We start from the raw sequence: 54,822 nt of genomic DNA, 5'->3' as shown, positions 1-54,822 counted from the left end.
CCGCGCCGCTGCCCGGACCCCAGCGTGCCTCTCCCTGGGTGCCCTGGGGGGATGGGGGACATCTATGAGAACATACCTGGGGGAGGAGGTGAGGGAGGGAAGGAACCCTGTGTGGTAGAGAACTTGGGGGCAGGACGTGCATAGGGGGTCCCACCTCCCCAGGCCAGGAAATCTCACCTGCTGGGTTACCTGGGCGGCATCCTGTGTGGGTGTGGCTGAGATGTGCTCCCAGGGGAGCCCTGGTCCAGCTGTTGGGACCAGGAGAGGGGCCCTGAGCCAGGGTGTCCCCCCTCCATGTCACATCTTGGAATAAAGTGGGGGCTCTGGGCCCCCAGGAGGACCTGCCAGGGAAGGGACGCCCCCAGGAGAGGGGCACCCAAGGGCCTCGGCCCGGCTGTGGGCGACACCCAGAGGACGAGGGAGGGCACCCTTCCTCCGAGCCCCCATCATCATCTCCCCTCTCATCTGAGCGAGCGCCCACAGCTCAGACCCATCGTGCACCTGGATTCTGAGCAGGGACTGCGGGGTAAAAGGGGGAGCACAAGGCCCCCCTCCCCTGGCAGTGGGGGCCCAGCTAAGGCTGCCAGGTCAGGGGTCCCCAAGATGGCTGGGGGTGAGAACAGCTGCAGGGCCACCCAGGGCCATGGCCCCTTTCTCCCCTAAACCCTTCCTGCCCCAGGCAGTGCCTCCTAGCCCAGGCGAGGCTGCGGGGTCACCCTTTCCCCGAGAACCCAGGTCCACTGTCTTCCAGATGAGGCAGAAGCGAAAGCCCGGGCTCCCCGAAACCTTCGTGGCCATGCAGGGCCGCCCACCCACGTGCCCCCGTGGACTCAGCCTCGGGCCCTGGGAGCTCGGGCGCCGGCTCAGCACCAGTGAGGCCTGTGCGCTTGTCTGAGCGCGTGCACACCCACACGCGCTACCCAGAAAAGTCCAGAGAGAGACGACAAAGCACCCTGAACAGCTGCACGACCGGTGGCAAGAATTTCTCCGATGAGGCAGGACCCGTATGGTCCACACCAGGCCCGCCCCTCCTGCTGGCAGGGCCCCCGCCCTGTTCCTCAGGCCCGAGGCTGGCGCAGGCTTGGGCAGCCCCTGCACAGAGGTGGGGGAGTCTCAGACACAGGCGGCCGCCTGCGACAACAGCACGACGTGTCCCAACCACAGCGCTGACACCACAGGGCGCCCCCAGCCCCACAGGCTGCTTGCAGAGCCTGTGAGGCCTCACCTGTCCACAGATTGGGCTTCCGCAGATGACTGAAATAAAACACTGTATATTTACGTCTAAAATCGCGACACTCTCAACAACACTGGCTACTTGCTGCCGCCCACCAAGGACACACTCCAGACAGAACTGGAAAACACCGGTCACGGTGCCCGTGCCCCGCACGGGGGGCTCCCTGGCCACTGCTCACAGCCCCAGCCCCGTGGCCCAGCCCACGACCAGCCCCAGGAGCTCACTCAGAAAGGACCAGTGCTGCCAAGCCCAGTACAAAGGATTTATTTAAACTCAACACGAACACCAACCTTCCTTTAAATTCCATTTTTACAGTAAATAAAATTGTGTATTCCGTTCCTTCCCATGCATGATCACTGGGTATTAATCTACGACTCTTATAATTAATTGTGAAAAAATAAAAGTGTTTCCCATTTTGTAACTATCCCGGGGCATCTGACACAATCAGTGAGAAGGGACAGATCTGCTCGCTCCTGGGCCGATCATTTGGTTAAAACCTAAACCATCAGGTCAAAGGAATCAATCACCTGGAGACAATAAATACTGCCCCACGACGGTGGACGGTCCTGCAGCCTCCCAGACGAGACGCCTTTCCGAACGGCTGGGCGCTCGGCTGCGGCTCCTGGGGTGTAACGTGGAGCAGCCGCCCAGGCGCTCCCCAGGACACGTGCCAGGCCACCCCCGCCCCACCTGAGGGCATGGCACCCCTGCTGCGTGCCACAGGGCCCTCCTGTGCAAGACCGAGCCCTCCCCAAGCAAACCAGACACAAGGGCCGGGAGAGGAGGCGCGGCAGGGCCTGTGCTTTATTGGGGTCATCTTAGGGTACACGGCGGCCTGGCCAGCACGGCCCCGGCAGCCCCAGAACACCCGACGTGCGGCCCCTCGGCCTCGGCCGGAGCCCGGGGGGCCCAGGTCTGGACCCGCATCGGGAGCCGCACCCGCCGCAGTCCAGGCCGAGTCCGTGCAGGTCCGCGGGCGTCAGTCGAGCTCAATGGGGCTGCTGTCGTCCTGACTGTCCTCGCCCTCCTGCTCCGAGGAGCCCATGAGGCTGCTCAGAAGGTTCCCTGGAAGGAGGTGCACGGCGCTGTCAGGGCCACGGCCGCACCTCGCCCGCTGCCCGACCCCCCGGACGCCGACTCCTCCCACGGCGCTGTGACCGGGGCCTGGCAAGACAACAGCAGCCCAACCCCGGAGCCCCCTCCGGGGGTCTCTCCACAGAAATGCGTCTGCCGTGCCCGGAGACGCAGGGATCCTGCTGGGGCCGCGAGGGGAGAAGACCCAGGTGCCTGTCGAGGGGACGCTGCACAGCTGCCAGGACGGGCCTGGGAGTATCACGGGTGGCCGATCGGCAGGTAACTCGCTCACACGTTAACTCCCAAGTGACACAGAAGTCAGTCAGATGTTACAGTTCCGAAGGCGACACATAACAACGTTAACTGCTGTGGGCCTTGTCAAGATGGACACTTTTCCTTTTTACCTAATTTTTATCCAAAGAACTATCATGTCAATAGAAAAGCAAAGTTTAAAAAGTGCGCTAAACCGACTCGCAAAGGGGAACGACAAACAAAGGGCAAGCAGTGCCCCCAGGGTAAAAGCCTCCTCGGGCTGCAGTGAACTCGGCCCAGTCACCGCACCTGGCGCCAACACGGTTGGAAGTTCTGTAGGAAAACGCAGGGAGTCAGACGGGAACGCAGTAGCTGACAGTCACAGCAGCCCGAGACTGAACGTGCTAAAATGTCACCACGACTGTGGACGGACAGACACTGCAGAAGCCCAAGGTGTGGGCAGGACAGGACACAGCCACCGAGACGAGTGGCTGTGACAATGAGAGCCTGGAGAAGGGAAGTGGCCCCCCACACCTTCCACTAAAACTCCAGACAGACCCAGTTTACAGGTAAAAAGTCCAACTTGTACTTAAGGGGAAACAGCTTTTCAAATAATCTGGGAGACAGGAAGACCTTTCCACGGAGCACAGTTTGACGATGGCCACGAAAACGACAAACGCTCATTCCACCCTCCCCCCAGGAGAGCCCCACGAGGCAGGGCCAGGAGCAGCAACTCGGGGCAGCGAGACCAGGCGCCGAGGGGCCAGCCTGGCGGTCCTGCCACTGCAGGCCGTCTGCGTGCCTGCCAAGTCCCCCCTGGAAGGAAGCTAAGGAAACCTAGCACTGCCTGGCCTGCAAGTCACCATGGGACAGTGGCAAGGCTGGGTACGAGCCTGCACATCTGGACTCTGTAAGACAAGCTTTACCTATTCAAAAGTAAAACATTAAGGATAGCAAAACCCACTTTTAAGTGCAGGACTACACTGGTCCCCACCCTGCTGGAGGGCAGGAGTCCGATCAGGAGCCCCAAGGCTGCATCAGAAGAACGGGCAGGACACGGGGAGGTGGCCTGGCCTTGAGAGGTAGGGTCAGCGATCTGGCCACCAGCACCTACCAAGACTGAAGCACAAAGAAATACATACTCTGAAGAGACTCTAATGAGTAAGGAGACTGTGTAACCTCTCCCAACAAGAAAAGCCCTGAACCTCGCGGCTTCACTGGGGAAGCTACTGAATTGGTGCCACCCATCCTTCCACTACCAAACCCAGAAAAGCCACTATGAGAAAAGAAAACTACAGACCGGTACCCCTTATGAACACTGATGCACAAGTCCTCAACACAATACTAGCAGACCCAATTCAGCAGCACAGTGAAAGAATCAGACGCCATGACCAAGTGGGATCTGCTCCTGGAACGCACAGACGGCTCCACATGTGAAAATCAGTCAACGTGACGCCCCACAACAGAGTGAAGGAAAAACCAGCGATCACCTCAAACGACGCACAAAAAGCACGTGACAGATTCCACACCCCTTCACGAAAACACTCACCCAGAAAGAACACAGGAAACCATCTCGCGTTACGATGTAATCAAAGGCTTACACGAACAACCCACAGCAGACATCTCGCTCGGCGGCGACGGACTCAAAGCTCTTCCTCTGAGATCAGGAACAAGGCGGGAGTGCCGCTCCCACCACTTGTGTTCAACGTGGTACAGGTGACCCCTGAACAACACGGGTTTGCACTGTGTGGGCCCACTTATTGTGCACTGTTTTCTACATACATACTGAAGTACTACCTGGTCCGCAGTTGGTTGACTCCACAGATACGATGGGCCAACTGAGTTAATATGCCGATTTTCAACCGTGCAGGGGGTCAGCACCCCTAACCTCCACGCTGTTCAAGGGTCAACTGAACCTGAAGTTCTAGCCAGAGCAATTAGGCAAGAAAAAGAAAAGAATTCCAAGTTGAAAAAGAGTAGTGAAATGATCTGCTTGCAAGTGATATGACTTTACTTGTTGTGAACACTTCTGAAGAGTCTACAAAATAACTTATTTACAGAAACAATTCCATTTACAATAGCATCAAAAAGAATAAAATACTTAGTAATTAGCTTAACCAAAGAGGTGAAAAATTGTACAATCAAAACTATAAAAAATTCCTGAAAGAAATTAAAGACGTAAATAAACGCGAACATCCCATGTTCCTAGACTGAATAAACGCGAACATCCCATGTTCCTAGACTGAATAAACGCGAACATCCCATGTTCCTAGACTGAATAAACGCGAACATCCCATGTTCCTAGACTAAAAGACTTCATATTGTTAAAATGTCATACTACCCAGAGCAATCTACAGATTCAATGAAATCTCAAATCCCCAAAACATTTTTTTGCAGAAATAGAAAAACCCATCCTAAAATTCATATGGAATCTCAGGGAACTCAAAAAGCCAAAACAATCTTGACAAAGAACAAAGCTGGAAGTCTCACACTTTCTCATTTCAAAATTTACTACAAAGCAGTAGTCATCAAAAGAGTGTGGTCCTGGCACAGAGACAGATATCGACCAATGGAATACAGAACCCAGAAATGAACCCTCGCATATATGGTCAAATGATTTTTGACAAGGGTTCTGTGCCCACTTGATGGGGAAAGGACAGTCTATTCAACAACTGGTGCTGGGAAAACTGGAAATCCACATGCCAAAGAATGAAGCTGGACCCTTATATAAGTAAAACACCACATAAAAAAACCACCTCAAATTGGATCAAGGACCTAAATGGAAAACCTAAAATAATAAAACTCTTAGAAGAAACCACAGAGCAAAAGCTTTGTGACACTGGATTTGGAAATGACACCAAAGGCAGAAGCAACAAAAGGAAAATAGACAAATTAGACTTCATGAAAAGTAAAATATTTTGTGCATCAAAAGACACTCCAGGGAGTAAAAAGGCAACAAGGGAGGGACGGATGAACAGGTGGAACACAGAGAATTTTTTAGGGCACGACGACTCTGCACAATACGGTAATGGCGGACACATGTCATCACACATTTGTCCAAACCCACAGAAGGTAAACACCAAAAATGAACCCTAATTTATGTATCAATATGTTGGACTTTGGGTGATAATGACACGTCAATGCAGGTTCACCCGTAATAAATGTACCATCTGCTGGGGGACGCTGATAATGGGGAGGCCGCGCCTGTGGCGGGGAAGGGGTATTTATGCGAAATCTCTGTACCGTCCTCTTAATTTTGCTGTCAATCTGTACTGCTTTAAAAAAATAAAGTCTTCTTTAAAAAAAAATAAAGAAGGCAACCCGCAGAATGGGAGAAAATATTTGCAAATCATATATCTGGAAGGGAATTAATACCCAGTGTAGAGAACCTGCAAAACCACCAACATGATTCAAAAATAAGCAAATGACACGAACAGGCACACACACAAACGGCCAATAAGCACGCGAAAGATACGCAACGTGCTTAGTCCCTAGGGAAGTGCAAATCAGGACAATCCAAACAGAGACACCACCTCAGACCCATTAATAAGATGCCAACTGCCAAAAAGGCCAGAGAACAGCAACTGCTGGCAAGAACGAGGAGGAACTGGGACCCCTGTGCCCTGCTGTGGGAGCAGCTGCTGCGGGATCAGTGTGGCGCTTCCTCAAAACATTAAACAGACCCAGCAACTCTGCTTCTGCGTGTCCCAGAAGCACCGAAAGCAAGACCTTAAGGAGGTAATTTGTACACCCACATTCACAGCAGCCAAAGGTGGAAGAACCCCGGTGTCCACTGAAGATGCAGTCTTATCCACACGATGGAACATGAATCAGCCTTAAAGAGGAAGGAAATCCTGGCACCTGCTACAACAGGGTTGAACCTGACAGTGACATAAGCCGGCAAAGGAGGACACTGTGTGATTCCACTTATGTGAGGTCCCTGGAGGTTCACAGAGACAGAAAGTAGGGGGTGGGCACTGGGAGCCAGTGTGTAATGGGGGCAGAGTCTCAGTTTGGGAAGACGGAAAGGTCCGGAGATCCACTGCACGGCAGCGCGCGTGTAGTTCACACAACTGTCCCGTGTACTTGAGCACCGTTAAGGTGGGGAATTGTATGTAATGTGTATTTTACCACAAAAAGAAATCTGGCTTCGATCCTGTGGCCAACGGAGAGGGACCCCAGGGGACAATTATTCATCGGGGGGCCGAACGAGCTCTGCTTGGGGAACACGCAGAGGGAAACAGCTAGGAGCCCGCAACCCTCCTGCTGGCACCAGGCCCCGCTCCAGGCCCCTGCCTGCCCTGCTCCCCCGGCCGGCACACCACGCTCTGGGCCTCACCCACAAGCCCCCACTATGAGCCCCCCGCCCCACGAGCCCCTCACCTAGCAAGCCTCCGTAGGAAGACGTCTGCTTGGGTGGCACGCCGAAGAAGAGCTGTCCTATCCTGTCGAGGTACTGGAAGAGGCACAGGCGTGGTTGCAGAGGGCGCTGAGCCCGAGGCTGCACGCGGACCCCGCGCACAGTGTCTCTCCCCCTCCCCCTCCAGCGGCTGACCCCCGCCCCTCACCTCGTTGTACATGGGGTCCCGCCGGAGGGATGGCTGGTACTGTTCACACAGCACCGTGAACACCGTCAGCTTCCCCCTGGAACAGGACAGAGCACAGCATAGCCGATGCCCACACGAGACCAAGGACGTGGACAGAAACCGCACGACTCCACCCCCCGACGCGCGCTCACCCACACATCCCTGCGTGCTTCCACGCACACGTGTGCGCCCCTCCACACAAGCACGTGCGCACGCCTCACCCACACGCCTCTACACGCACGCAGGCACGCTCACCCATCGACGGCCAGCAGCAGAAACCAGAGGAAGTTGAGCAGGGGCTGCACGAAGGGAGGGCCGCTCTCGATGGACGGGTGTTTCCGTGTGTACGTCGTGAACACCACTGACGCGCTGCTTTTGTTTTTTAAACAGAGAAACCTGGAAATAACATCCCAGTGAGTGGGCGCACCTGACCGCAGGAGGAGGAAACGGGTTTCTACAAGTGCCTGCCCAGAGGGCCCCATGTGGCCCGTGCCCCCGTGCAACACCCCGAGGGCACCAGCCAGGCCCCTCGTGTGGACCAGCCACCCTAGGGAGTCCCAAGGTTTACGGCCGGGGACAACTAACTTGGGAAGGCAACGTGTTCAAGGTCAACAGATCCAGGAGACGGCAGGGCTCCCTGAACCTGTCCCACACCTGTCTGCCCCTGCCCGCGAGAGCACGGTGGCCCAGAGGCTGCCCCGGCTCCTGTTTCCGCCCCGTGGAGGGCGTGTCCACGGCCAGACTTTACTGTGGTGCACGCCCTCGACGGAGGGATGGACGAGAAAGGGCTCACGCCAGAGGAAACACTGGCACCACATGCCAAAGCCAGGGCCAGTGAGTTCTGGATTTTAAACAGGCTTCGTTTTCAAAGTCACAGAGATTCAGCAACAAGTGGTGACATGTCAGAGCTCGGAAGCTCCCCGTCCACCCCAACTCGTGGGACACACCCCATCCCAAGGCCCGGCCACCAGATCCAAGTGCTTTTCTGGGAGGGAGTAATCTCATCAACAGGCACGTGGTGGGACAAACACGTGGTCCAGTGGGAAGGGAGGTCAGGCCCCAGGTCACCCAACGTGTGCTCTCGGTTGTGTGAGCCCAACGGGGTGGTCACGCCTCTAGCGACTCTGCTGTGTTTCAGTATTTTCAAAATAAATTGTCGAGAGAAAACTAAAGAGGAGGCGGCCCAATGGGGACAGAGGGGCAGACACAGAGCTGAGGTGCGGAGTGGGCGGGCAACTCCCCCATCACTGTGTCTGGACGCACAAAACACCTGGGAAGGCAAACGGCCTTTGAACAAAGGCTGTGATGCACGCGCACGTAACATCCCAGGAGGCTGAACATTTGCTAAGTGTACGTGTCCTAAACAAACAGGTGCACGACACTAACCACCGCCCCCAAACGCAATAGATGACGGGGAAAAGAGAAACTCAACGGCAACAAAACGCTGATTTAAAGCACAGAAAGTACTTCTACCGCCAATGGAAACGTTACCAGTAGGCCTAGGGGAGCTGAGGGGCACGTCTGGGGTGCCCGGAGGTCAGCAGCAGGAGTCACACTGGGGGACGTGAGCTGCGTGTGGGACACTGAGTGACTTCAGGCCTGTCCTCACGCGAGGCTCAACCAGAGGCCAGCCCTGGACCCCAGGAGGCCACGGACGCAAGGGCCGGACAGCAAGCGGGTACCTACTGGAGGACAGCCTGGGCCACGAACATGTCCACCTCGCTGCGGAAGCCCCGGGCCGTGGAGTACTCCACCAGCATGTTGGCACAGCCCTCCCCGTCGCTGGAGTGCAGGAAGTGGTACCGGGACTCACAGTAGTTCTGTTCTGCGGAGGCAGGCAAGGAGGCAGCTGTGAGTGTCCCCTCCTCCCCCCCCGCCCCGCAGGCAGGGAGGATGGCGGTCCTACGTCATCGCCGCGCTGACTTCCACCTGGGCTGTGTCCCCAGCAGAGGCCAGACTGTCCCCACTCGAATCGGGGTCAGCTGGGAGCTGGACAGGAAGGCGGCCTCAAGCCCTGGGGCAGAACCCGCATCCCGCCAGTGCGGTGTGTGCACGACGGAGCCCAGCGGCCCTCTTGGCCCCGAGTCTGCCGTTCTGACGAGGACCAGGACAGGGCTGGATGCTGGCCCTCCAGGGATGGTGCTTCCTCTGATGCTCCGCTGTTCTGAGCCTTTGACTCTAAACCGGTTACTGGGCCCTAAGTGGGTTCTAATGGTCTGTTTTCTTAAAAAGCGACCAAACTCCCAACCTCCCCAGTTTCACCTGGACACACACACCCCCTCCTCCCCCTTGGATCCACCCTCCACGCCGATGGCTCTCACCCAGAGCGACTCGACCCCTACTCCAGACGCAGGGAAAGGTCTGGAGCCGGCGTCAGCCGTCACAGCTGGGGGTGCTTCTGGCACCTAGCTGTGGAGCCCAGGGATGCCACTCGGCACCCTGCAGCGCAGGAAGGACGCCCGGGGTCAGCGGTGCTAAGGCAGAGACCCAGCTCCAGGGCAGCCCCCCAGTTCCCACTCACACGCTGCACTGGCTCCCTCTCCTTCCGGACAGAGGGCACACCTCCCAGGCTGGGCCTTCTGCCACCTTCCACCAGCACTGTCCTGCCACCTGGGCACCCCCAGATCACCACTGCCCCCCAGCATCAGCTCCCAGCACTGCAGGGTGACTTCAGAGAAGAGCATGCTCTGTGTGGTTGTGTTTTGTTGGTCTCCTCTCCCTCCAACCCCAAGAGCGACCTTTTGGTTTCAGAGCCTCCACGTGAGAAGAGAAATCCGGCAGGTCACTAGGCGCCCTCAAGCCCTGGAGAGGCGCCTGCGCGAGACCCCAGCGGAGCGGGGACACCGAGAGCAGGCAGGTCTCCCACGGCGCCCTGCACAGCGTGGCGGGCCCTGGGCCACAGCACACGCCTGCCTGGAGGCCGCCCACCGCCGGGGCCCTGCAGATGCCCCTCAGCACGGCCTCCCACAGGCGCGGGGGCCCACTGGCCTCACTCGCCATCTGTTCCTGATGTGACACCTTAAGATGCCTGGGTCTTGAGGTTCAAACGTTTAATGTTAAATATACGAGAGCTTAACAGCTCTCGACCCCAGCGAGGCCTCTGAGCAGCTCTTCAGCCACTGAGCAGGTGCCACCCTCCCTGCTTCATGCCAGGAGCCGGTCCCAGTAACACGGGTTCCACAGACACGGGCCCCTCCAGCTCTGCCTGGCTTGGCACGCAGGCTGAGTGAGGCGGGTGTGAATCGAGGCACTGATGCTGCAGGTGGCCCGCTCGGCCGACGAGGCAGTGCGGAGGGCGGCCGTTGGCTGAACGGAACCGTCCACAGAGCCCCAGCACGAGCGTCCAGAGGTCTAGACGACAGAGCATCTAGACCTTCCAAATTCCCACAGCCTCAGACAGACGAGGTCGGGCCTGCTCGCGCGATCCCAAGACACCTGCCCAAGGTCGCCGTCCCTCTGCCTGACCCCCCCGGGTGACGTGAAGGCCCGTGAGGACGAGGCACAGAGCCGCCCTGGCCGGTGGGGCCCAGACCCCCCGACCACCACGTGGATGAGCTGTACACACGGCCTCCACGCGAGGCCCCAGGTGGCACAGCCCCTCACGCCCGCCCAGAGCGACTCAGGCCGCTCCCCTTCCTCTGCCTGAGCCCGGGATGTGACCCCCTCTCGTGGACTGAACAGCCCCCGCAAACGCTCACTTAGAATACAAGAGGAGTGCTGGCAGAACGCCAGTGGGGGAAGGACGTCCTGGAAGGAGGCCCCAGCGCGGGGAGGGGGGGGGGCGGGGGGCCGGTGGGGGGCCGGAAGCTCCATAAAAGGGAATGCCCCGCCCACCCGAGCACAGCAGGTGTTCACACACAGAGCAGCGGTGGCTTGGGACTCTGAGGGCCACCCCCCCCAACCCCCCGTCAGCAGCGCAGATGGTTGTAATTGATCCGAACGGACCCCGCCAGCAGCGGCCCGGAGAGCATCAGAAGGGCCGCCTGTTCCCTGGCCCACCTGCCCGCAGGGGCCCCCGCCCACCCACGGCCTACCTTTCCACAGGGTGCGGGCCAGCAGCTGGTGGAGCCGGGGGTGGCCCAGCTTCCCGGACCCCCCACTGGACCACTTCAGGGCTCGAGACACAAATGCCACTCGCTCCGGGGAGTTGGGATCCATCAGGCTGAACAGCTTGGCCAGACTTTCTGCAAACGACACCCACACAAGCCTGACTCAGAGGAAGCCGCGGCTGCTGCTGCTGTGTTATGCATCTCACAGAAATTAATTAAAAACAACTGTTTCACGTTGAAAGAAAGCGGAGAAGCGGCAGGCACACCGGGAGGGTCGTGGGGCCACCCCAACCGTCCTCACTGTGACGCCTCCCCACAGCTGAGCCTGTGTCGGGGAGCAGAAGGGAGGGGGGCCGCCCCAGTGGGGATCCGCGCGCGCCTCTCCGGCCGGGCAGCTCGCAGAAGGGCTCGCCCAACGGGGCAGGGGCTCCAGACCACGTGGCACCCACCACGCGCCAGAGAGGCTGGGTGCGTCTGGGCGGGTGGGGGCAGGGGAATGGCGTGGTGATGTGGCAACGGCACGCGTGTCCACTCCATCTCACCCAGCAGCTCCTCGACCACCTCGACCTCCGCCTTCTCCAGCGACTCCAGGACCAGCATGGACAAATCAGCTGCACTGTTTTGCTATAAAACATACAAATGGACTGTCAGTGGGACGCGAGGCTCTGGCCCGTTTTCAGAAGACGGTGAGGCTGGGCAGTGGCTCTGGTTTCCAGTTAGAAACCAGCGACCGACTGCACCTAAGAGGTGGTTCTGAGCACCAAGGCCACTAGCCTTCAGACCCCACACTGGTGCTGGGACACAGGGGCGCTCAGCCCAGGCTGCCCACCAGTCCTCTCCCTGGCCCCCCCATGCCAACCCTGGCCCCGGGCAGACGGCTCACCTGGCCGTGGCTGAAGAACAGCAGAGCTCCTGAGCACATGAGCTCGCGGGCCTCGGCATGCTTGCTCTGGGCCATGTACCTGCACGGAGAGAAGGCCAGGGCCGGCCAGGGCCGGGATCTCACAGGCCGCCGAAGCACGGCCACCAGACTCACAGGGCTGGTTTCGGAGATGAGATCCCGAAGATTCGGCATCCGAGTAGGAAGCGAGCACCCGCCCCACATACCCCTCCACTGAGAACGGAGCGGAGCTGGGCTTCGGGTCCCGAGGGCACCTCCCGGAGCTGCCCCTGACCCCCGTCTGTCCAGGCTCGGCGCTGGGCGCCCACGGCCCAGCCCTCCCGCCCACGAGGCGCCCTGCGGCAGCAGCAGTGCCGTCTGATGACAGTGTGCCAGGCACTCTCTCCGCCCAAACGGGCCAGAAGCAGAGCCTCCCTGCAGCTGGGCAGGGGTCTCAGCAGAGGGACCAGCGAGGGGCCGGGGGCCACTTCCAGCTTCAAGCACAGGCCTGGCTGTGGTGAGGGGCAGCGAGAACCAGGCGAGGGCCACATGTTGGGGCCGAGGGCCTGCCGGGCCGCCCCCTCTTCTGCCCCTCCACCCCGACCACTTTCCACCTGGGACGTTTCTCACCAGGGACGGAAGCTGGGAAAAGCCGGCTTCCCGAACTGCAGACGGATGAGAGCCTGACAGGCAACCTGGCACACACGGGACAGAAAGGAAGCTCCGTCCATGACAAGTGAGACAGACGTTCAGGGGGGCAGGGCCAGGCCCGAGCTGAGTGCAGGACACCGAGCCCACGGCTGCACGTTCCTCTCAGGGACAATCAGGAAGGAAACCCGCCCAGCCGGTCAGACCTGCGTCCCCGCCCAGACAAGCGGAGTCAGAGACGAGGCCTGCAGGCGCGCGCTGGAGACAGAGACGGAGCCAGGGGAGCCCCGCTGCCCTCTGGCTCGCGGCCCGAGGCTCAGGCCAGGACCAACCACAGAAAAGAACTTTCGTGCACCAGGCTCGGGAGCAGCAGCCTCGTCCCAGTCAGCACCCGGGCTGGACCAGGAGGAGAATCCCGCGCACCTCGAGGGGCAGACGGGGCACCTGGGGGCGTGGGCACGGAATGGGGGCTTCTGGAAAAATGAGCCCTCACGCCGCCACCGGCACAGACGTCCGGACGGCGGCAGGCACGCCTCCTAGGGGACAGTCACGCAGCCCCACTCAGCTCTGGGGACACGACAGGGCTCCAGACTCTCCTCCCCAGGCACAGCAAGAGATGAATGCCTAGAAACTCGGGGAGGGAGCGGAGCCCTGAGAGGCAGACAGGCTGGATTCCCGGGGCGGCTTCCCCAGTGACCAAAGCCGCACAGCCCTGGGCAGCCCTGCCCTGCAAGAGGGGGCCTGGAGCTGGAAACCCCGCAGCAGTGACAGGCACCCTGAAAGCCGGACGTGCTCTCTGGGCACCGCAGAGCCCTGGCAAGGGCGGATGTGGCTCCCCGGTGCCCGAGCCGGAGGGGACGGGGTGCCACCGAGGCCTGGGGGCTCAGAGCACCACGGCCCCTCCCCCCCCGCAGCCCCCCCCCCCCCCCCCCCCCGCCCCGCGCTGCGTCCGTGCAATCGTTCATTTTGCACTTTTTTTTTTTTTTTAAAGCAGAGCACAGACACAAGAGTTAACACTAACGACGCAGACGCAGTGTCTACCCCACGCCCTCTCCCGGGTGCTCCATCCTACCCCCAGGTGGTTGAGTACACAGGTTTGAAGTTCCTCTTTCAAAAAATTTCTTCATTTGATTTAAGACACAAAACACCCACAATCAACACTCATCTCAGGAAGGCCCCTGGGCAGCGAGGCCCCTTTCACAGTTAAATCCTGGCGGGTGCAGAGGCCCCTCCAGGCCACAGGCCACCCTACAGAGCAGTCGCCAAAGTACCAACAACCCATCAGGCCTGGAAAACGAACCCTCTCCCGTCCCAGCAGAGAGAAGGCTGAAGAGACAAGGGAGTGTCCTGGGCACCCGCACCTTCGAGGAGACGGAGCTCAGCCTCTCTCAGAACCGTTGGCTCCTGCCCCGGGCGGCGGCACCCCACCCCCCAGTAAGTCCAACCTCCCGGGCTGCCCAGTTCCTCCTCCCCTCCTCAACACCGTGTAAGTGAATTAAAACAGCACAGATTGGTGAACTTATCCAGCAGGTGAATGCGCAAACTGCAGTCCACCCATACAATGGAACACCACTCAACAACAGAAATTAACTAACGATACACATAAAGGTGAATCTTGAAATGATCCTGCTGAGGGAATTCAGAAAGCCACATAAAAAGAGGACGTACTGTACAATCCTACGTACATAAAAGTCCAGAAAACGCAAACCCATCTACCAAGACAGAGAAATCAGCGGGCACCTGGGGGCAAGTGGTGACGAATTCACTGTCAAGGCAGATGAGAAAGCTTTTGGGGATGATGGGTATTTTCAGTACCTTGACTGATGATAATTTCTTGGGTGTGTACATATGTCAAAACCCATCAAGTTTTACATTTTATATAAACACCTAAAAGCACTTATTTATAGAAAGACGTCAAAAGAGCGAAGCTGACTTCTCAGGCCCCCCGTGCAGAGCTCTAAACCAGGGCTGCAAGCGCAGGTCTGAACGTGGACGGTACCCAGCAGAGACAGGGACGACTCCAGGCCTATTCAGCTGGGCCCCGGACGGCCACAACTGCTACGGTGCCTGAGTTCACCGCATCCCCCAAAGAGGCCACAGGAGACCACTTACTTCTCAGGAGTTCTGAAGAGGCGTAAGAACCCCTAAAAGATCAAAGAGGAAGCCAAGGCTCAGAGAAGAGATTCAACAAGTTGTCCTGGATCACAGGTCACAGAGCAGAGAGAGAATGCGAACCCAGGTCAAGTCCGGGCTGGTGGACAGCCTGCATCTGTCCCCACGTCACCACAAAGCACACTCTGCGCACAGAGACTGGCCTCTTCAAAGCTAATCAACAATCACGTTCCTGGTACGGCAGCAACTGCGGAACTGGCTCCAAACAAGGAACACCATGTTTATCTTCGGGAAGATCCAGTTTTGCTGACTAGTCACCGGGGCAAATACTTTATAGAAAAGTCCCCAAGAAAAGCAAGCACCACGACAAATCTTGAGCGCTACGAAAGCTCCCCATCACACAGATCTGACTGGCTAAGCTGCCGGGCCGAAAGCTCGACGTTACAGACCTTAGAGCCTACTTACATCTTTGGCTCATCCCGTGAAGAAAATTCAACTCACCCCTACCGGGTCCTCTGGCGACAGAGCTCAAACTCGGTCTGGGACACGAAGCGTTACGTCTAAACCCAACTACAACCAAAGCAGAAAGTACTGCCAGAGTTCCCAAAACATTGATTCAACTTGCTATTTAAAGAAAAAATTTAAATCTAGGCCTAAATGGTGTAAGGCAGGCATGAATGCCTTTAGATATCGTAGCAAAGTATTTGTGTCCTGCAGCAGTTTAGAACGAAAAGGCATTCCACAGAACAGACGGAATCCTCTAGAACTATCTTTAAATGCTAACGAGTGTCTCAAATGCTTTCTGGCAAGAAACCTGAAGGCTAACAGAACGTGTGTAATACACAGGAATGCCTGACACATGTAAGAACTAAAAAACTACAGCAGTAGCTGCATGACAGCAGAAACGGTGTGACACACTGCAGTCCAAAAGAAAACCGAGCTAGGTTTAAGAAAACCTAAATTCCTAAGGCCACACTAAAAAAAGATATTTTATTTAATCCAATACATTCAAGCATCACTTCAACGTGCGATCAAGAGTTGAAGGTTCCTAATAACTGACATTTTCTCTGCGCTAAGTCTTTGAAGGCCGTGTTTTTACCCTCACCGCCCAGGCCGTTAGGGACTCACATTTCAGAAGCTCAACTGCCGCACGTGGCCAGGCATTGCAGGTACAACAAAAATACCGGCTTTATGGGAACAGCTGGTTTAGTAACAAGACACTCGGGTGAGCAAGGGCTACACAAGAGGAGAAAGACGTTTACAGCCTCGCGACGGGACTCCCAGAGGCAGGAAAACCGTGTAACTCGGAGCTGGGGCTTCAAACCCAAAGGCGCTCGGGGCGGGTGGTCTGGGCCGGGGACTGGGGTCCGGAGTCTGCGTCTGGGGTTCGGGTCTGGGTCCGGAGTCCGGGGTCTCGGCCAGGGCTTTGGGTCTGGGTCCGGAGTCAGGGGCGGATCAGGGGTCTGGGGCGGGATCCGGAGTCTGGGCCGGGTCTGGGGTCTTGACCAGGGGTCTGCGTTGGGTCTGGGGCTCGGCCAGGGGTTTGGGCCGGAGTCCAGAATCTGGGCCGGGTCTGGGGTCTCGGTCTGCGTCGGCTTCCAGAGTCCGGGCTGGGTCTGGGGTCTCAGTCTGCGTCTGAGTCCAGAGTCTGGGCGGCGTCTGGGGTCTCGGTCACGGTTCTGGGTCGGGGTCCCGGGTCTCGCTCCCCGGCCGCAGCCCTCCCCCGGACGCCGCACGGCCCCTGCTCCCACCGCCGAGGCAACGGGCAGCGGCACGGGCCAATGGGGGTGCGGGGCGGCGCGGCGCGGCCAATGGGAAGCGGCCGAGGGCGGGGCACCGGACTCGGCGGCCGGGCGGAAAGCCCTGGAAGGCGGCGGCCGCGGCGCAGTGGCTACCTGAAGAAGAGGGTCCGGTACATCTGGTGCGCCTCATAATAGTCGCCCTTCTCGACGCTGGCCCGCAGCTTGCCCTCCACGCGCTGGACGCCGCCGCGGTTGCGGGCGCCGTTCCGGGCGCTCTCCTGCTCGGCCATCGCCGCCGCCGCCATCGGGCCGGCGCTCCGCGCAGGGCTGACGCTGTCGCAGGCGCGGTCGGCGGCGCCTCGCGGCTTCCGTCCCGGCGGCCGCCCGAAGCCTTCTACGGTGGCTCACGAGGAGCCGCGGGCGGTACGCGGGCGGCCACGTGACCGAGGGGCGTGCCCGCGCAGCACGGGGAGGGCGGGCCCACAATCAAAGGGCGGGGCTCCGGAGTGACGGCGCGGCCTGCAGACAACGACCGCGGGGGCGCGGCTGAGGGCGGCACGTGACCCCGCGGGGCGGAGCTGGCACTACAATGGCGGGCAGGCGGCTGGGAAAATGCAGCTCAGGCGCGGGGAGGGTGGTCCTTGCTGTAACTGAGGCCGCTGAGGTATTTAGACTTTCCAATGAATACGTTCCGGGTATGCCGGCGGCTCGGGGTCCCGGGTCAGCTTTCCCACTCGGGCGCTCCGGATCAGCGCTCGCCCCGACGTCCGAGACCCAAACACGCCGCTCTTCTCTCGTAAGTGGTTCGTGTGGAAGCGCGGAGACACGCCCGCGAGCGGGGCGCGCACGGCGGGGACGCACGCGGCTCCGAGTCCGGCGGCCCGACAACGCGGGCCGGACGCGCTCCCGGCCGAGAGTGGTCCTGGGAGGGGCCGCTCCACGCGCTGTGTTCCCCTCCCCGCCCGGGGCAGAGACCAAGCAGGTACAGAAAAGAAACACGCTGTTTATTGTTCATCTGAAATATCACATGCATTTTTTTAAAAATTAAAGCTCTTTATTTAAACGTTTCGATAGCATCTTACCAATTTGGTGGCAGCGAAAAGAAGCTCTACCAATGACAAATATTTTGAAAAGCATTTACAAAAATACATTGCACAAAGTCCTATCTCTCATCTTTAAAAATAAATTAATATTCAAAATATTTCCACCCCATCTCCCAAATTTAGTTTTATATAGGAAATTTTGATCTATATATGTATCCTGTAATATATGAAACATCTGTATACGTTTTACCCAACTTAACTGCATAGGCATTAGTTTCAATTCTAACGAGAGTGAAAAAAATGCTAGTTTATGTAGTTTTTGTGTATCTGAGGACTGTTGTGCAACATACATAAAACTCTTCAGAAAACCAGTCAGCACCGTCATTTTATCTTTTTCTGAAAATACAACATTTACGGTACACCAAAAGACTGTCTCAACCCAATAAAACTTAAATAATTTTTAAGGTAAAACATCTGTAACACCTTAAGTGCCTTGCAGATATCTCATTTATAAAGTCTGCTCAGTAAAATAGTCTAAATATTAAATACTAATTATAACCAAAGCAAGTCTCACAGGAATTGAGAGAGAATGGCCAACAGCTGTAATAAAAGGCAAATCCCGACCAGAGCCAGTACAAAGTGCTGCTGTAAGAAAACCTCATCACCAAATGTCCTGGTTTCATGAATTTGCCACACCGGACAATCTCCTTTAATAACCATCAGTGGAATAGAAGCATAAGCCTCTGAAAGACTTAGAGCATGTTAGTGTTTGCTTTTCCAGAAACATTCAAAACAAAACCTGAACATATCCAAAAGATTGGATTTCTTGGTTCCTATTCATAGTGTGAAGTAAAACTGCAGGGAAAATCTGATGGGATGAGCCCAGTGGAGACCTGAGAACTCTATTTACATGTTTGTGTAGATCCAGACCATCCCCTTTCGAAGCAGACCCACTTCAACCTGCAAAGGGAAACTCTCCAGGGTTCCTGAACGGATGTTCACACGCCAAGCCCTGACAGAAAATCGTTCCCAGAAGTGGGAGCAAACTAGGCAGGAGAACCCGTTTTCATTACTTCCCCACCTGGTGACTTGAAAGAACTACTGGTGCCCAACAGAGGAGAATCACCCTAAAGAAAGGGAGTTCAGAACTCTGAACTTTGGTGACACTGTTCTTCCCTGAAAGACGTGTGCTGGGTTGAACACATATCTGCCCCAAAAGGTCCTTTTTAAAAGGGCCAGTGAAGGCCGCTGTCAAGGCTTCAAGAACACTCCAAACCTTTTAACTTCCTTTGCTTTGTTCCTGATGTCAAGCAAATACAAAGAGTTTTATGTTCAAAAGCAAATCCCCCAGAGGCCAAAAGTAAGTATCTTTGTGAACTATACATTCAGATGAATCTCCACAGAGACCACCTGTAGCTAGCGGGTCTCTGAGCCCAAGCAGTCAACATGCAGTGTTTCCTGTGGACAGAACAGCAAGCTGGGTGTCGGCATTTATCGCTTCCACACCCACATCCTGCTGGCAGTCAGTGCGTTTATTTCAGGGGTGATGTTATACTGCTCTCTGTATGCCCGTGTCCGTGAAGGATTCCAGTGTTCCAGGCTGTCCCAGTATATACAAAATGTACAAGAACAGTGAGTAGTCTCTTTACTTGATAGGCTCTCCGTGAACTCTGAACCGGTAAAGACACGTGTATTCGGGATGGCCCCAGTTAGAAAAAATCCGAAGTTCCACTATTTGGAAAGCTCTTTCTGGTCTTTTCTGCAATTGAGGAGGGGGAAAAAAACAAAAACAAAACACATTTATTTCATATTACTACCACCAAGCCCAGTCACTTCCCCAGGTAAGAGATTTGAGATTAAACAGCCAAGTTGGAGATTAAGCTTTTAACGTGAACCATATCATCTATCACAGGACACAAAGTTCAGGTGAAACTCTTGAGAACTCATCACCCTTGACACATTTATGCAGAACAAATTATACACTAAAAAGGCTCATTCAGGAACAGAAAAGCTAGGAAGCTCAGATCCACTTTCTCAGAAGTTGGCCCTCACACCCTGTGGGCATTTTTGTGAGTATTGGCAGGTCCTGTGGATGCAGGCAGCAGTGAGGAGACCCGGGAGCCTGAAGCCTGTGTGAAGCGCAAGGATCCTTACCGGGGCAGGGAACATCTGTAGTGACTCCCCTTCTTGATCGTAGGTGAACTGTCCCAGGAGCTGCCCTTCTTCTTGATACTCATTTTCTAATCCCTGAAACAAAACCATCTAGTCACTAAATAAAGGAAAAACGGTTAGTGAGGTAACTGGGAGAGGGAAATTACTGTTCCATTAAAGTAAGGCCCTCTGTGTGCTGGGCATTTTATTAAGGGCTTCTCGCAGATCACAAAGCCCGTGAGGTAGGCATTATTCCTCCCGTTATACAGATCAGGAAAACTGAAGCTGGGAGAGGGCAAGCTAACAGGTAGCAGAACACACTCGACACCCACGTGGCCCACTGTAGCCCTCCATGCTCCCAAGTGGAAACCCAGGGGCACGTGATGAGCCTGGGGCAAGGAGAGCAGGTCAGCAGAGTGTGGGGCCCCAATGAGGTCAACTCACACAGCCAAGAAGAGGAGGACAGGCGCCAGGGGGCTGGGGGACAGGAGACAGTGTTTAACAGGGACAGAGTCTCAGTTTGGGAAGATGACAAGCATTCTGGAGATGACAGTGGTGATGGCTTTACAACAGCATGAATGTACTTGATGCCCCTGAACTGCATGCACACTTAAAAACGGTTAAGATGGTAAGTTTTATGTTCTGTGTATTTTCCCACAATAAAGTAACCAAGTAGGAAGTACAGGTGACTAATTTGAATGTTTGTTTCATAAAGGGAAAGGACTTTCTAGGTACAAAAATGCCATGGAAGAAATTACAGGTAATGAGCAGGTGTAACTAAACACAAAATTAAGACTGACAGTGGGAAGTATATCTGTAACAGAATAACACATGATTAATATTTTTATATTAAAAAGCTCAAATATTCATAAGGAAACTAAGATACCGAAAGATAAATGAATAGAAACAAAACCAGAATCTACAAAAAAGGAAACATGCATGTGAAATACATAGAAATGTAGATTAAAGTAAGATCTATCGAATTAGCAGAGATTTAGAAAGAAGAGGACTCAATTAGAAAGGGAACTACAAGATAAGGGACGCTTCTCATACTAACAATGCGTATGGTGCGATGAATCCAAGGCCCCCTTTGAACCCCTGAAACATAACGCCACCTGAGTGTCTAGCCTGAAGGATCACCAGAAAGTGAAGAGGCTTATCCTGAAACGTGGGGAGTGGAAACAGTCAACAACGGCGAACGGGGGCCGTGGACAAGGGCACTCTGGGCTGCTCTTTAAAGAAGCAGGTGAAGCTCTCACTTCACAGCCTGCGGGTGAGAGGGCCAGGGGTCCAGCGTGGGCGGCTGGTGGTGACGCTCTAATGTGTTCAGATTTCAGATGCTGCTGCTGTCTGTACACCTGAAACTGGCGCAGTAAAGCGCAATGCCATGGACAAATACTTAACGGTCAATTTGTTTCTTTAAGGCAGGAAGTGAAACTTTATGAATGGTATTGTCTCAACTGTACTTCTTTTTCGGCACGCGAGATCTTAGCTCCCCAACCAGGGACTGAACCCATGGCCCCTGCAGTGGAAGCGTGGAGTCTTAACCACTGGACTGCCAGGGAAGTCCCTCAACTGCACTTTTTAAGGGAAAATACCAGTGTTAATGGTGACTTCTGTAGGTGCTGGGATTCTGGATGTCCTTTTCCCAACGTCCTCATTCTGTTCTGTACATTCAGCCTCACGGTGTTGTCAGAACAGACTTTACGGCCGAGCAGATGAGAGGCCAGTCCTCCCACAGCCGGGCTGTTGTCGTCCCCCTGTGCCCCAAGCCTCCCTCCCTGGGGAAGCCCTGGAACGTCTCCCTCCACATTTACTGGCTACTCAGAGGTCAGTGGGCAGAGGGGGGGACAGCGACACCGGTAATATACTCAAGTCCCCAGCGTTTGCAGGGCTCGTCTCCAGGAGATTCCCAGACGGGGTGAGGAGGGCCGCCCCGGGACGGGGTGCACTCACGTAGACCGCGAAGTCCTTGGGGGCGCTGGTGATGTTCCCCGTGGGTGACAGAGTCCTTGGTATGTGCTCTAGGGTGAAGGTGGTCGGGTGGATCTTCATCGACAGCCTCACCACGAGGTACCCCTGGGAGCCTTTGAACGCCCAGCAGTTCCCTGGATAGATGTCAGGCTAGGAAAAAGGCAAACACTAAAACTCAATAGCTGAACAAGCTCTTAACCACTCGAAAAACAGGAGCAGTAAGAGAAAAAACTGGTTAACATTGGGGGGGGGAAAATGGAATTTCTGCTGGTAAGAAATGGTCGTGAGCAAAATCAAAAGATGAAGTGAGGCAAGGCATTTGTGACTTAATCCCAAAGGCCCACCGCGTGCAGCGTGAGGCAAGTGCTCAGTCAGCCAGAACCTTAAAGAGAAAGGGCGGCACACATCTCAGAGAAACACAACTCTCGGTGGTCCGCAGACAGGAAAAGATGCGCCGCCCTACAGAAAACAAGAACTTACGAATTTAAATGACGTGGTGCCACCACGTCTCATCTCACAGATCGCCAAACACCCTGAACCGAACAAAACCTGCTGTGCACGCTGTGAGGACGCGCACTCTTGCACGCTGACACCATCGCCGAGGGAAGCAGCACCGGGAAGACCAAGCATCGGCGTATGCGGCTACCCTCGGACTGACTGGAGAGCCACCTCCAGCCGAGCGCGTGTGGGCACAGGCACAAGATGCAGAGGCGGCGCACACTCGTCGTGACGGCACTTTTAACAGCAACAGAGGAGCCACAAGCCCACGCCGGGGCCTGGTCAAGTCGGCGGAGCCGCGTGTCTTCAGAGGCCAGGACGATGTGGGTCCCCACTCCCCGTTCAGCCCGATGCCACGCGTGCGTCTCCTGCCCCTCCAAACACACCGCTGCCCACCTGCGTGAGGGGCTCAGGCCCTTGGCACAGCCCTCCCGCCCGCAGAGGCTGCCAGGCTCCACTGGGGTGAGCCAGGCTGCGCCCTCTCAGACAGGCCTGGATCTGAGCCGCAGCAGAGGGGCCGATCCTGGATCCTCTGCAGACTCTGGCTTCCCGTGAGCAGCCCCTCACCTATGACTCACAGTCCCTCAGTCTCAACTCTCCCGTCCAGGGTGCCGTGCGGTTCTCCCGAGAGGATGTTCCCAGCAGGCCCGCCTCCACTTGCCCCTTCACATCCACCCAGCACCTAGGTACTGGCTGCTACCTAAGCTCCAGACCCAACCTGCAGCCCAGGGACAAGGCTGTGGACCTGCTGCAGAACGTCGGGACCTCTGGAGTCCTTCGACCTCTGGGACAGCCCCGCAGCTTGGGGCCAAGGGCAGCGGGGTCAGTCCAAGCAGCTCAGACGACAAAAGCCAAGCCGGGCAGCCCCCAAGGAAAAGACGGCCACTAGGACGGGACTGGAGGACCCAAAACATGAGGTTCACTGACCCTGACTGGATGCTCAAGTCAACTCCCGACTCTGAGATCGGATCTGCGCTTTTTAAGTGAGAGACGGCTACTGTGTGCGTGGTTCACACAGAGGGAGTTATTGGACCTTCCTTCAAACGCTGTCATTAACGTTAGTGCCGAGGTCTGGTGGACGTCTCTGAGCGCTGCAGCTCTCTGTCCCTGAGTCCTGCGTGGGCACAGCCCGGGCGGTGAACGGAGGCCCTGCAGCAGCGGGGCGCCCAGCGCCTCTGCAGAAGGCACTGGAGGACAGGGCCTACAGTCCCCTGAGCAGCCGTGGGTGTGACATGCAGAGGGAGAGGGGCTCCTCCTGACGCCACCTGCGCGTCTCCACCCGTTCCACCTCCTGAAACACCGAGGAAGCGCAACATACAACCTCCTCGTGGAAGGCCCTCCAGCTCTGACGGTGAGCAACACCCCAGAGAAATGGGTGAAGTCAGACACAGGACAGGACAGGCAGCCTCGCCTGCACCCATCAAACACAAGCAGAACCAACAGACGGCATCGGAAGTCACCTTTGAGGTGAGAGGGGGCAATAGGGGACCTAGAGGCGCTGGGACTGTGCTCCTGGGTCCACAGACGTGTCTGCTTGATGCAGATCCCCTGAGCTGTAGACTGAGGGTCCGCATGCTCCAGCTTACACCTCAACAGCAAGGTAAACAAGCACACCCCTAAAACGGGCTCAGCCGGCACCATGACTGTGCTGGAGGCCTCGACCCGCACACGATGATCCGGACACCTGCTCACCTGGATGGCCACGCGGGGGGACTGGGAGAAGTACCAGAGCGGGACACCGAACAGGCTGATGAGTGCGGTCTTGGTCTCATACGTCTCAGAGCAGCGGGTACTCAAGATGCTCCCACCTACAGCAGAGTTGAAATGTGTCTCAGCATCTTATCCTACTGTTGCGGAAACAATATACCCACCTGTAGAGATTGATCTGAAATGTTCTAAAAATTCTCACGTCTCTAACTTATATAAAGAATCTTCTACTTGAAGATCAGCTCCATTCTTAATTTTACTTTTTCCAAATTCAGTGTCAACAGTTCACAACTACTTTAGGACACACAGTCCCTACCGCCCACCAAAGACTCTTAAAATACTGGGCTCCCCGCCTGCCACTATAGGGACAGCGACTCTGAGTGAACTTTTGTTCACGTTTTAAAATAAAGAATAATGAATTCAACCAGGCACCAGTGTTACCTGTCAGGTTTTCAGAGGACCTACTTAATAGGCCAAAGTGATAAAATATTATGACGATTACCAATTGCTGGGGTAACAGGAAGTTGCTAACAAGGACAGGGTTTCTATTTGGAAATAAAGAGAAATGTCCTGGGGCTTCTTTGGTGGCGCAGTGGTTAAGAATCTGCCTGCCAGTGCAGGGAACACGGGTTCAAGCCCTGGTCCGGGAAGGTCCCACGTGCCGCGGAGCAACTAAGCCCAAGCGCCACAACTGCTGAGCCTGCGCTCTAGAGCCCGTGAGCCACAGCTACTGAGCCTGTGTGCCACAACTACTGAAGCCTGCGTGCCTAGAGCCCGTGCTCCGCAACAAGAGAAGCCACCGCAATGAGAAGCCCGCACACCGCGACAAAGAGTAGCCCCTGCTTGCCGTAACTAGAGAAAGCCCGCGTGCAGCAACGAAGACTCAATGCAGCCAAAAAATAAATTTAAAAAAAAAAAAAAAGTCCTGGAATTAGATAGTGGTGACTGTTGTACAACATAATAAATATACTAAAAGCCATGAAACTGTACACTTGAAAATGGTGACGTTTGTTATGTGAATTATACCTCAATAATAATAATAAAGAGTGTTAAAAAAAAAAAAAAGTCCACTTTGCCCCTCAACAGGAAATAGGACAGACAGGATGCTGGTGCCAAAGCAGGCCAAAACTTGATGTGGGAAGAAACATCAACTAAAATAAATTAAAAAGAAAAACAAATAAGTGAGTAATAAAACTAAAAAGTCCTGAGCAGTCTGTATTCTAGGAGCCAACAGTCCCTAACCTGGCTGCACATCACGACCCCTCAGAACACCTGCAAACGCAGCCGCAGGCCCCTTTTAGAGCTTCTCACCTGATAACGGGGGAGGGGATTGGATGGGATGGAATTTTAAACAAGAAAACATTGTGATTTTGACATAGCTGATGAGCAGGTCCAAACTTCTGAACCACTGAATTCTTTTTAAAATATCTTATTCTCATTCTAAAAAAGTGTCTTCTTAAATACAGTGACTCACTTTTTTCACTTAAAAAGAGCCAATGTATGTTTTGTTCAGTAACAGAACGTTCAGTTCAGCCTTGTCAGGATTTTCAGAATTCTGAATTAATAACATACCAACCTGTGAGGACTCATTATGCCTCTAAGAAAAAATGACAACTACTGGTCCCACTGAACTGTTAAATCGTCAGTTGATGTCTCTGAATTGCAAAAATGATTTCTTCAGAAATCACTGAATTTCAAAACACAAAACTAAGATCATTTAATATTCTAAAACAGTCATTCTAAACAAAATATACCGAAGAGCAGTCAGCAGCCTTACTAACGTCTGATGCTGGAAGAACCTGGCGGTGTCTGCCAGGAGCAGCAGCCTCCTGCACTGTCTGTTCAGCCCCCGTGAGAAGGTGAGCGATGGGGACGGGCCGCAGCTCCCGCCAGGCTGCTCTGAGCCCCATCGCCTGGTGCCCTGAACGGCTGGGGCAGGTGACTGACACTCACTGTGGGTTGATGTCCCCACCCCTCCCACAGGCCCTCACCCTTTATTACTGAAGTGTTATCAAGAACCTCCTTTCCTCCAAGAGACCGCATGAGTCACCCAGCCCTCATCTGCAATTCCTAAGTTTTAAAAATTCAGAAAACCAAGATCTTCTCTAACACGTATGGTGGCAAAGTGCTCCTTGCACTGACATGACGTCATTCCCGTTTTCACAGACGTGTTCCCATGTGTGATCCGTGTGTGCTGCCCTGGGCGCCACCGAGGGATGGTGACAGAAGTCCACGGACACGAGGCTTCACTAAACCAAGTCTGGTTTATCCAATACACCTGGTCCAGAGCCTGTGCCATGTCCACGCAGCACTTGCAGACTCAACGGACCACTTCCTCGAGAAACCAGAACAGCACCCCATCCTTCCCCCTATTCATTCGGCTTGACCCACGCTGCGCTAGGGTCCGTTTCTTTTTACTGAACTTCTATACTTAAAAAACCCACAGACTCTACAACACACAAGATCATAAGTGAATAATCAATAATTTCTGTGGTGGTAAACTCTCACATGGCCAGAAAAGCCTAAAAGCTACCGAAAGGCCCCCAAACTGAGATTCTGCTGATGTGTGTCATCTCACAGGCCCACACCCACAGCTGACGCGTGAGCTGCAAGCACAGCCACCAGAGCTCCTGGGGGAACCTGGCTGTGCTCTGAGGCAGAACGCTAGGGGCCCGCCTAGAATAATGCTCTTTCTCAGATCTTTGGAAGTTCTAACAAGCTCCCTACTGGTGGGCATGGGGCGGGTAACAGCCTCTTGAGTGGCCTCCCGCTGGTAGTAGCACTTTTGGGTCAGGGGTCTGGCACTCACCCCCAGACTCCAGGGCGAAGTCCACCATGCCAGTCTTGTCCTGGGAGTACAGCCTCAGGGCGCTGTTCACGATGGCACGCGCTTGCTGGGCAGTGGAGGCACACACGGAGACGACCCCAGAAATGAAGGACATGTTTTCAGTTAACTCTATTTGGGGACAACAGGCACGGGGGCTGTCTCAGCAATCCCAAACTTCAGTCCTGCTCTCAACTGCGGGGATCCCGGCTCAGACACAGGCAAGAAAGTCTCAGAGCCGGAACCGCCAGTGCCATAAAAAGTGGACAAAGCAAGGACTAGCGTTAGAGATGGTAACTTGGGACTGTATTATGGGAAATTTTTGTGTAATTCCAGAAGGTATGTGGCCACCCAGGGAGACCAAGTCTTTGGGACAAAAAGATTAATAAAGTATAAAGTACTCCTAAGAAGTAGTGTGGTAACAATAACACCCGAAGCTTACCGTTCCCAGCCCCCGGCACGGCGCTAAGCACTTCTTATATCATAATCACATCCCCAGAAGACCATTCGTAGAACAAAACATCAAAATCTGCTAGCTTGGGACTTCCCTGGTGGTCCAGTGGGGAAGACTCCACGCTCCCAATGCAGGGGGCCTGGGTTTGATCCCTGGTCAGGGAGCTAGATCCCACGTGCCGCAACTAAAGATCCTGCGTGCTGCGACTAAGACCAGGCGCGGCTAGCTAGCTAAATACAGACATACGTACATAATAAATAAATTTTAAAATCTGCTGGCTTAATACCTAGATGATCAGTTTCACTACCATGTGAATTTTAAACAATTCTCATCGTCTACTTACCGCTTCTGTTATTCCAGAAACGCCCGCTCCATTCACAGCAGATACTACAGTTTCAGAAGCTGGCATCTGTTTTGTCACAGAAGTGTGGTGGCTAATGTTCTCCAGTACCTGCAGCTCTAAATCCCGTAATAAAATCTGCAAGGTGTCCTTATTTACAAAGCGAGCAGACAGCTTCTGCAGCAGCCACTCGAGAGAAGATTCGTGCTGATCTCCGGAGAACATGAGTCTGAGGGTTTCTCTGACTTGGGCGTCCACCTAGTAAAATCATTGGTGAGTATAACATGAATCTACTGTTTTAGCGAAATCATTTCAACTCTTCACTCTGTCACCTTAGATACCCTGGAAAGATCACACAGCAGTTCAAAATCCATAATGGAAACTTGACACGGTTTCTTCCCTTCATACGAAACTTAAGAACCCTCCAAAGAGGCTGAAATACATTCAGGGGAACAGGGATAGAGGAGAGCACAGCCTAGGTGCCCTGGGTGCCCACGGGACAGCAGGAGAGGGGCCCTGCCCCAGGTGAGGTGCAGATGACAGGGCCCCTCGTCTTCAAACTCAGTCTGAGAAGGAAACAGTCACACACACAATTGAAAATGTAACTTTACGCAGGCTGGAAGCGTCCAAGTGCATTATTTCTGCACACACACTATTATGTGTATAAGCTCCTCTCCTTGCCCCACAGAGAGCGGAAGACGGGGCAGAAGCACCAGGAAAAGCACAGCATTGTGACAAAGCGAGCACATCGACCTCCTCACTTGCAGGCTCTGGAATGTTCCGCCGTACAGCTCAGCCGCGGCCCTGACGCGGGCACCTGGGCCACCTCAGTGCTACTGTCACAACACTGCACACTCGTCCGTGGCCCCTGCACTGGCGCTTTCACCTCTGCACCCAGAGTCCCAGGAGAGTGGCTGCTCGTCTCAAAGACTGTGTGTCTCTGTGACCCGTGACCATCTCAAGATCTTCCCCCAAAAAGGCTGCAGGCATTCACAGTCCCCCAGCCATGAGGACACCTGTGTCCCGAGCCAGCCCCGGAGGAGTCTGTCACCACCTCGCCATCCTGAGGACTGAGGAGCGGTCATTCACGTGACCTGCAAACCCATTCAGGGAGACGGGTTGCCTGCCGGACTGGGCCACATCTCTGCTGCGCTGCCTCGTCGGCCTCAGTAGCTCCCTGCACCGCAAGCTGTCACCCTGGGCCTGCGAGACCTCCTCCCCAACACCCGTCCGCCTTTGACTGAGGATGACCTGTGCCACTCCAATGTCCGTGTTTCCATTTTCACGTAACTATAAATGTCTAGATTTCTTCTTCTGCACGTGGATAGAGGCCTGAAGCAATGTCCGTGACATGAGGATGTGATACGAAACCACAGCGTGACTCTACTTTGGTGAGAAGATACACAACCGGCCCTGCCCCCAATAAAGGTGAGCCCTTGGCCATGCGTGCGTAAAGGAAGGAAAGACATCTCGTGTCACTGGAGAGGCGGGAATTCGAGGGGAGCTGAATTTTTAATTATTCTATTCAAGATGGTTAAAAACTTCAAATATAGTAAAACAAAATTTTTAAAGGAAGTTGAAATTAACTTAATAAAGATATCAACTCGAGTGTTTTTATCTTCCATGATAAAACAAAACGTAAAGCTGAGGACACCTACTCTTCCGGATGCTGCGTCCACCTCCTCCCGGCTGGCTCCCAACCGCTGCCGCCCGGACAAGCCCGCTTTCAGACGCCCCAGCTCCTGCTCCAGACGCCGGGCCACAGCAAGGAGGCGCGGCTCCTCGTCGGCTCTGCTGCAGCGGGGGGTGACGACAGGATAGGTCAGTCCTGCCAACAGCACGTGCAGGAGAAATGCCCGTGTTCCCCGGGCAGGTCAGCTGTGAACACACCACCCTGTCCCTCAGCAGCACACAAGTTTCAAGCCAAGGCCCCGGAGACTGTTCCCACCTCAAGGTCCGCACGCACACAGACACGCACACCTGCCCGGGCGGGGGCCAAACCTGCCATGGGCAGCGGTTATGCTTCTCTGGGTGCTGGTGGGGGCTCTCATATACTATTTAATATTTAAACCTGTACCTATCGCCTTAAAATTCTGAAAAAGACTTCAGAGATGTGACAGTGTTTACTGATAATCACTATAAAATTAAATATGAATTTTTCATGCTACTGGAAGAGAAAACTAAAAACATATGGCTTCAGGGTTTTAACTGTAGTGGAATAACTGAGGACACGGAAAGGAGACGTGACCCATGAGCCCCCCCCCGCTCAGCAAACTGGGGCTGGCGCATAAGCCAGAACTGCAAACAGTCCCGATTGCTTTGAGCCCCCCCGGCAAACCGGGGGCCTGCAAAGAAGCATTGAGTGCTTTGGGCACTGATCCATGAGATGTCCTCAGTATAATCAGTGGTGGGAACGCAAGGAGATGTCCTTGTGCTGCGTCAGTATAATCAGAATAATGGTGGGAACCCTGTGCTGCTTTTGCGCTCAAGGACGAAGCACGGCAGGTGCTCACGAAAGCCAATTATTGCTTGTATAATTAATCAAAACATAGGCTGCTGCTTTGGCACTTCTGAAATGTTAAGAAAACAAGTCTTAAAGTGTAAACCTAGATAATGCTCTAATAAAAGCTACCACAGCAGGACAGACGGCGCTGTTCTGCCTGAGCGCGCGGTAGCCCTCTACTGCTGCGCTTCGGCACAGTTCACCTCGTGCGACGGGCTTGCTTTCGGCCCTGTCCTGAGATGAACTACAACATTAACAATTCTATTCTGACGTAGGTATTGTACATTATGAAATATTACGATATTACATTTATAGCTGTTTATAGGTAGTTATAGTTGTTGACACACCAACAGCTCAGAAGAGTGCACTCTGGGGTAAACACTGCGGGAGCCACATGACTTCAGTCAAAAGGTGTTTTGATACGTAAAGGCTCTAAAGGAAAGTTAAAAGTGTGCTAACACTCATACCCATCCCGAGAGGAGGGTGGGTGAGGTCTCAAATCACACGACAGGACCCAGAGAAACACACAGGAGCGAGAGCGGGAAGACGAGAGGTTAAAGCTCATCATCTGCTCTCTCCCGAGTTGAGTGTTGAGCCGGTGAGTGGAGTGGCTGGAGTAACAAAAGGGTAACAGTGTCCTATGCAGATAATGGGGTGGAGAGAACCCAGGTGACAAAACCAAGGGTGTGAAAACGGTGAGCGGCTCTGAGACAGGAAGAAGCTCCATGCTGCCAGGGGACTTCAGGGAAGCTGACAAATGTGCGGAAGAAAAGCAACCAGGCTACGAGGGACCAAACGCCACCCCCCTGAAACTGCTGAGGGACCAGGGCTGTTTAGCAACAAAGAAAGGGCTCAGAGGAGGCCCAGCCTTGGTGAGAGCCTTGCAGCTCAGAAGGCGCATGTCTGGCCCCCTCGAGGGGCTGCCGAGCGGGGGACCAGGGTTGAACTGTGATGCCCGCAGAGCCAGCAGAGGTCCAGGCAGGAAGCCCACTCCACGCTGTGCCATGAACTCACGGCCCATTCCTCGCGCCCTGAGGACCCACCCGGCACATCCGGGCAGGGATTCTCCCCAGAGCAAAGCCGGGGACCCCGCTGTCTTTGGTGCTGCATGGAGGTGGATGGTAACAAGCTCCCCGACCCCTCCTCCATCCTCAGGTGCCCTTAAGGGTCTCCCAGAAAGACAACAGTTGGGACTGTTACCACCAACACAGCCCAGTCATCCCAGGTGCAAACAGTGCCCCTTGCTAAGGACGGCACAGCCCTACGTGACAGAGAGGAGCACAGAAGACAGGAGAGGAATTTATCTGGAATTATCCTACCTGACTGTTCGTAGTGCAGTCTGTTCTAATTCCTTCTGGATGGCCTAAAATGTAGGAGAAACAATCCGTTTAAATACACAAGTTACATACCAACTTTCCATAAAATCATATACTTGACTTTATAAACAGAATAGAAATACACATATTTATCTAGGATTTTTTTCCCCCTTAATTTAAAGCCCAGACCTGCCTGCTGGCAGGCAGGTAAGGGATGTTTACTTTTCAAAGCAGACTTTTAAAAGACGACACACAACGTATACTTAGAGAGGTGCACAGGTCATACAAAAAAGCAGCTTGATGGATTTTCAAACTAAGCAGCTCCTGTAACCAGGACGCAGGCCAGGAAGCCAGACGCCGCCACTGCTGCCGCCACCACCTCTGGTAAGTGCTTTCAGCGTGGCAGGACAAGGAGGAGGACGGCAGACTCACACACGAAGGCACGACTTATTAACACGGCCTCCTCACAGGCGCGGGCGCCCACCGCCCCACGCGAGCCAAGGCCCAGCGGCCACGGAGGCCGTAACTCGACAGAGGCGGGCAACACGGACAGGACCAACGCCAGCTCCCGCACAGAGGTGCGCTTCCTCCTCAGGCACCCTGGAAACATCTCATCAACGGATGGACTGAACTGCTCCCCTCTGACACTGTCAGCAACGCAGCGGCCAGTCCTGAGCTCCCGAGGGCTGTGCGTCTCCCCTGAGGCCCATCAGGGGGTCCAGGCCACCCACTCGGCGCCCCCAGTCCTTGTCCACGCAGGTGCCGTCTCCTCCCTCCGCCTGCCCGACACCTGACAAGACTAGGCTTTCTGACCAGAAAATCCCCGGTCAGAAGGTCCAGGGTGAACCTTCACTCCCTTGCCCACAGACACCGTCACCCTGTGGAGGCTGGGTGACAGCGAGGAGAACCGCCCCCACCTGGGGGCCAGTGAGCTGAACACACTTACAAAACATTAAAGCAACACAATGGGGCTTCCCTGGTGGCGCAGCGGTTAAGAATCCGCCTGCCAATGCAGGGCACATGGGTTCGAGCCCTGGTCCAGGAAGATCCCACATGCCACGGAGCAACTAAGCCCGTGCGCCACAACTGCTGAGCCTGTGCTCTAGAGCCCACGAGCCACAACTACTGAAGCCCGCGTGCCACAACTACTGAGCCCGCACGCCTAGACCCCGTGCTCCACAGCAAGAGAAGCCACCACAGTGCGAAGCCCGCGCACCACAACAAAGAGTGGCCCCTGCTCACCGCAGCTACAGAAAGCCCGCACGCAGCAATGAAGACCCAACGCAGCCAAAAATAAAAATAAATAAATAGAAAATTTTTTTTAAATTAAAAAAAAAGAAATATTTCCCTTTCATTTTATAAAGGATGGCAGCAAACACCCTAAAAGAAGCACTTTAAAGGCTGGGGGCTGTGAGCACAGTAACTGCAGCTGACGCTTCTCAAGGAAATCACGGTGCTGGGGCTGCAAGTGAAAGGTCAAGAGCATGAATACCTCAGATCTTTCTGTCAGTTTTCCAAGAATATCTTCCAGGCTGGAGATGCGCAATTCATGTTCTTGGCGGAGAGTCACACAGTCGGTCTTGAAAGGGATAATGAATGAACAAATGGTAGACAAAGTTAAGCAACAAATGAGCCCAAACCTGGCCAGTCAGGCCACGCTGTTTCTACACAGCACAACAGCCAGAGACTGTGGTCACAGCTGGGCACAGCATCCCACGGGGGTGACCTCAGTGACGTCCTCATCTCCGCCTCTGAAACCTGCCCTAAGATAAAAGGCACAAACAGCTTTTCTAGTCACAGGAGAGTATTTAAGAAGACTGGTAATTATCAAGAACACCTGCATGGACAGCAGAGCAATTACCATTCATTCAACACACACTCCCCAGGCACCCGCTGTACCCAGACTTACACCACAACCACCAAGGGCCCACTCACTCCTTCCTGATCTTTCCTATTCGTATAAAGTGTGTGACATCTCAGTGGTCATCAGAACCGGTGCTAGAGCCCTCAGAACAGTGCTGATCAGGGGAAGAAAGCTCAGATCAGGTGGCCGACAGGCACGTTTCCCCCCCCCCACCCCCGGCTTAGGGACACAGGTGATCAGCACAGCGGCAGAGAGAAAATAAGATTTTTTTCTCAATGTAAGTAACTTTGAAAACAGCCTTTGTCCAGCACATCCCCACCCATCTCTTCAGCAGTTCTTAGAAGGTAAATCTGGAGTAAGCTTATCAGATACACTCCCTGGGAAGGTCTAGAAAAATCTCTGCCAGTTATATAATCAAAGGACATCCACACAGGAGACACCACCAGCAGCAAAGAACGCCTGCACATTCTAAACCACTAAAATCCAGTCAGAAAGAAAAACAGGAAGTCATTATACACTCTTATTACAGGAGTTTCATCCACTGATTTTACACGCCACCTTCTTCCAAAATTAACCACAATGACTTATAAAAACGTAAGATGACCAATCAGGTGAAGCAAAGCTAAGGGATGAAGGGCAGCTGGGAGGATGACCCCAGGGCACTGGGATGCGGGAGGGTCAGCCGCTGGACTCGGCTACACGTCCTCACGGCCAGGCCGGGTCTCCTACTGTACAGCCCGCTGGCCTGGGCACAGCGGGACAGCCTCTGCCCAGCATGGCGGCCACATGTGCCCCGGAGCACCTGATGTTCGGCTGGGGCAACTGAAAGAGAAGCTAAATGTTACTTAGTGTTAATTTGTGTGTGTGGCGGTGGGGGCGCCTCGTGGCTTGTGGGATCTCAGTTCCCGGGCCAGCGGTGGAACCCGGGCCACGGCAGTGAGAGCACCGAGCCCTAACCACCAGACCGCCAGGGAAGTCCCTAAGTGTTAGTTACTTTAAACTCGCACAGCCACATGCAGCAGGTGGCCCACTCTCCTGGAGACACACGTGGGATACACCTGTGCCAGCCGCTCAGGGAAGGATAACAGGTAGTCAGCGCGCTGACCACCAGTGTGTGGCAGCCGCAGAACCAAGCTTCAATCTTGCAGGGTCACCGTCACAATCATACCTGAATAGGGGTAGGTGGTGGAGGACAGCGTGGGGAGGATGAGCTAAATCTGCACTCACCTCATCACATCTCGAATCTCATTTTAAAATAAGGAATAGAACACTCATAACGGTGTCAACTGGATCTCACTGAAATCATCTCAGTTCTACGGCTGAGAAGCCAAAAATAAGCAACTAGTGAGGAATCAACGCAGGACGCCAGGTGGCCTTTGGATGTGAGAACCCCAAGCAGGCACCCGGGGGCCACGCAGAGAAGGTGGAACACGCCTAGTAACTTTGGGAACCAGTGCCTGTCAGCACGTTACAGGGACCCGACTGGAATCGAGAAGATTCACACATTCTGCCCCCAACAGGTGGAACACAGTGGATTAAGCCAGCGGCAGCTACAAACAGGGGCGCAAGCTGATGCCGGGACAGGAGAGCTCAGTTTCCTGAGTCCAGTCAGGAAACAGCCGGCAAGGGGCACCCACCCCGAGACAAGTCGAGGCAGGCTCCGGCGAAGCCAGGCAGAGCCAGGCTGCTCGAGAGCACGGTGGGGCCACGGGGAGCCCTGAGGGGTCCACAGGCCAACAAGACATGCATGATCAGGGGTGGAGGGTCCCCTCCAGTCGGAGTGCGAACAGTTGGGTGGGTAGTGGGCTCTTTGCTGAGCAAACAGGATCAGGGAAAAGCACTTGTGGAGACAAGGGGCAATGCCTATTTTAAAGATTTCAATCCAAAATACCTAAATTAAATCATTGTGGAACTTAAGAAAATAAACATCAGTTTTGAGGAAAATGGACTGACAAGCCTTTCCTTGAGAACAAAATAAGTGAGACACGTATATACAGGCCTACGGTTTCATAAGGAATAGTAGCTACTTAACTATTTCATGATCTTGAGATATTTTAAATCACAAATTTGAGCTTTTCCGTTCAGTGCCAGAAAAATTTCATCGAATTGTGTTCAATCCATTCACCAATTAAAACACAGGCTAGGGACACCCGTCTGTCCCGCCGCAGCCTGACCTCACTCTTGGGCGTCACCCACGCACCTCCACCCCCTCCCCCAACCCTGCCTGCTCCCAGGGTGCATCCCACCCCCTACCCTGGCCTCAGACGTGGCATCTCCTCCGGGGGCACCTACCGCAGCTCCCCGCCACTGCAGGCCAGGAACCCACCTGCCATCCGTGCGGCCACCTCTCACTGCAGGGCCCTCCTACTCCTTGTCCCCAAAAGGAAAACACAACACCCGAGAACTCCAAGGTGGCATCACCTGGGAGCCCGACAGCCCACCAGTGCCAGCCCCCTTGAGACGCTGCCCCCACCACGCTCCTCACCGGGGGCCACATCCCCTCATTGCTGCCATCTGCCCGGTCCACCCGCGCCTGCAGTTTCTGGAGCAAGGTTGACAACTCTCCAAGCTTCTTGTCATGGCTGTGACACTGTCCCGACAATGCAGCCACCTGCCTTTCCACTTCACTCATCCGATGCCAGTGGAAAACCTCATCGCCAACCTGAAACAGTAAGAGGTTCCAAAGGTGACACAAATGAGAAGGTCAACCTGGCAAAGGACAGTACAGTACAGGATAAGTCGAAACAACAAAACAGAGCATTACAGGAAAACGTCAACTACAATACACACACACCCCCCCCAAAGAAAAGACATGAAAATGTTCATCATTAGTGATTTCCTTTACGTGGCAGACTATGGGTGGTTTTTATTTTCTTCTTTATGCTTTCTATATTTTCCAAAGTAATGAAAACTTTCTTTTTTTTTTTTAATGAAAATGAACTAAATAATGAGACTGCTTGAAATACAGGCACACCTCGCTCTACTGCACTTCGCAGATACTGCATTGTTCACAAATGAAGGTCTGTGGGGTCCCTGCGTCCAGTGAGTCTGTCCTCGCATCTCCCCAACAGCATCTGCTCGCTTTGTGTCTCCGTGTCACACTTCGGTAATTCTCAAAATATTTCAAACCCTCCACCAGCAAAAAGATTACAGCTCATTAAAGGCTCAGATGATGGTTAGCATTTTTTAGCAATAAAGTATTGTCAATAAAGGTCTGTACACTATTTTTTTAGACATAATGCGATTGCACACTTAACAGACTATAGTACACTGTAAAGATAACTTTTATATGCACCAGGAAGCCAAAAAATTCGTATGATACTGGAGCTGAACACGCAGTATCTCTGAGGTGCGCCTGTATGCATTACTTGAATTGTTTCGGAACATTTAAGGAGCTGTAAGACATGCTTATTTGACGTTTTAAAATATTTTCTAAAACAGAGTGCCCAACTGAACTACCTTGTAGTTTACAAGTAATATGGAAACTTACGCTGGAGAACACAGATTGGCAACGCCAGGAAAGAGCACATCCTAACTGATTACCTGCAGAGGCTGGTTCGGGTGCGAAGTGTCGGGTGTGAGCATGGTCCTGGGGTCATCCACCCTCTGTGCTCTGTGGCTGTGCATCCAGTTTAACACAGGCAGGAGTGAAAGGACATCACCCTGGCCCCATAATGAAATACTTGCACCTTGAAGGAGAGAAAAAGCAACTGTATACACATGTACATACAGTGCTTTTCAAAAGGTGTACTTAAATGTTCAATTCTTTCACTGATTTACATATGTATGCATGTGTACATATTAGTCATCTTACATCTTAAACATCTTAGTAAGTTTACTTACCTAGTAAAAGTAATACTGGAATGAGCAAGATTAAAAACTTGCAAATATTTCGAAGGCACCTAAGGAATGAAAAGAAAAACATTAGGGCTTCCCTGGTGGCACAGTGGTTGGGAGTCCGCCTGCCGATGCAGGGGACACGGGTTCGTGCCCCAGTCTGAGAGGATCCCACATGCCGTGGAGCGGCTGGGCCCGTGAGCCACAGCCGCTGAGCCTGCGAGTCGGGAGCCTGTGCTCCACAACGGGAGAGGCCACGGCGGTGAGAGGTCCGCGTACCGCAAAAAAAAAAAAAAAAAAAAAAAAAATCAAAACATTTAACTTGGAAAAAGTAAAAGGCAGGGCTCACCATTCTGTATGACCTCTCTAGATAATTTTATACAAAATACCCCCTCCCTAATTTAAAGTGGAAGTCACAGGCTGAGAAACGCAGTTAGTTTTATCTACAAGGTAAGTGGCTGCCTGAAGGAAAACCTGGCCACACGGTGCTGTCTCCCAGGCCCATGTGAACAACCCAGCAGGTCAGTTAACTGCCAACACGCCGGGCTGGGTGCACAGGAGGGCACTTAAGGACCTTGGTCATCGACCCACTGAGGCAACCTGGTCCTGGGGCAAGTGCACCAGAGGGTCCAGGCCTACAGTCCCGAGCTCACCCTCCCAGCTGTGTAATCCTGGACACGTCACTTAAACGCTGTGCATCCAGTTTTCTTCAAGGATGACACCTGCTTTTCCTTTCTAACAGGAGTGGTTTGAAAAATTAAGAATATGAAAGCACTTTGCAAAATATAAAATGATTAAATCAAATGATTCCATGAAATTAGCACAAAATCAGTTCTTTAAAACACCAAGCTGACATGGTATCAGTTTCCTTACCTTGTAAGAAGAAACACATTCAGCCAAGAAACCAAAGTAACAAACTGGTACCATCCAACCCCAAGCCACCAGAATACTTCAGATGCTGCCTTCCCTAAAAGAGAAAACACCAAACATTCTAAGGAAACGTTCGGAGGAAAACCAAACTCCTAATGGACTGGTTTTGTGAAGGCCAAGCTAGCAGCATAAGGAAATATACTAACAGATGCTTTGAAAGTATATTAAGATGAAGGAAGTTAGGGATGAAGTATATCAGGACAATGCTTAGTCATCACAGCAGGAATATCCATAACTCAAACACAGGAACGTAAATAAGCCACAAAGCAGTAAGTCATACACAAGACAAGATACAAAAGAGTAAACACCAAACCCATGCGTCCTCAAGTACAGTACTTACAACACCCAATACACTGGAGAAACAATGAATGCCATGCAGCCAAGAGCACAGTACGTTAGCATTTCTAAGTAATAAAGGATGGAACACGTTACAGCAAGGATCAAAGCACGTAAACCAAAAATGCAATGTTGACTTGGTTAGGTGAACAGTTTACTGCAGGTGCTTAACTGCCAACAGCCTAGGAGCGAACGCTAACATGGAAAGCCAAAATAACCACCTGGACAGGCCACCGCCAACCACAGCACCGCTGACACTGTCCTGGACACAAACCCTCCCGTGGCTCCGACCTCGCGCAGCGCCTGCACCGAGAAGTGACCTGTGCCGGAGGAGATGTGAGCGGGAGGGGCACCTTCAAACACCAGCCCCACAGTCCCGACGCGGCAAGAGACCCACCTTGTGGCACTGTACCAAAATCCTCTCGCATCAGACAGTCAAGAGTCTCTCCTCAAGAAAAACGATCGACTACTTGAAGTCCAAGCAAGATGCTGAAACTAACTTATGGAAACCCTGCTCTGTGTCTGAACAGTTTTCACTCGCTTCTGCCTATCGACACGTAGGATGTAAAATGCTTCCTATAAACCCGCGGGGCCTGGCTGGCAGCTACCCTGCACGTGTGCACAGCTGCTGCTGGCAGAATGGGTATTGGAAAGACAGCACAATCGTTTAAAGCAAGTAAGATTCCATGGACACCAGCAGTTAACATGCTCTGGGTGAGACAAGAGCTACGCAAACAGCAAGATGAAAATCTTCCTACGGCCCAGCGAAAAACTATTTTGGAATTATAACCGGTAGTCCCACTGGATGACAAAATAAAACTCAATTAACTTTATACCGAACGTCACACATTATATAAAGCAGAAAACTGCTCGTGAAATCAATTCCTTTCATTTTTAAAGAGTGACCGCTGGAAGTAATACACCCACACCAGCATTTGCGTGTTGACTCCTAAAAACATTAAGCAATTCCAACACGGCTGACGTGCAAAGAAACGGTTTTTTAAAAAATCTATTGCTTTATGTTTATTAATTAACAGTTAAGAGACAACAAATTTTGAAGTTCAGCTTTTAAAAAAAGGCACCCTTCGGCAAGACACTGACAGGTACAAACTGGATTTCTCCATAGCACCCCGGCTGCACAGGCTCAGGACGCGGCCCGTTTCCCGGGCGCGGGCCGACTGTACCCCATGCAGGACACAGCTTCTTCTAAACCGTTCATTTCACCTGAAATACGTAACTTTCCATACGCTTAATTTATACTAAATACACTTACAAAGAAGTTTTTCAAGAGCCATATTCTCCATATTTTAAGACAGTTATTATATTCCTGTTTTTACTGAACACCTGAATTCCAAGCACAAAGAAACGATGAACAAGGAGCATTTGCGAAAACACGACAGAAACAAAACACAAAAGCGCGAGAGACAACCTGCATGGGACAAGGCGAGCCCCACGGTCCCTGCCAGCCCTCCTGGCCACGAGGGCTGCGAGCGGGTGGCGGTGTGTGTTTCCAGGTGCTTCCTCCCCTTACAGTCATCGCCTGTGGGGTGGGACAAGCAGTTAATTGGACAGATGAACACGCAAACCCTGTCAATCTCAACGGTGCGCAGCAACGGCAGTTTGAAAAAACTAGGAAACTCAATTATGAAAAACCAAAATCCCAGCCAGTGCCCCCTGGTGGCTGTAGGCTCCTGGTGTGAAGGGGGCAGCGAGAGCCCCGGCCCCGTCCTAACCAGTGGGGCCCCAGGACGGCCTAAAAGGATGGCACAGGTGCGGCCGAGCCATACTTACACAGCGACGCCCCGTTTGCACGGAGGTGGCCGTCCTCGCCGAGGGGCTCTCTCACATTCATCCTCCCACAGTGACTGGAATGAGCTGCAACACAGGCGAGAGGGGCCTGAGCCCGGGACAGGGGCTCTGCAGAGTGGCCGGGTCGGGGTGGTGCTGGGGGTGCAGGCCGGGGGCGAGGTAACTGCCTCGCTCAGGAAACGCCGTCAAGTCCCGCCAACCCTGGGCATGCCCCGACCACCACACGGGATGGGCCCGCTTCAAACATTTTTGAAGCATCATTCTAAATGCCAGTCAGATAAATTTTTTGCTTTAAAGATGGTCGTAAGAATAAAAAGATGAGTGTGTTAACTTTTTATTTAACGTTTAAACCCTGATCAACTTCCAGGAAACATCCAGAACTGCACAGAGAACAGGTCAGAGAGATGCACAGCAAGGCTGCGAGAGAGCGAGGCCGCAAACGACGCGAGGAGAGGGCGTGAGCGAAGCGCCACGCGGGGAAAAGTGTTTTCTCCACCTTGAAAGCTCTATTTGGTGGAAAAAGGAGGAAGAAAGTATTTAAATACCTTTTGATTCATGGCTTTTTGACTCACAGCTTTTTGATTCGCGATCTTTTGATTCATAACTTTTCAATTTGTAATTTTCTGATTCATAATTGAGCTTCATTAAAGCCACTTGGAAGAGCTGAACTAAGAACGAAGGAAAGGACGCCAAGGTGCGCGTGATCAGCGACAAGACGCTATCCCTGCAGCGAGCGGCGCGGCCTAGTGAGAAACCGTGAACACAGTTACTCCTCTCGCAGCACGCGCTCCCTATGTCAGAGCCTGATTACTCACTTTGGGCAAAGTGGAACCCACTTTTTTTTCGGTTGTGCCTTGCGGCTTGCAGGGTCTTAGTTCCCCAACCTAATAAGCTCGGGCGGTGAAAGCGCGGAGTCTTAACCACTGGATGGCCAGGGAATTCCCTGGAACCCACTTTTTTAAATGGACACCAGAGACACACGCTCGGGCCGAGTTGCAAACCAGCCCCATCCTGGAACGCCAGCAGCACCACATCTCTCCCACAGGCCATCTTCCATAAAACATCCAATCTGAGGTCACTTCACCCCAATGCTGTTTACGCACACGCTACCATCTTTAGAAATTGGCAAACAACTTCTCTTCCCTGACCTCCGGCCCAGCCATCCCACTGTGTTCCCAGCCTCGAGAAGGCCTGTCAGCGAGAAGCAGCCCCTTCAAGGACATCCGCTACAGCACGTGCCGCAGGGTACACAGAGACACCCGACATGGCCACCTGAGGCTCCTTTTCCTCAGCACCTGGAGCACCAGGACAGTGCAACCTCTATAACCTACAATGTGCAGGGTGACAGTCTGCAAATCACAGTGGCTAGAAGTTTTTATTCTTAAAAAAGAGTTTCTAGAAACTGAGTTATTTGTAGTGAGGTGGATGAACCTAGAGCCTGTCATACAGAGTAAAGTAAGTCAGAAAGAGAAAAACGAATACCATATCCTAACACATATATGGAATCTAAAAAAAAAGGTTCTCGTGAACCTAGGGGCAGGACAGGACAGGAATAAAGATGCAGACATAGAGAATGGACTTGAGGACACGGGGAGGGGGAAGGGTAAGCTGGGACGAAGTGAGAGAGTGGCATGGACATATATACACTACCAAATGTAAAACAGATAGCTAGTGGGAAGCAGCCGCACGGCACAGGGAGATCAGCTCGGTGCTCTGTGACCACCTAGAGGGGTGGGATAGGGAGGGTGGGAGGGAGGGAGATGCAAGAGGGAGGGGATATAGGGATATATGTATACATATAATTGATTCACTTTGTTATACGGCAGGAACTAACACAACGTTGTAAAGCAATTATACTCCAATAAAGACGTTTAAAAAAAAAGTTTCTTCACTGAGTTGCAGCTGAAGTATGAGGCTTGTTCCTGCACAGTGACTCCATGGGACGGCCTGCAGACAGGTCTGCTCGCCAACGTACCCAAATGCACAAATACCCAGCCCGTCCACTCACCCCCGGCTCAGCTCCCTGAGTTTAGGGTACATGCGTGAGGCCAGTGGGGACTGAAGAGGTCTGAGTTGGAGTGATTTCAGAAGAAATAAAATCAGAGCTTTCCCCCCGCAGATAGCCTGAATAAAGGAGTAGGCTATCTGTGAATTGGAGCCCTGAACCAAAACAAATGTAAACCTGGGGCCAGGAGCCCCCGAGTGTCAGGGCCAACTCTGTGTTACCCCACTCACACTCTTCTTTGTTTTACACCGCAGTGTGAACTTTATACAGAGGTCGGACAAAAACAGAAAAATTCATGAAGAGATAATGCAGGATCTGTCTCACTGACAATCAGCGACACCAAAATCCATTTTTCATTCATCAAATCGGCAACATTTTAAAAGAACAAAAATATAAACACTTATTTAGCAAGAGTACGTGGAATGGGGACCCTCACGTGGCCATAGGGAGAGGGCAATCCTGGTCAGTCTTCTGGGAAGTCAACTGGAAGAATCTATTTAAACTGAAATTGTAAACAATCTACTTTTCTCAGCAGTGATAAGTATTTATTTAGAAGCTGCTGGGTGGAACACTTTTTAAAATATATTTAGTCGCTAATCGCGGTTTCTTCAGGAGGAAGGGCTCCATCAGAGCTGCTCCTCCACAAAGCCGGTCAGTAGTATTTCAGCTGCTCAGCTCAGAGGCCAAGCCACAGCGTGTCACGCCGCCCACTTCAGCCTTAGCCGCTCAGCACTCACAGCTGTCCGACCCCGAAGTCAGCCAAGTTGGCTGGTCCCTCTCCCAGAAGCAGCAGACTTTTCAGTCCTTACTTCTCTAAAGACTAAGGCTGATTCAATTAGCAAAATTCTGCTCAAAGCAACCAAGACAACTGACAAAGTTTCAAAGGAATGACTTTTCATTCACGCATTCATTCATTCAGACCTATCTTTTCTAAGTTAGTTTACACCTTCTACTGGGGGACGCAAGCATTGTCTTAGGCAAGAGAAAAAACACAGAAGTGTGTGTTTTCAGATTCCAATTCCCTGGGTCCTTCTGTGCGGTTAGCCCAGGGGCCAGGGAGGCCCGAGGCGCGCTGGCCCACGTAGGAGCGCCTTTTGGCAGAGCCGGGTCTCCCGGGTTTCTCACACAGGTGAGAGCCGGGTCTCCCGGGTTTCTCACACAGGTGCCAACCCTCACAGCAGTACTGAATCTGTCCATCTGCACGCATCCTATCAGCACCTTGCTTTGGTGAGCGCTGTTCAATGTCCCAGGGAAAACACATGGAAGGCTTTTAAAGCCTTTCTGACGTGGCCCAGGAAATCACGTTTTGTCAACAACACACTCAACCTGAACCTCAAAAGGTTTCAGAATCAGAAACTACGTGGCTCAGGCGGGATGAATGATGTTTAATGCACCTATGCTACTTTTGGCCTGCCTACCCCGAAGATTTGTGCACATACACAAATACACCCACAGAAAACACTGCTTTTAAAAGTGTACAAACAAGAAAGCCTGAATGTCCACCTAGACACTGACTAAACAAATTTCGATACAACCGTAAATGCAATATTAGACAGGCATCCAAAAGAATGAAGTTCATCGCAATTACCATTCAAAATGAAAAAAATTGCAAAACCATGTATTTGAAGTAAAGACAAAAACACACTCCATGTTTCTGTAGGAACATGAAAGCAAAATTCAGGTGGTGGTTACACAACACTGTGAAATACCAGTGGATTGTATACTTTAAAATAGTCGGTTAATTTCATGTTATATGATTTTCACCTCATTAAAAAGGCAGGAGAACCCACAATGAACAGGATTAGCTGCAGCTCCCTCCAGAAGGGAAACCAGACAGGGACTTGGGAGGGACAAGGGGCAACTTAATTCATCTATTAAATAAATAGATAAATTTAAAGGTTTAAAGATTTCACAATGAGAATATAAGAAAAAGAATAAAAAGAAAGGAAATGTAGGGTGGGGGTTAACTTATGATTGTGAAGAGTTACCCATATTTTGAGTAAATACGCCCATGTAACAAATTCATGCGGTGTGACCTCAACCACGCAATAAGAGTGAAAAGCCTCTGGGTGTAGGTTATGGGTGATTTTAATTTTCTTCCTTGCACACCTCTGTGGTTTTCAAAAGTTCTTTGATAAATGTTTTACTCAAATAATTAGAAACTAATTTTTTCAAAGGTAACAAATTAGCATTGGCTCTACAAACCACTGCTATAATCTAAAAGAGCAAGGGGCATGATAAGAATAGAAGCTCAAAGCAAATAACAGTATAGTAACTTGTTTACTCCACCAAAATACTCAAGACCGATTTAAGCAGGAAGTGGGATGAGTTTCCAGAAGCTGCCACCAAAGCTACCACGGCTGACCTTCCCTCTGAAGACACAGCAACCACACAGCTGGGCTCAGGCCCACCATCCTCCATGCTGTCAGAACAAGTGGCTGTATTGTTGGTGACGCAGACGTAGCTGGGGAAGAGCAGCAAACACTGCCACAGACAGGCGGCGACCTGTGAGCACCACGACTCCACCAGGTACCGTTTGTGGAACGTGCTTTTACCCTGAGAAAGGTGTTATGCTCAACTCAGCAACGGCACACTTCAAAATGCAGCCTCAAAACCCGATACACGGCATGCCAGGTGCGGAGTCCCGGCCCTGGGAGAGCACTCAGAGGACACAGCGTCTCGGGGAGGGCGCCCTGCAGGCGAGATGCCTGGGGCCAGGTCCAAGCTCCATCACTTACCAGCAAGTGTGTGAAGCTGGCTGAACCTCAGTTTACCCGTCTGTACAATGAGGGTGACAAGTGTCCAGCGGGGCTGCTATGAGGGTCAGTGAAGTCATGGGTACAGAGCGCAGGAGGCAGAGTGAGCGCTCAGCGATGCTGGTCTCTACAGCACCCACACGATCCAGAAACTGTTACAGAGGAAACCCTCACATTGATTCTGCCACCCCCTTCCCCTCACTGTATTCCCACACTGCTCTATTAACGCTAAGGAGGTCGGTAACACTACAGCAGCCAAAACCCAAAGGTCTAGAAACAAGGATGAGACGCCGAAATAGAAATAACTGTCAGTCCAGGTACCATCCTTCATCATGTCAAAATCACCATTTGAGAAGTATGAACTGGGCACCCTCGTGCGCAGGGCACAGCCAGGAACACAGGGAGTAGACAGACAGCGCCCCGCCCTCCTGCACTGTTCTGTCCAGACCCTGTCCACCTGCCCGAGCATGTCCTCTGGCTCTGCCAAGCACTCCAGTGCTCAGATTAAACAGACAAGGTACCAAGGGCTTGGAAACAAGGCGACACGTTTCAAGTCGAGGGCTCCCAGCCTCCCTATGTGTTCCCTTAAGGCGAACAGTGATCACAGCAGCTGCGGAGCCCCGAGCCTGGAGGGGCACAACAGTCACATGGTGGCCCCCGGAAGGGCCTCTGTAGCTGTGCTCTCCCCAGGGGCCCAGCAGCGAGGCCGACTCAGTCTGGCCCAGGTGTTGATCAGAGCTGGGAACATGGGCAGGCCCGGGCCCTCTGTGGTCAAGCAGGCGCACCGGGGTCCCAAGGGCCTCCTCTGCCGGTCAGCAGGGGCAAGGTTGCCCCGCGAGACCTTCCACCATGCCTGCCGCCCTCCCAAACAAGGCTGGTGTGCCATGTGCCCCCCAGAAGCTGCACACTCCCGGTAAGCTGCCCCTGTGGTCACGGACTCTCACCCACAACAGAGACCAGAGACAACACGTCCCTGCCTCAAGCATCACCGCCTCCCACCCTGACTCCCTGGGCGCCTGGAGTCTGCGCTCCTAGGAAAAGAAGGAGCGTCTGCAGGTGACTGCACAGCCCACAGGTCCAGTTCAGGACGAGGTTTCTCCTGCTTACTCCAAGTTCAAATTTATGGAATTCCAAACACTCCCAGGTACAAAAAGACCAACCACATCAAATGTAAGTTGAGAGAGGAGGAACAAAGCTAATTTTTGGTGCGTCTCTTAAACTTTTAAAGGATAACTTTGAGTTCGAGTCTACAGTAGAAACAGTGCAGACACTGAGGCCTATAAGACAAGGTTGATGAGAAGGAAAGGAAATATCTAATGTTTGGACGTGAACTCTTTTTCTAACTTTTAAAAGAGCAAGACTTACGTTTCTGACTCCTATCCCTCGAGTAAATCCTTGAGGCCGGGCCACGGGCAGCGGAGTACGCGGTGAGCGCGCCTTTGCGCTCAGAAAGGAGGCTGCAGTCGCTGCAGGTGTAGCCGTTGCTCCCTGCTGCTTCTACGGCCCCTGGGGCCACATCACCGTTTCCCTGAATGGCAGCTTTATTCCCACCTGAAGTTTGCAAAAAGGAGATGGAACCTGCTTATTACAATCTGCAAACACCTAACTAAAACCTCCATCTTGAAAAATGTGGGGAAGAAAAGGACGAAATTACCTTTAAGCTCTCCGTCATCGTCAAGACCTAAAAAACACACATATTTTTGCTGTTGAGCTCAAATTATTAAAACAGAACAAAATACACAAACTCAAAGGTAAAGGTTACAATGGTTAATAAATCAGCATCATGGCACTGGTCAAGATTGACTTCCTACAACGCCTAGAACTAACAGAAATTCTCCAGGTATATGCAGATGCTTTCAATTCCAGGTGAAAGCACAGCTCTGGAGAAAATACCTTCCCACACGCTCTGTTCTCACGCACTCTCACACTGTCTACACACACACACCCATGCTGTGCACAGCAGAACAGGCAGGAACCTCAGCACCAGCACACTCACCTCCTCTGCTGCCCGGGAGCTACTTTGCTAGTGAGCAAAACAGAATACGAACTCCAGAGCTTCCCAACTCAGCACATAAGGTTTCTGGAACTAATCTAATCTTTGATTCTTCTCAGAAGGGCCAACCGGAACATCAAGGGGACACAAGCAGCTCTGCGGCCCCTCAAAGCCATGGCCCCTGTGGCCATCGAGTCCTCCACAGGGAGGACTGGGGTCACGCTGCTGCCTTAGTCAATACAGGTCACAAGCCGCATCGTTTCCTAGGGTCAATTCATCTACACTAGATGCTTTCCAGTGAGACAAAAATTGCTGTCTGGAACTTGAAATCATGCTGGTGAGTTTACCAATGACTTTGCTTAAACATCCCACAAAAGTCATGCATTTAGACACACAGAGTTAATCAGACTGCCCTGACCACTCCACTCCATCTTCCACATCGCGACACACGATCAGCAGCTGGAAGCAGTTTCCCTGTGTTTCCGATCTCAGTCCAGAGGAAGGCCTCCAAACTTCCTGGGGCTCCTTCCCCCCAGTAAGGGGAAAAGGAACAACCTGGCCATGACACCCCTTCTTCCCAGAAGAACCAGAGAAATCACTGGAGATGACTCACCCCAGAAGTGGTCCACTTTGGTCTGCTCGCGGATCAGAGACTCGTCCAGCACAGGAGGCCGCAGACAAGCCGCAGCCCGCATGGCACTGGAGCCGCTCTGGCTGACAGCCAAGGACAGGACCTTCCTCGAGGTGTGGTTGATACTAAATGCCAGCTTGTGTGCACTGCTGCGCTGCTCTGCTAGTCTAAAAAGGAAGGAGAAAGGAACAAGTCTACAGACTTTTTCTAGTATATACAAATGATTACATTTGACCAACACAAAATCTCTGCCTGAGAATGAATATACTACTGTTAAGGCCACGTGTTCTTATGCCCTTTCTGCTGTAATGAGACACCTGTTAATCTAAAACAGGAATTGTTAAGCTGGGCTCAAGAACTCCTCCTAAAATTGTACACACAAAGTAGTTCTCAGATTATTTGGGGCCTCATGACCCAAAAGTGGTTCATACTAAAAATAACCTAAGAATAAAAATGACCTATATTTTGAAATTATATGATTTATAGATTTAGTGTCCCCCCCACCATTTAAAACAAGTAACTGCATCCACAGGCACATTCCGCACTGTTTCTCAGTCACTAGTAAAGGCGGAACTGCATCAAGTACAGCGAGGAGAGGCTGTCGCCAAAATCCTTCCTGTACTGGATCTACCACAAGGATGGAGACAAAGCCCTTGAAGACCCTCCCCACTGAGGGAGCGAGAAGTGAGCAAAAGGCAGGGAGCAGAGACAGGAAGGCCCCCATGAGCAGGTGCACCGGGAAACCTGGTTCCAGCGTTGCTCAGGGACAGAGAACCAGCCTGTTACAGCCGTGGTTCCCATAGCAGTACCTGCATGAACACCCCAAACCAGGATATCCAAGAACCTCACTGCAAATGAACCCCAGGTGGCTGCTGGGCGTGCAGTGTGTGAGTGTGAACCACAGATGGGGAGGTGACGCCACAGACACCAGCGCCCAGCCTTGCTGTCAGGCCAGTATCCCATCACCTCTCAACAGCCACCGTCCCACTTCCAAGAGTGGACCACTCAGGCAGGAAACTCGTCACTCTTACATGAGTGATGTTAAAGGAAAGCTGTTACTTTTATTCTTTCTCTCTAAATGGCACAAAGATCCTGCACACTTTTGCCCCTTAAGTGATGGGCACGTGGAGAGTTCAGAAATCTAGTGAATAGGACAATCATAAATACAGGTAAACATCTGAACTTCATGCCTGCATCTGTCAGTTCACACGGGTTTCATATACAGACTTAAAGCACTAACAACACAGACACCTGCAGGGCACATGATGATGGGCAGGGCTCCTCCCTTAACTGCTGGCGGGGTCTGCTACGCAGATGAGCTGGGAACACTTGCCCCGAACGGGATGGGTGCCCGCGTCCCTCTTTACACCAGCGCCAAACAACCCGCACACCCCAGCCCTGGTTTCAGCCTCATTCACAGTAAAGCTACGACCATGTGTGCAGTTGTGTGTGTACACACATATCTGTAAATTCGAGAGAGTGAAGTTTTACACACCGAAACCTCATGTGTTTGGTTTTAACTGTTTTCGCTCACCTGGCCGCTCTGTCCCCAGCGGGGCCATCCTCAGCGGCACGGGCTGTGGTGACCAGGCGCAAACTGCGGCGGGACATTCTTGGAGAATCAAATACAGGATCCAATTTGTGCTCAGTCTCGAAATCCAGAGCATCAGAAGAATAACTTGAACTAGAAGGAAAAAACCTCATCATAGATGAACATCGCTTACCACACCACTTTTAAAACAAACGAATAACAGAACGTGCAACCTAGTGTGAATTTTTAAAAACAGCACATGCCACAACTAAGAGTCTGCATGCTGCAACAAAGATCCCGCATGCCACAACTAAGACCTGGCGCAGCCAAATTAAATAAATAAATAAAATTTTTTTAAACGAGAAAAACAGCCATGACTATGTGAAGCCTTTCCGACAGAGCAAAAGCAAGCTGGCACCCAACTTGCTCAACAACTGATGCCCCTACATTTGCTCTGATCACAGCACATGTGAAATGAATCCCCCAGCTGCCTGGTGTTCAAGGCTACACCCGGCCCTGGGGAGCGCGTGAGGATGTGCTAAATTCACGAGACTCCCCACCTAGGAATGAGATCAACGTTGTTAGAAAATCATAACCGTTTACTAGTAGACACTGCCTGATAAAGCAGTTAACGAGACAGTGACCACTACGTGACATTTAATCCGAGATCCCAGTAGGTCACTGAATGAATCAATGTAAGGAGAAAAGGAAAAGCCAGTGACTGAGCCACCAGCGCACTTTGCATTTAATTCATCATAAACCCAGAGACAAACTAGTACACAGAAAAGCCACTCCACTACCCTTCCACATTATTATCTTAAACCAAACACAGATCCTTCTGTGCTGTCAGCAAGTTTTCCAAATCCAGAAACGTGAGTTGAGAACCTGTTCTGTGCCTCCTTGGGGGCGGGGATCCTACAGACAGTCCAGCAGCCGGGGCCACCACACAGTGAGGACTCCACACCTCCAGGAGGTGAGCTCACAACCGGACAGGAAGGAGGAAGGTGAGAGAGGGAGGGAGAGGCCATGGCTGCCACAGGGAGCAAAGCAGACCAAGTGAAGAACTGCAGCCCAAGGCACAGAAGGTGGGGCTGCAAGAGAACCTCGGTCCTGGCTTCAACCAAAGGGCCTTCGTGCACATGCGCGCTAGAGGATGGCCTGCACCCTGGAGGCCCTGGGCAGGCCCTGCTGTGGCAGAGAAGGGAGCTCCAAACCCCTCAGGTAGTTTATCCGCAGGAGGAGGTGGAGACGCTGGGGGCACGTCCAGTAGGCAGTGGGAGAACAGACCCCGCTCAGGACAGCAGACCACTGGGCTAAGGGTCTGGAAATCCATGGTAACCAGGGGTATCTGAGTTAAAGTAAATGGGCTTAAGAACATTTCCGCGTTTTATTTTATATTATAAAAATATTTTCAGAATCAAATTCATCATAAACTTATCAGATATGACACTAGAAACTGTTAAATCAAACCCTCAGAAAGTTATTACAAATTGCTTCAAGTTGTCATATCCATTTGAGGCGTCACACATAACTTCAGGAAAAGGTCCTCCTCAACTTGAGAGGCTGGAGTGGGGAAGACAGAGGCTGCCCTAACCCACACTGGGCAGCAAGGATACTAAACTCTACCTAATTTTAGTATAAAATATGCTTACTTTTCTTCCAAGATTATTTTTAGTATTTTACATAATTACAATTCTCGTTTAAGAAAATTGTTATTTCAAGTCAGAATCTACCAAGAATGGACCAGCACCCCTCCACCATCTTACTCTTAACCTAAGTCCTGGGTTTAGAGGACGGCCATTTATGAACTTGAACATCAAGAAAGGACAGTGCAGTTCAAGTCCACCGGCCTCTGTCAGGCCCCAGACCAGGTGTGTGTCTCGAGGAGCAACCTAGACAAATACGCAAACGTGCAGAAGGCAAGAAGCTGACGACGGCACCCAGACCTCTGTCTCCCATCCCCACACGCCCCAGAGGCCAGAGGCTGCAACTCAGGGGACGTGACAACGCTGCCAGTCTGGACATGGTCCTGGCTTTCCAACACAGGACCTCTAACACAATGGCCCTGCCGGCAGTAAGGGTGTTCCAAATACCTGTTACTTTGATTAGAGAGGGCCCTGGGAAGAAGCCAGTATAGCGGCTGTTTGTAAGAGCAAATGAGGGAGTTCCCCGGTGGCCCAGTGGTTAGGATTCCGTACTTTCACTGCCATGACCCGGGTTCAATCCCTCGTTGGGGAACTGAGATCCCGCAAGCCGCGCAGCATGGCCAGAAAAAAGAAAAGAGCAAACGACTGGGAAATGTCCATTAATAAGGGGATGATGAAATAAACTAGGATACATGTACCTTATGTAATGCAGTGAGGCCGTTAGAAAACATAAAAGATCTATATATACTGTCACAGAAAGACCTCCAAGATATACTGTTAAATGAAAAAAGAAATACTCTATTATCATCCTATTCATGTTTTTAAAAATATATATAACACAAAAGCACAGGGTTCAACCCATGGTCGGGGAACTAAGATCCAGCAAGCTGTGCAGCAATGCCAAAAACAAATAAATAAATTAAATATTCAATAATAAATAAAAGCACATATTACCAACACAGATGTGTAAGAGCTCAGAAAACACCTCCAAACCGGTAACAATAGTTACCTCTGGAGCTGAGAGGAGGTAGGAACATGGGTACTTTCACTTTGAGCTGGACAGTGCTCAGCTAAACAGAAGCTGCAGTGGGTGTTCACGGGGGGGGGGGGGGGGGGGGGGATAGAGGGAGGGAGGGAGGGAGGGAGTGGGGGAGGGAGGGAGGGAGTGGGGGAGGGAGGGAGGCGGGGACCAACAGTTCTGTGCTGAGTTCAGACCTGAATGTTGACAAGCGCCTCTGTCTGCACCTGAGGGGCGCCCACCCCACGACTCTGTGAGCGCTCCACCAGCACCTCTGCCCTCCTGCCCTAGGCTGGGATCCCAACCATCATCTGTAACAGGTTCCTATAGACAGATGCACCCAGGGCCCAGCAGGTCCCGACTGTCTAGCAACATGTGTGACAGTCACCTGCCCCAGACTCTCTCCTCTCCCCTCCTTCTACCTTGGGTTCTCAACACCTGGTATTCTGACTAGTTGTTTTAAAAATATCATTATCTTTTAGAGATTTGCTTCAAAACAACCCACTGGGGAGGGGAGACCAAGTACTGGTAACTGCTGAAACTATTCTCCAAACTTTCACACTGCTTGGCATTTTCCATAACAGAAAAGCATCGTAGAGAAATGGCACGACCAGGACGCTGCAGGGTCCTTCACGTGTTTACCGGAAGTGCTGAGGCTGCAGGCCAGCCGTGCTGGACATGGGCTGGTCAGCCAGGGGCCACCCAGGTGGCAATGAGACAGACGGTCAGAGTTGGGAGTTTAGCAGGCGGAAGGGGAGGGTCTGGAAGGACAAGGATATGAGGAGGACAATTTCGGGCCAGGCCAGGTGGCCAGGGGCTGCGGGGAAAGGCTGCAGGGAAACCCAGCCTCCAGGGACCATGAGTTGCCGCTGGAGCTGGACGGTAAACAGAGGCTTCACTGAAGGGTGGGGACACAGAGACACACTGGCAGGAGAGGGAAGGGCAGGTAAGGACAGAGCCGCCTCAGCACTGCCACGTGAGGCTGGTCCACAGCTGAGCGTGCCCCCTCCAGACTGGGTGTCGGGTGGCGGGGACCCTCCGCAGGAGTTCTGCTCCTCGTGCTGCGGCGCCCGCCCACCACCGCTTCCTGGGCCTCTGTGGGCCCTCGGCGCCCAGGACACCCTCGGGCTGCCATCATGGCCTACTGATGGCCAGACCAGAACTGCCGCCCACATGGCTCCTCAGCCTGGGTCTCACACCCCCTCTTGCTGACTGGTGGTCCTGCTCCTGTGCCCACGCCAAGCCGTGACTGTCACGCTTGCCTCCTCCTTCATCCCCCTTCCTCCAGTCAAGCACAAGGCCCCCAGCATTCCCTCCCGAACCCCTCCCTCCCCACGCCCTGCCCAGCGCTGCAGCGAGTGGTCAGGGCCCCCACGGAGTCTCACCGGAACTCCTGCCGGGTCTCTGACCAGCACCGCCCCACTCTCCATATCTGCATACCCCTGGTTCCACCCACCCCTCCCGGCTGAAACCCTTCGCTGCCCTCCCCGCCCCCCCCCCACCGCCCTCAAACACAGGCCCACCTCCCAGCACAGCTCAGTCCGCCCGCCTTTCCCACTTCAGTTCTCATCCACTTCCGATCCAGCTGCACGCCTCACTGGACGAGGGTTGGGTTCTCTGTAGAGACCCAGACATAGGCAACTTTTAAAAACTGTATTTAAAATGGGTTATAATAAATATAAAAACAAAATAAAATGGGTTATAAAAGCTAAAAATAAATTACCAGGAACTATTATTTTTTATGCTCCACAATACAGAATAAGGAGGAATTTTACTTGAGTTGGCCCACTCATTTTGTTCTAAAATACTACAGGACTTTTCACAAAAACAAAGTGTGTTACTACAGAAAGTGTGACATGATCTAAAATTGTGACTAAAAACTCAATCATTAAATATGAGATTTGACTAATGCTGTTAAGAAGCAGTTTTCTTAAAATATCTTCCAATTTTCTTTAAGTTTCAATTACATTTTTACCCTTTAGAAGATAAGCCATTGATAAAACTGACACTAGCATTTTCCTTGTGTGCTTCAAACATCTTGCCAGGATGCAAAGGTTTTTCTATCTGCCAATCAAATCTTCACCAATCCAGGAATGTTTTCTCTTTGGCAGTAGCCCATAATTTTATAACACTTAAGTTTCGTCTCAATCACCCTTTCTATCAATACTTGGTAAACTAGAAAGGCAAAGAGCAAGTCAACAGCTTCTAAGACTCAAACTTCAAGGTTCAGCATCAAATCGGATACAAATAAAAACAGAAAACTCAGTGCATTTGACAGAAGTTGTCGTCTTGAAACCGTGGGCTTCATCAAAATTCTATTTATGATGGCTCCTCTCAAAGCCAAGTCACTTTCCAGGTTAGTTCTGTTAATTTTAAAATACTCAGCCATTAATATAAATCACAAAACCCCACCATAACCACACAGATGTGTTCTTGAGACCACAGCCACCTGGGTGGAGGCGAAAACAGTCATTCATTTGCAATGACTAATCACTGAGTCATCAGAAACTTTCGGTTTTCAAAACAACCTCATAATTTCCAAGTCAGTTTAGCAGTTTTGTAAAACCAGAGCATAACATAAAGTTCATAGATATTTTCACTTTCAACACAGAGTAGTTGGGTGCAAGTACCATAAAGCCCCCATTAACCCAAAGGCATTCAAGAACAGCCCAGGCAAGACAACGTAACACGCATGCGAGCAGCTCACCTGAGTGCATACGTGTAGCCAGTGTTCTCGGGCACACACTGGGGAGGAGTGTACATGTGGAGCCGAGAAAAGTCCATGTTCACGGTCTCAAAGCATACTGCAGAAGGCGGGAAAAGCAATGCAGGCTGTTAAAGGCCGGAACACACAGAGGAGCCCTGTCTGTGGTGGCCCAATGCAGACTGACTAGAGTCACCGTCAACACTTTGATTAAACAAGGCCAGTAAAGCGGGGTTGGTTTGGTTTTTCTTTTTTTAAGCAAAGGAGACAAGTTTTCTCATGGCTGCAAGCCCAGAACACAGTTGTCATACTTAGTTCCCTAGGATTATAAATCTACAAAAGCAACAAGGGGAAATCCTAGATCAACTGACTTAA

At 52.5% G+C, this 54,822-nt stretch overlaps 2 protein-coding genes across 2 annotated transcripts; both read right to left on the bottom strand.

The window, feature by feature from the left end:
• Nucleotides 1-2,213: 2,213 nt before the first annotated feature.
• Nucleotides 2,214-16,882, bottom strand: GET4 (guided entry of tail-anchored proteins factor 4). Its single transcript, XM_065893395.1, has 9 exons — nt 16,731-16,882; nt 12,079-12,157; nt 11,738-11,819; nt 11,181-11,330; nt 8,833-8,971; nt 7,402-7,542; nt 7,129-7,204; nt 6,944-7,016; nt 2,214-2,299 (listed from the first exon to the last, which is right to left on the bottom strand). Exons 1-9 carry the CDS (start codon nt 16,880-16,882, stop codon nt 2,214-2,216), a joined length of 978 nt encoding a protein of 325 aa, XP_065749467.1.
• Nucleotides 16,883-19,265: 2,383 nt separating this feature from the next.
• Nucleotides 19,266-54,527, bottom strand: SUN1 (Sad1 and UNC84 domain containing 1). The gene is made up of 19 exons (XM_065891880.1): nt 54,451-54,527; nt 47,531-47,715; nt 46,579-46,605; nt 46,290-46,475; nt 39,784-39,894; nt 38,576-38,674; nt 37,962-38,055; nt 37,091-37,153; nt 36,795-36,933; nt 35,728-35,913; nt 32,880-32,966; nt 31,391-31,434; nt 29,248-29,362; nt 27,572-27,826; nt 26,760-26,844; nt 23,936-24,051; nt 21,728-21,895; nt 19,775-19,867; nt 19,266-19,379 (listed from the first exon to the last, which is right to left on the bottom strand). The coding sequence occupies exons 1-19, from the start codon at nt 54,525-54,527 to the stop codon at nt 19,266-19,268; spliced, it is 2,244 nt and encodes a 747-aa protein (XP_065747952.1).
• Between the last annotated feature and the right edge of the window lie 295 nt (nt 54,528-54,822).

The sequence above is a fragment of the Phocoena phocoena genome, chromosome 15, assembly GCF_963924675.1.
Source record: "Phocoena phocoena chromosome 15, mPhoPho1.1, whole genome shotgun sequence".
NCBI lineage: Eukaryota > Metazoa > Chordata > Mammalia > Artiodactyla > Phocoenidae > Phocoena > Phocoena phocoena.
This window is presented reverse-complemented; position numbering and strand designations above follow the sequence as displayed.

What these genes read in the sequence shown, in the direction of transcription:
- SUN1 (XM_065891880.1), bottom strand. Translation starts at nt 54,527, where the DNA reads ATGGACTTTTCTCGGCTCCACATGTACACTCCTCCCCAGTGTGTGCCC. An exon ending in CAAAGTGGACCACTTCTGGG is followed by an intron (nt 46,606 to 47,530) that starts GTGAGTCATCTC and finishes TGTGTTTTTTAG; the next exon opens with GTCTTGACGATGACGGAGAG. An exon ending in GTTGGCGGTGGCCTGTCCAG is followed by an intron (nt 38,056 to 38,575) that starts GTGGTTATTTTG and finishes TTTCTCTTTTAG; the next exon opens with GGAAGGCAGCATCTGAAGTA.
- GET4 (XM_065893395.1), bottom strand. Translation starts at nt 16,882, where the DNA reads ATGGCGGCGGCGGCGATGGCCGAGCAGGAGAGCGCCCGGAACGGCGCC. An exon ending in GGCCCGCACCCTGTGGAAAG is followed by an intron (nt 8,972 to 11,180) that starts GTAGGCCGTGGG and finishes CTGCCTCCGCAG; the next exon opens with AACAGAACTACTGTGAGTCC. An exon ending in TTCCTACGGAGGCTTGCTAG is followed by an intron (nt 2,300 to 6,943) that starts GTGAGGGGCTCG and finishes ACCTCCTTCCAG; the next exon opens with GGAACCTTCTGAGCAGCCTC.